Here is a 72,089-nt window from a genome sequence, read left to right on the forward strand (position 1 = left end):
ATTGGTAATAATTACAGGTTCAGACTATGCCTGGAACAGCTTCATAGAATATCTGCCAACATGAAAGGCAACAGTAATGATGACGTACAACAAGAAACCTCGAAAACATGGAAAACTGATTAAAACAATTGATGAGTTGGTTATTGAGAATGGTATGGCTGTATATTGGAGGACATTTAAGGGACATTCAAAAGTACTAGGTATTGACAAAGTAATTATTTAGCTGATTAATTGGCGAAAGAAGGAGCTCTAAAAGTAGAATACATGGAAATTGGCCATCTATTAGAGGAATGACAGGTATCAGTTGTTACACGGTCTCAGATTAAAAAGCAAAATGAACTCCCAGTAGCTCAATGGAGACGTGCTACTCCAGCCAAAGACTTAATCATGTCCCAAAGAGAGTATCCAATATTAGGGATATTCTATGATTATGTTGAAAATCCTGAGAAGAATCCAATTTCAGAAGAAGATTGTGCTGAGAAAGAAGAACAATGAGTACTAATGAAGACAAATAAATTATTTCATCGACAAAATGGTTTGCTAATACGGAAGCCTATATCAGGATCTACTCAGTGGGTCCTACCCATGTCTTTCAGAAGATTGGTGATGCATCATGCACACAACACTATTTCTGTGGGATATAGGGGGGCACAAAAGACGGTTGAGATTTTGAGGGAATTTGCATATTGGCCACACATGTCCCAAGACATCACCTTGTATACTAGAGGATGCTTGGTATGTGCCACATTCTAACCTAATTCCCTGACACATTCAGCACCTTTACTTAAAGGAATGGTTCGGTCAACATTTTTTATTGCCCCTACGGGTCGGCCATGTGTTTTTAAAGCCTAAGTCGCTCGATTTTAGAAAAATTTCCTATGGACCTTACCCGGGTTTTCGTCCATTAAACGCACACGAAAACAGGCATCAGGGAGCTGCCATTTTGTGATAATCCTATCATTTCCCCCATCAGCCCTGGCTGACCTGCTTTTGCGGCACTAAATCATATCCCCCGCCCCTGAGCCTGACATTATCAAAACATTCATATTCCCCGCCTCTCTCTGTGACGTTTCTGTGCTGCGTAGGCAAACGCGCCCAGTCTTCTTCTACGCGACTTCACACAGAACCCGGAAACCAACACAGATCAACTCACAACACAGCGCGCCACAATTCGGAATATGAAACTGTACTTTAAAATCAAACAGCAACATGGTACATTTGGTAAAGTACATTTATTTGACATTAAATGTTAATAGAATATTCAGCAATTGCCATATGAACTACGAATGCCATTTATTTTCTTTTATCTCTATCCACAAATCCGTAAAAGTTTATCGTGAGTCACGCGCTGTTCCATTATGGTACACAGGGTGTTGGTTTTCATTAAAAGAAGCATTTTGGTTGCACGTTGAACCGCAAGGCTGTTCCATCAAGTAGGCACTAGGCCAGCGTAAAGGTTGACATGTTGCTTCTAGCCGCTAGTACCACGTAAGGGCATATGGGCCCTTGCCGATCGTCCCATAAAATCATCAAAGTGGTGCAGTTGTTTACAAGAAGCTGCAGCTGGCGGTTGAAAAAAACATCTGCCGGGGTCTGAAACTGGTGGCAGTAGCAGTAGGAAAGGATATACCTGTTTTGAAAACATAAAATGTATAATTAGTCTCGCCAGCCGATCTTTATTAATATTATTCATTTTATTTATTACGGCCGAGCTGAAACTATTTGCTTTCAAGGATAGTGCTTTTGGGTGTCCTGACCCACGTTTGGACTATTATGCTGCAACAATTGGTGCTGTGGGCTTAGGAAATCCAAGAGGGCGGAAAAGCCCACATTTGCGCCAGAATCCTGGAGAACCGTGCAGTTTTGCGCACAGCAAAATGGTCCCCTGACCTGCCACCCACCAGTGCAAAGAAGATGGTTCTGTTCAAAACCCGTTTTTATTAAAGTCAAAAATTGCTAAGATCATGGGCCCGGAACCACCAAACAAAAATCCAACTATGGTTGAGTGTTTTACTTTCCTCTACTACAGATCCACATCAATGCCATGTCAAGCAAGGATCATATACTATCAAGTAAAATCCTTTCTTTTGGAAATGTATTAATTCAAGACAGATCCCAAAAATAGGTGCTGTACCGGTATTTTCCACAAACCGGCGCTAGCGGTCTAAACTCTGACTGGGGACCTGTATTGCAGAAGCTAAACAGCATCCTGAGCTAGCTGGGACTTCAAAGGTTTGTTCCCAGGAGGCAGTCTGATTCAATTAAAAGTTCAAAGGGGTTGCCTTTCCTGAGAACTCTTAACACCCCAGAGACCCACACCAGGAGGCAGGATATCACATGGCACTGTTGATTGGGAGGGAGGGGGATTCCCCTTCAGCCTGGAGGAGAGAGACAATAGACCCTTTCAATTGAATGGGGTATGTTAATTTTGGATGTGGACTGTAAACAGAGCTCTGCCTGGAAGAAGAGACATGTGATCCCTGACTCACCCAGTTCCTAGGGGTGGGCCAGACACTTTTTGTGAATTGAATTAAAGGCAAATATATGTTTTATAAAAACACTGATAACTAATTGTAACCAGATGACAGGAATGTACAATTTGGAGATCCTTAAAATGGAATATGTACCTAAAATTTGAGTCTAAACTCAATTCCGTACGATGTTCTGGGACCGAACCCCACAGTTTATTCATGTTGCAGACACTGGGTTTAAGCTAGAGACATGGAAATATACTGGAATATGTGTAGAAAGGCGGTGTACATTTGTGCCATTTTTGGTAAATGTCCAATATTGGTAAACCAACTAAAAACGAAAATAAGTTGTCATTTTTGAATGCAAGTTCTTAGGAAGATCAGAGTTGAACAAGAATGTACCTTAAGTCATCTGCAATCTGTACATGTAATGTCAACCACTTGTGTATCTGGGAAATGTGTTTAGTTATGAAAATGATTTTCTAAGGTAAAATCAAAGAGGAGTGTTCTTTCTGTATGCCATAAAGATGACTCACTCTGACTCACTGCTCCCTTCTCAAATCAGGTCAAAGAGAAATCCTTGACCTATCAAATCGTGAGTGGGTTGGGCAAAGAAAGTTAGCATCCACACCCATTTTCAAAAGACAAAAAGAGCCACTAGAAGCCAGACAGGGACATTCACTTTCCACTTTCTTGCGGGACGCTTTGCCGGGAGGCTCCAGACTTCAAATCCATCAATCTCCAGAGACCAGAACTTAACTCCAGAACTTAAAGCAGAGAGGCCTGGACCACCAGCTAAATCCTTTTTCAGCACGCCTTCAGAATCCAGCAATCCAACCAAACTATTCTACAGCCGGGCAAGCTGTTGAATTCTTTGCCAAGAACTTTTGCCAGAACCGGTAGCAGACCCAGAAAGAAGTGCCGATAGGCCGATAGCAGAACCGCAGACCAGACCCAGATTGCTGTGAGCAGAACCAGAGATCCCGACCAGACCAGACCAGAACCAGAGATCCGGAACCAGAGAACCAGTACCAGAAACCGCCCAGAAGTCCAGTCCAACCTGACCCGATCCGTGACGAAGTCGCATTCCTGTCCAAAATATAGTGTGAGTACTCAGCCAGAACTGTGCAAAACCAATCTCTTAGTTTAAAATAATCTAATTCAAACTGTTTTAACCTATTGAGAACTGCATCATAGAAATCGTGTCCCTCCTGTTAATTCAAAGCTGCAAAACTGTCATCTGTCATTCTGAGCTTTACTTTTATTTTGAGAATCTACCTTCACAAAATCGTCCGTATCTCTTGAAAAACATTTGTCTTTTGCTTCCATTACGGAATTCTGTTTTCAACCTGATAACCATCCCTGAATCATTGATAGGGCTGTCCTGAACTGATTTAAAGTATCTCTCACTCACCCTGAACCTCTAGAGGGAATTAAAATCATTTTTAGCATATTTTTCCTTTCTTTGCATACTACCTTTAAAGTACTTTGCCTGTGTTTAAAATCATCCTTGTGATCTAAGCTTGCTAGGGGGGAACTGAATTCGGATTGTACTGTGATTGTATTCCTGAAGACTGTCAGGGTAATTCATAGAATTTCGCAGAAAAGTGTCGCAAGCGGCTGGCGCAGAGTGTCCGCGTGCGATTGTGTGCGCCAGGCACGTGCGCTAAAACCGATTTCCGCGCACAGCGTGTTCATGGATTCCATGCTCCCAAACCAGCCGTGGCGCAGAGAATCGCAGCGACCCTGCAGCAGCGCCAGTAACGCCCCCAAGAACGCCCTCGCGCAAGGAAAAGCCATCAACATCGCTAAATCATCGCAAAGGGCTGCGCTAACCCTGGACCAGTTTACAGGGCTGCCAAACAAGGAACGGAAAGCGGGCAACCTTCATATCAGGAGTATGCGGGAAGTTTTACACGCGATTAGCCAGGGTACGTGTATTACAGGGGTACGCGGGAAGTTCAACACGCGATAGTCCAGGGAACGTGTACTACAGGGGTACGCGGGAAGTTCAACACGCGATTGTCCAGGGAACGTGTATTACAGGGGTACGCGGGAAGTCTTACATGCGATTAGCCAGGGCACGTGTAATACAGGGGTATGCGGGAATTATCACACGCGATTTGGCAGGGTACGTGAATTACAGGGGTGCGTGGGAATTATCACACGCCATTTTGCTGGGTACGTGTATTACAGGGGTGCGTGGGAATTATCACACGCGATTAGGCTGGGTGGGTCCTCACAGGTGTTCCCTGTATACCCTCCACGGCCCCTGCAGGCAGCCCACAAAACAGGGGACTACCCTGCACACCTGCTCATGTCCCCCTGCACCCCCACCCCCCAGCCACCAGGGGCACCCACCACCAGGCCCCCACCCATATCTCCTACCACCCCCACCCCCCAGCAGTGCAGGGGCAGCCTCCACCAGGCCCCCACTCATGTCTCCCACCACCCCCACCCCCCAGCAGTGCAGGGGCATCCTCCACCAGGCCCCCACCCATGTCTCCCACCACCCCCACCCCCAAGCCACCAGGGGCAGCCTCCACCAGGCCCCCACCCATGTCTCCCACCACCCCCACCCCCCAGCACTGTGGGGCACCTGCCAGCAGGCCCCCACCCATGTCACCCACCACCCCCACCCCCCAGCAGTGAAGGGGCAGCCTCCACCAGGCCCCCACTCATGTCTCCCACCACCCCCACCCCCCAGCCACCAGGGGCAGCCTCCACCAGGCCCCCACTCATGTCTCCCACCACCCCCACCCTCCAGCACTGTGGGGCACCTGCCAGCAGGCCCCCACCCATGTCACCCACCACCCCCACCCCCCAGCAGTGCAGGGGCATCCTCCACCAGGCCCCCACCCATGTCTCCCACCACCCCCACCCCCCAGCAGTGCAGGGGCAGCCTCCACCAGGCCCCCACTCATGTCTCCCACCACCCCCACCCCCCAGCCACCAGGGGCAGCCTCCACCAGGCCCCCACTCATGCCCGACTCATGTCTCCCACCACCTCCACCCCCCAGCACTGTGGGGCACCTGCCAGCAGGCCCCCACCCATGTCATCCACCACCCCCACCCCCCAGCCACCAGGGGCACCCACCACCAGGCCCCACCCATGTCTCCTACCACCCCCACCCCCCAGCAGTGCAGGGGCAGCCTCCACCAGGCCCCCACCCATGTCACCCACCACCCCCACCCCCCAGCAGTGCAGGGGCATCCTCCACCAGGCCCACACTCATGTCCCCTATCACCCCCACCCCCCCGCCACCAGGGGCACCCTCCACCAGGCCCCCACTCATGTCTCCCAGCGTGCTACGTGTATTTCAGGGGTGCGCAGGAAGTTCCACTCGCGAATAGCCTGGGCGCGTGTATTTCAGGGGTGCGCGGGAAGTTCCACACGCGAAAAGCCTGGGCGCATGCATTTCAGGGGTGCGCGGGAAGTTTTACACGCGATTTCAGCAGGGTACGTGTATTTCAGGGGTGCGCGGGAATTCTCACACGCGATTTGGCTTGGTACGTGTATTACAGGGGTGCGTGGGAATTATCACACGCGATTAGGCTGGGTGGGTCCTCACAGGTGTTCCCTGTACACCCTCCACGGCCCCTGCAGGCAGCCCACAAAACAGGGGACTACCCTGCACACCTGCTCATGTCCCCCTGCACCCCCACCCCCCAGAAGTGCAGGGGCAGCCTCCACCAGGCCCCCACCCATGTCTCCCACCACCCCCACCCCCCAGCAGTGCAGGGGCAGCCTCCACCAGGCCCCCACCCATGTCTCCCACCACCCCCACCCCCCAGCAGTGCAGGGGCATCCTCTACCAGGCCCCCACCCATGTCTCCCACCACCCCCACCCCCCAGCAGTGCAGGGGCAGCCTCCACCAGGCCCCCACTCATGTCTCCCACCACCCCACCCCCCAGCCACCAGGGGCAGCCTCCACCAGGCCCCCACCCATGTCTCCCACCACCCCCACCCCCCAGCAGTGCAGGGGCAGCCTCCACCAGGCCCCCACTCATGTCTCCCACCACCCCCACCCCCCAGCCACCAGGGGCAGCCTCCACCAGGCCCCCACCCATGTCTCCCACCACCCCCACCCCCAAGCACTGTGGGGCACCTGCCAGCAGGCCCCCACCCATGTCACCCACCACCCCCACCCCCCAGCAATGCAGGGGCAGCCCCCACCAGGCCCCCACCCATGTCTCCCACCACCCCCACCTCCCAGCCACCAGGAGCAGCCTCCACCAGGCCCCCACCCATGTCTCCCACCACCCCCACCCCCAAGCACTGTGGGGCACCTGCCAGCAGGCCCCCACCCATGTCACCCACCACCCCCACCCCCCAGCAGTGCAGGGGCAGCCTCCACCAGGCCCCCACTCATGTCTCCCACCACCCCCACCCCCCAGCCACCAGGGGCAGCCTCCACCAGGCCCCCACTCATGTCTCCCACCACCCCCACCCTCCAGCACTGTGGGGCACCTGCCAGCAGGCCCCCACCCATGTCACCCACCACCCCCACCCCCCAGCAGTGTAGGGGCATCCACCACCAGGCCCCCACCCATGTCTCCCACCACCCCCACCCCCCAGCAGTGCAGGGGCAGCCTCCACCAGACCCCCACTCATGTCTCCCACCACCCCCACCCCCCAGCCACCAGGGGCAGCCTCCACCAGGCACCCACTCATGCCCGACTCATGTCTCCCACCACCTCCACCCCCCAGCACTGTGGGGCACCTGCCAGCAGGCCCCCACCCATGTCATCCACCACCCCCACCCCCCAGCCACCAGGGGCACCCACCACCAGGCCCCCACCCATGTCTCCTACCACCCCCACCCCCCAGCAGTGCAGGGGCAGCCTCCACCAGGCCCCCACCCATGTCACCCACCACCCCCACCCCCCAGCAGTGCAGGGGCATCCTCCACCAGGCCCACACTCATGTCCCCTATCACCCCCACCCCCCTGCCACCAGGGGCACCCTCCACCAGGCCCCCACTCATGTCTCCCAGCGTGCTACGTGTATTTCAGGGGTGCGCAGGAAGTTCCACTCGCGAATAGCCTGGGCGCGTGTATTTCAGGGGTGCGCGGGAAGTTCCACACGCGAAAAGCCTGGGCGCATGCATTTCAGGGGTGCGCGGGAAGTTTTACACGCGATTTCAGCAGGGTACGTGTATTTCAGGGGTGCGCGGGAATTCTCACACGCGATTTGGCTTGGTACGTGTATTACAGGGGTGCGTGGGAATTATCACACGCAATTAGGCTGGGTGGGTCCTCACAGGTGTTCCCTGTACACCCTCCACGGCCCCTGCAGGCAGCCCACAAAACAGGGGACTACCCTGCACACCTGCTCATGTCCCCCTGCACCCCCACCCCCCAGCAGTGCAGGGGCAGCCTCCACCAGGCCCCCACCCATGTCTCCCACCACCCCCACCCCCCAGCAGTGCAGGGGCAGCCTCCACCAGGCCCCCACCCATGTCTCCCACCACCCCCACCCCCCAGCAGTGCAGGGGCATCCTCCACCAGGCCCCCACCCATGTCTCCCACCACCCCCACCCCCCAGCAGTGCAGAGGCAGCCTCCACCAGGCCCCCACTCATGTCTCCCACCACCCCCACCCCCCAGCCACCAGGGGCAGCCTCCACCAGGCCCCCACCCATGTCTCCCACCACCCCCACCCCCTAGCAGTGCAGGGGCAGCCTCCACCAGGCCCCCACTCATGTCTCCCACCACCCCCACCCCCCAGCCACCAGGGGCAGCCTCCACCAGGCCCCCACCCATGTCTCCCACCACCCCCACCCCCAAGCACTGTGGGGCACCTGCCAGCAGGCCCCCACCCATGTCACCCACCACCCCCACCCCCCAGCCACCAGGGACACCCACCACCAGGCCCCCACCCATGTCTCCTACCACCCCCACCCCCCAGCAGTGCAGGGGCAGCCTCCACCAGGCCCCCACTCATGTCTCCCACCACCCCCACCCCCCAGCCACCAGGGGCAGCCTCCACCAGGCCCCCACCCATGTCTCCCACCACCCCCACCCCCAAGCACTGTGGGGCACCTGCCAGCAGGCCCCCACCCATGTCACCCACCACCCCCACCCCCCAGCAGTGCAGGGGCAGCCTCCACCAGGCCCCCACTCATGTCTCCCACCACCCCCACCCCCCAGCCACCAGGGGCACCCTCCACCAGGCCCCCACTCAAGCCCGACTCATGTCTCCCACCACCCCCACCCCCCAGCAGTGCAGGGGCATCCTCCACCAGGCCCCCACCCATGTCTCCCACCACCCCCAGCCCCCAGCAGTGCAGGGGCAGCCTCCACCAGGCCCCCACTCATGTCTCCCACCACCCCCACCCCCCAGCCACCAGGGGCAGCCTCCACCAGGCCCCCACCCATGTCTCCCACCACCCCCACCCCCAAGCACTGTGGGGCACCTGCCAGCAGGCCCCCACCCATGTCACCCACCACCCCCACCCCCCAGCAGTGCAGGGGCAGCCTCCACCAGGCCCCCACTCATGTCTCCCACCACCCCCACCCCCCCAGCCACCAGGGGCACCCTCCACCAGGCCCCCACTCATGCCCGACTCATGTCTCCCACCACCCCCACCCCCCAGCAGTGCAGGGGCATCCTCCACCAGGCCCCCACCCATGTCTCCCACCACCCCCACCCCCCAGCAGTGCAGGGGCAGCCTCCACCAGGCCCCCACCCATGTCTCCCACCACCCCCACGCACTGTGGGGCACCTGCCAGCAGGCACCAACCCATGTCACCCACCACCCCCACCCCCCAGCAGTGCAGGTGCATCCTCCACCAGGCCCCCACCCATGTCTCCCACCACCCCCACGCACTGTGGGGCACCTGCCAGCAGGCCCCAACCCATGTCACCCACCACCCCCACCCCCCAGCAGTGCAGGGGCAGCAGGCAGTCAGGCAGCAGCAGGTGGGAGCGTGCTCGGGGCTCTGGGGGGCAGTAGTTCGGCCTTCCGGGCAGGAGCGTGGTATTCCGTGTGCGTACGCGTGGCCAGCTTGGTACGGAGTGATTTGGCACGTGAAAATCCTGCACGTCAGCGTGAAAACTGAGGAAAGGCCCTCAGCGCGTAAGCGCGTCTGTGACGTGACCCGCACAGGTGTATCCCACACAGTAGGTGATAACAGAGCACACGTGGAAAGACTGCACGTCAGAGTGTAATCGCGTGTGATTGGTGGAAATGGCCCTACACGCAGAAGTGACAAAGCATGTAATTGGTGGAAATGGCCCTAGCGCGTACACGCCACGTAAGTGACGCTGGACGTGTGGGCCTGTATAAAAGGTACGTGTAGAACACGTTTTCCTTGTACGTGCTTTTCGTGGAGATCGAGTGGGTGAATTCTGTACTTCTTGTCGTTTCACACGCGATTTACTTCACGGCGTTTCAAGTTCGTATTCCCTGTTACCTCTGACAGCTTTTTCTCTTTTTTCTCTTTTACTGGTTTACCTGGGCCTGTTCCCTCAAACAGTGTTCCCTTCTACTCTTGTCCTGTCTCCTCAGACAGCGTACAAATCTTCTTTTGGCGGGGGTGTTGCCAACCAAACGTGCTCCTTTTACACGCTCGTTTACCAGGCAGACGATGAGTCACGCACGTATCTAACATCTGTGCTTGCCCCGTGCGTAGCCTACCCCTTCAGAGGTCATTCTAGGCTGCGTGTGACACGCATACGTTCATTCTTGTTACTGGGTGCCACAGCGTAGTGCAGGTTTTTCTTTCTGCACACGTGGTCTAGGAGGGGTTGCGTGCACGTCATCTCCCTTTTTTGGGCCTCCTGTGCGTTGCGTGACCCGTCATCTTTCCCCAGGGGTTACATTCAGCCTTGCTAGAGCACTAGGGTACAATTACCATCTGGTACCCAACCCCTTTGACCCCCAATTGCCCAGGACAATAGTCTACATCCACTCCCATACGCACATTAACATCAGTGCCATGGCTGGGAGGCGAGGATTCCGTAAGGGTGGCAAAGGTGGAAGAGCCACAAGTGGTGGCCGTGGTGGATCCGGTAGGGGACGTGGTCGTAACTTGCAGGGTGAGCCTGTCCCCCCATGTGTGGAGGACCAGTCACGGGCACCCATAATCCCCCCCCCCTCCCCCCCTCCCGTAGAGGCTGATGTGGCTGACACCATCCATGCTCAGCCCTTGTTGGACCAGCCCATTGTGGCACCAGACCTGGCTGACTCCATGGCTGACTTCCAGGTCAGCAGGGCTACGACACGTGCGCTGGTGCACGTTGATGCCATCATGCCACATGGATCTGGGGCAGCAAGGTCATCTGCTGCACCAAGGAGGCAGGGCGGAGAGGCTGCAGGGGCAGCTGCGGCTCCATCCACCCCAGCCCTCACACACCCAGCCAGGACAGTGTCGGTCCTAGTCCATGCTGCTGACATTCCCCCTGACACCATCACACTAGAGCCAATGCCTGCACCAACTCCCATGCTGAGTGTGCAATCCCACACTCCTGATACAGAGTCCACCAGGGCTCCTGCCCCTAGTGTCCAGAGCGGCGCAGGACACTCAGGATCACCACCACCTTCCAAGCGGAAGAGGAAGAGTGCTCGTCCGGCACAGGCTGATGCCCCAGACACGGCTACACAGTCCGGCCCGTCCAGGAAGCCCAGCTTCACGGATGACGAACTGAATGCACTTGTCGAGTATGTGTCCGGACATGACAACGAGATGGTCATTGTTGCAGGATCCAAGACCACACCTGCACAACGCCAGGCACACTGGCAGACCGTTGCGGACATCGTAAGTGCCCTTGGAATCGTGAGGCGCACAGCCAATGATGGCTATAAGCGCTGGAATGACCTAAAGCGCAGGGCAAAGAGTAAGCTGGCCTCAAGTCATGCCGCAACTCTAGTGACTGGAGGTGGGTCTCCAGTAGTAGACATGGAACTCACTCCACATGAGTCAGTCGCTGGGACCTACGTCACGGAGGAACAGATCCAAGGCGTGGGAGATCTGGCTGATTACGAGGCATTGTCCGGTGAGTGCACATGCATGTGTGTGTCATCCATGTGCATGGTGTGTGTGTGAGGGCTTCTGTTTGTGTGCCAGGTGAGAGTGTGTGCGCCTGAGTCGTATGGGTCAGCCATGTGCTTCATGCAATACTTCCTGCGCAGCTGCATTTGGCCATAGCAGTATCCCTTCTGCCAACAGTAGACATCTAGCCCAACTGCACGCCAGTTGCCCTTGAAGTGTCACCTTGCCACAACATAGTTGCTTATTTTTCACTGTTCATTCAGTCATATTGTTTGCATTCCCCCACTTTTACTAGCCATGTCGCTGTCCACTAGTCACATGTCTGACATGGCTATGGTGAAGTGGAGTGACTTTGTTACCTGGATATCATTTGTACACACATGTCCCTGTGCAATTGGACCATTTCAGACTGGCAGCTCCAGGTGAAAAATCTGACCTGTTAGAATTAGAAAAGCAATTACATGCGGGAACTGGACTGAATGAATAGGTGCTGCCCTCCTCTCCATCTTCACTCAATAGCAATGGTACATGCCATCTGTGTGATGGCATGTGTGTTTCACCTGGCAATCACAGGCCAATGTGTGATGCCACTGCCAGGCAGCATGCAGAAAATGTGTTCATTTTCCATCTTGGTGTCATCAGTGTGTGCCATTTGCCTGCACTTCATACGCAGTGAGGGTGCATGCATGGGAGGGTTTTAGTCATGTGGGACATGTGTCAATCAAGTACTGGTTCTCTTGCTTCTCAGCCCTCATTGTGTGCCATGGTGCTAATGCCTGTTTCCATTTCTTTGTTTTCATGTCTTTGCAGGGGAAGACGCACCTGATACTGCTGGGGTTGTGGAGATGGTGCAGACCCAGGAGGGGTCCGAGGGCCGACCAACCACCAGTGAGGGACGTGGTGTGGTGGTGGGGGAGAACCCACAAGTGCTGCAGGTCGTGCTCTCAAGGGGTGTCTCTGGCTGCACCTCCCCCGAGCTGTACTCAGGTGTTGATTCGGATGAGACCTACGTGCCGTCGCAGGTGAGTGTTCTAGGGAGGGATTCTGTTCTGTCTCACCCACCTGCACCAGGGTCAGAACCCTCCATGGGGATGTCAGTGTTGGCAGCTACGCCTTTGGTGGTTACGGATGCAGGGTCACACTCCGCGACATCTGATCCTGTTCCTGGGCCAGCGTATCAGAGGGGGAATGCAGTCCTGCAGCCTCAGGCAGTGCCGGCACAGCAAGGCGCAGTTCGCCTTGCCCCAGACAGGTGTGGTGCCCGCCGACGTGGTGGCCGTACGCCACCTGGCAATACCGCATGGGAGTAATCCATTTACGGTATGGCAACCCAACAGGCTGCATCATCCGAGATGATGGCTCAGGCCATGGATAGGGTGGCCACTTCCATTGTCCCCCCAGAAAGGCTGATGGAGCGACTAGAGCAGGCAACCGACTCCATCTGCCAGTCACACAGGGAGGACATGTTGGGGTCCAACAGGGACAGGCGGGCGGCACTGGCGACTCTGCAGGAGGCCATCTCCATTGAGTCCCAGGGCCACAGGGAAGCCCTGAGGCAGGAGCTCCTTCACCTCAGGACGACTCTTGTTGAGCTTGAGGCTTCAACACACCAAAGGACAGAACAGCAGCTGGAGCGTCTCACCCGTACGCTCTCAGCTGAGATGCAGACAACGAGGGCGGAGGTCCGGGCATCCCGTGAGTTGTTGCATGGGGACCTCCGCACACTCATCCTCCAGAACCAGACCTACCACACCCGCATGCTTGCAGCCATGGAGGAGCAGGCTAGGGCCTTGCGTGGGCTGCCTCCCATAGTGCAACCACCTCCGGATGCAGCTGCACAGGGTGATAATAGCGACAGCAGTGATACTCCCACAACAGGGTAGCCGTGTGGGCCATGAGCCCATGGAGGTGTTTTATTTTCCCAGGATCCACGCAGGTGGGTTCTGGTGTGCATCCTGTCCTCGGACCTCCTGGGTGGCCTCCCCAACCCCCCCGGGCCCATGAATGGCCATTTTTGATTGTTTCTTATTTTTATTTTTAGTGTTATTTATTTTATTCCCTATTTTTTTGGGACGATTTGTTGGCTTCCGTGGTTCCTGTGGGCATACGCTGCATTGTGGCTGGGCACATGCAGGCTTGTAATGTATTTGGTTCAGATGCTTGGGTTTGAGTCACACACACCCCTCCTGCTTCCCGTTTCCATGGGCTTGCAAAGGGTGTGCCCAAGTGACAGTGAATTACACAGTGACGTTGGACTCCCATGAGCTGTGTGGGCAGTCTGTAGTCAACACTGTGTATACATTCCTAGTGCATATTGCTGTTGTGTTGTACACTGCATGTTGCATTGATGTGTAACTCATCTTCTGTGTCTACCTCCCAATTTGCAGGTCCCTTCCTCATGTCTACACAAGGACCTCTAGTCTGGAGATGGGGTCCATGTTGGCAGCAGTGCACCTACAACTCTACATGGCGCCAACACTGCACAGTTGGTGGTGGTGGGAGTGCAGGCATTTCCAGGTGGTGAGACTACTAATATGTAAAATTTGTGATGTCATGTTAATGGTAGTATGTGCTCAAGTATGTTGTTGGTCCGGCATTGCTGTGAGCATTTCAGGTGTTGCAGGTTTCTAATAGGGACACTGTACATAGTGACACTAGTGTCATGTTGTGGGGATCACTTTGTTTACCTGCAAATAGCATGACATGGCACGGTGTGTCGTGTGGCGGTGCTGGGGTTGGGTTGGCTGACATGGCACTGTCCTCTTGTTGCATTTTGCAAGTGGGTATTGTTTTTAGCTGCTTGAATGTGTAACTCCACAAAACTGCATTGGTGGTGTCTGTGTGGGTAGGGATGCACACATTGTGACACTTCCAGGTGAACAATCTCAGGCTGATATGGTATTCACGGTTCATTCTCCAGACATTCAGGATCAGTGTCAGGTTGAGTCATCATTGATTGTCAGATGGAATGTGCCAGGGCAGTGTGCACTCCACAGGGGTGTGATTTCTATGTGAAGTAATTAGCCACTAGCTGTGTACGGGCTGCCTCCCCACGTGCCCTTTCCCCTCCCATGCGCAGCGGCTGTGCATGTGGTTGGGGATGTGGGGCCACCACCATGTCCACGGCCAGGCCCCGGCGTGTTGCAACGTTGTGCAGGACACATGCTGCCACTATGATCCTGCACACTACTGGGGGAGCGTATAACAGCTGCCCGCCAGAACGGTCATGGGAGCGAAAGCGTGACTTTAGCACTCCGAATGTGCGCTCCATTATGCCCCGGGTTGTAATGTGGGCTGTGTTATATCTTACCTCGGGTGGCGTGGTGGGGTTCCGAATTGGCGTCATCATGTGGGGGCTGAGAGGGTAGGCACTGTCCCCTGTGGAGGTGGTGATTGGTATCATTGGTGGGGTTGTGACCTTGCTCAGTATCCAACATGCATGCATGTGCAGTGGCATACATACTCACCAAGCAGCCATGTATCGCCATGCCGCCCAGCATCTAGGTCCCGGCATAGGGTGGACATTCGGTAAATGAAGCTGTCGTGGGTGGAGCCGGGATAGTTGGCATATACTGAGGTGATGATTCCCTTGGCATTACATACTACCTGCACGTTGATGGAATGCCAGTGCTTGCGGTTCCTATAGATGTGCTCAGATGCCCTGGGGGGACGTAGAGCCACATGGGTGCAGTCAATGGCACCTAGCACTTTGGGGAATCGTGCCACACCGTAAAAATCCAGGGCGGCAGCATGCCTTTCTGCAGGTGTTCTGGGCAGGTATATGTGCCTGCGGACTGATGGGCGTGCAGTGATGATGTTCAAGACCTGGTGTAGGCAGCGTGACTGGGTGGCCTGTGACACCCCACCCACTATGGCACTTGTCCGCTGAAATGATCCAGTGGCTAAGAAGTGCAGTACATTGAGGACCTTCTCCAGGGGGCTGAGTGCTTGGGAGCACAGGGTGGGTGATGTGAGGTCATCCTCCCACTCACTCACCAGGTCCAGTATTATGTGTGGTGGAAACCTGTACCTTCCATACACCTGGTCATCAGGCATCCCGAAAAGGCTGGTTCTGGGTGTGAATATTCTGGCCCTGACTATCCTCCTCCTCCTCCTTTGGTAGTCCACTGCCACTGCTGCTAGGAACGGTATGTTCATCCTGGCGTCTGGCTTGTTATTGTTAAAGTGCGCAAATTCATGCTTTGCGCGTGTTCTAGGCGAGCGTGTGACCCGCGCACCCCTGGAATCCAGTTCCCAGTCCAATAGCGTGTGGAAATTCACACGCACAACGGGATACAGATGCGCTGACGTACTTGCGTGTGTAAGTGCCCGCGCACCCCTGAAATACACGTACATAGGCCAATCGCGTGTACGTGCACTTTTGTCCAATTACACGCGATGACACTCTGACGTGCAGTATTTACACGTGTGCTCCGTCATCACGTGCTGGGTGGGGAACACCCGTGCGGGTCACGTCACATACGCGCTTACGCGCTGAGGGACTCTGGACCAATAGAATCGCGTATGCGTGCTTACGCGCTTACGCGCTAAGGGCCTTTCCTCGGATTTCATGCTGACGTGCCGAATTTTCACGTGCCAAATCACTCCGTATCAAGCTGGCCACGCGAAAACACACGGAAGACCACGCTCCTGCCCAGAAGGCCGAGTTACTGCCCCCCGTGCCCCGAGCAGCCTCCCACGTGCCATCTGCTGCTGCCTGCCTGCCTGCCTGCTGCCACCGTGCCCTGCCATTTGGTGCCTGCACATCAGCCATCTGCAGGGGTCCAGTTGCTGTGTCCACCCCTGCTGGAACTGAAGACTCCCGACTGGGATTACATCGCTCCACAGCCCAGCCCCAGGACCCAGTTGCCCACCCACACCTGCCTCTGGGGTTGCCATGTCGGGCACTTCCACATCTGGCACCAGTGGCAACCCCAGGCCAGAGGGGCAGAGGGGCACCAGCTTCACTGCCACCGAAGTTGGTGTCCTGGTGGAGCATGTCCTGGGGCAGTATGATGCCCTCTTTGGATCGTCCCGCGCCAGCAAGGATGGACGGGAGAGGATCTGGGCCGACTGTGTGGTTGCCATCAACGCGGAGGGGGTGGCAACCCGCAACGTCCAGAAGATCAAGAAGCGCTGGGAGGACTTGAGGTCCAGGACCCTTGTGAAGGCCCGGCGCCTCGTGGAGGGGGGCCGGGGCCGCATGAGTTCCATCCAGATGAGGGTCCTGGAACGCGTACGCCCAGCGCTCCATGCCCAGATCCTTGAGAGGGAGGCCCGTCTGGAGTTGAGCGGTAAGTGTCCAAGCATTACTGTGTGACACAGGGCATGTTGCTGTGTGCTGGGTCTATGATACTTGCCTGTATGTGTGCCATAGGCCATGTATGCATGTATGTGTGCATGGACATCATGGTAACGCATGTGCAACCAGTGATGTGTGACCCACATGGTTGTTGCATGTGTTCAAATGCCGCATGGGGACCCCTATGCAGATTTTGAACATGAGAGCATGCCAGTCTCTGTACCGGGACATGGGTGGGGGTGAGGGATGGGTGCTGATGCCGGGTACATATGTGGTAGCCATGTCTGTGTGGCTGACCTGCGTGTCTGTGACTTGTGCATGCCATGGATGCATGACACATGTGTGTGACAATGCACAGATTCAGTGAAGCAGCCAAATTGCCCTTGTATCCGCTGTGTTTGTTGTGTTTGGGGCCAGATGGATGTGACTGAGGTGAAGTGTGTGCATGTGATAGGCATGAGCCATGATGCATGTGAGTTCCATATCATTGAATGTTTCAAGAGTCCATTGGACATGCATGGAAATGTCCATGGCATGCAGCATGCCTGTTACTGTGTGTGTTTTGCCTGGACTGACCCATGTGTTGTGGAGGGACATGATGGAAGTGTACTTTGACAGTGGTGGTCATCTGCTATTGCTTCCTGTCTAGGGGACCATTGTACAGTACCCTGATGCTTGTGTTCTTGGTCTCCCTCTACGCAGCGGCTAGTGAAGAAGAGGGCGGAGACGGCGCTGTGGAGCAAGGCGGCGGGGATGCCCCCACGGCTGCAGCGGAAGGGGTGGGTGAGCCCCCACAGGGGCCTGCTACGGTGGGAGACGGTGAGGAGCCATCCAGGTTGGTGGTTTGCACAGAGGAGGAGGAGGCCGCCACTGGGGCACACATGGGGCCTGGTGGGGGCATCCCTGCTGGTGCAAGTGGTGCAGTCCAGGGCCAGGGGCAGGAGGCAGCACAGGTCACCGTGGAGGGGCCTGTGCATGTCGCTGTCCCTGACCCTGTGAGTGCACCACCATGCACCAGCAGGGATGCCCCGTCCCAGGCCCGTCCGCAGGTAGAGGGGATGTCCATGTCACCTGACTCCCCTCCACTTGCGGACGTGGGAACCCCTGGCCGTGCGGAGAAGGTCCTGATTGGGGTCGCGATGCGCACGGCTGTGATTCGTGATGCCGTGCGTGCTTCCCGGGAGGAGCACGCACGTCATCACGAAGTGCACCGTGCCGACGTGGCCCAATTGGGATCGGCCATGTTCGGGGGTTTCCTGCATGTGTTGGCCAATGTGACGGCCCTCTCCTCCTCTGTGCAGGCTATACACCAGTCGTTCTCCTTGCCGTCTTCCAGCCCAGATGCCACCAGGGCCCCCTGTGGACCTGCCCCGACCAATGCAGCCAGCTCGGTGGGGATCCCATCCCTGCCACAGTTGGGAGTCGGAGGTCCAGCAGGGGTGGACAACACAGCAACTGGACCCCAGCAGATGGAAGATGTGACAGCATCATCAGCCAGGGCACGTGCACGACGGCGTCGGTGGTTTCGATCAGCCTGGATGCCGTCGTGCTGGCAGAGGCAGTGGCGTCGGAGGCAGCAGCGGGCTCGACGTGGGAGGCATCATGGCTCGGGGCCATCAAGATCAGAGGGGCAGGCATCGGCCGGAGGGCAGGGCAACCCTGGGATGGTGGTGTCTTCCGTGTGGGAGCAGTTGGTCCAGCGGATAGGTGCGGAGCGGCAGCGGGCGGAAGAGGAGCGGCTCACCATGGTCAGGGCAGAGTTCTCCATGCGTCGGGCGTTGAGGCGGGCTGAGTGCCTCGAGGAAGCTCGCAGGGAGTTTGAGCTGGACATGGGGTTATCCCTGCGAGACCTCGGGGCCAGGACAGAGTCCCGCCTCCAGGACATCGACATGGAGTTCGATGATGCCCTGGCCAGCAACATCACCGAGTGAGCCGCAGGACTTGCCCGCTGCCTTTGTATATAGTTATTTAGTTAGTTAGTGTTAGGTTTCCTTTATTCATTTTTATTTATTTGGACCGCTCGGACAATGGCCACTTTTTTGTATATATTTTTTCATTAGGTAGTAGTAGGTTTCATTTATGGTGTTGGGCTCATGGACCCTTGAATTTTCGTGTATATAGTTTGCTTTTTGAATGGACATTTCTTTTATTAATTATTGTGTTCACCATGAGGAAATGGTTTTTCATTATTTTCCTTCCACATGATTTTGCTTTGGACTACATTTGTTTTTGGATTCCTAATTTTTTATATTTTTTTACATTTGTTCTCGGACATGGACCTTTTATTTTGTTATCCCCATTGTTGGGTGTTTGATTTGTTTACTTATTTCACATCTTTAATACAATTTTTTTTTACTTTCACTTGTGGTATTTTCTCATTGGTTTCATACATGTCATGATATGGGTTTTGACATTCTCTTGCACCCATTGTGTATGTGTGTGTGACGGACATGTGTTCATTTACATACTTGCCATTGGGGTTGTATCATGTAATTGCATTCACTATGTGGGTGGATGCAATCCTTGCCTGGGTGTTTGTGCTGGGTATGCTGCCCATTACTGCCATGATTGAGTATCGTCAGGACCTGGGGGCAGGGGGACATGTGTGGGTGCCTGGTGGAGGCTGCCCCTGGTTACTGGGGGGGTGGGGGTGGTGGGAGACATGGGTGGGGGCCTGGTGGAGGGTGCCCCTGGATGGTGGGGGGTGGGGGTGGTGGGAGACATGAGTGGGGGCCTGGTGGAGGGTGCCCCTGGATGGTGGGGGGTGGGGGTGGTGGGAGACATGAGTGGGGGCCTGGTGGAGGGTGCCCCTGGATGCTGGGGGGTGGGGGTGGTGGGAGACATGAGTGGGGGCCTGGTGGAGGCTGCCCCTGGTGACTGGGGGGGTGGGGGTGGTGGGAGACATGAGTGGGGGCCTGGTGGAGGCTGCCCCTGCACTGCTGGGGGTTGGGGGTGGTGGGAGACATGGGTGGGGGCCTGGTGGAGGGTGCCCCTGGTGACTGGGGGGTGGGGGTGGTGGGAGACATGAGTGGGGGCCTGGTGGAGGCTGCCCCTGGTGACTGGGGGGGGTGGGGGTGGTGGGAGACATGAGTGGGGGCCTGGTGGAGGCTGCCCCTGGTTACTGGGGGGGGGTGGGGGTGGTGGGAGACATGAGTGGGGGCCTGGTGGAGGGTGCCCCTGCACTGCTGGGGGTTGGGGGTGGTGGGAGACATGGGTGGGGGCCTGGTGGAGGGTGCCCCTGCACTGCTGGGGGTTGGGGGTGGTGGGAGACATGAGTGGGGGCCTGGTGGAGGCTGCCCCTGGTGACTGGGGGTGTGGGGGTGGTGGGAGACATGAGTGGGGGCCTGGTGGAGGGTGCCCCTGGTGGCGGGGGGGGTGGGGGTGGTGGGAGACATGAGTGGGGGCCTGGTGGAGGCTGCCCCTGGTGACTGGGGGGGTGGGGGTGGTGGGAGACATGACTGGGGGCCTGGTGGAGGGTGCCCCTGGATGCTGGGGGGTGGGGGTGGTGGGAGACATGGGTGGGGGCCTGGTGGAGGGTGCCCCTGGATGCTGGGGGGTGGGGGTGGTGGGAGACATGAGTGGGGGCCTGGTGGAGGGTTCCCCTGGTGACTGGGGGGTGGGGGTGGTGGGAGACATGAGTGGGGGCCTGGTGGAGGGTGCCCCTGCACTGCTGGGGGGTGGGGGTGATAGGGGACATGGGTGGGGGCCTGGTGGAGGGTGCCCCTGGATGCTGGGGGGTGGGGGTGGTGGGAGACATGGGTGGGGGCCTGGTGGAGGGTGCCCCTGGTGACTGGGGGGGTGGGGGTGGTGGGAGACATGAGTGGGGGCCTGGTGGAGGGTGCCCCTGGTGGCGGGGGGGGGTGGGGGTGGTGGGAGACATGAGTGGGGGCCTGGTGGAGGCTGCCCCTGGTGACTGGGGGGGTGGGGGTGGTGGGAGACATGACTGGGGGCCTGGTGGAGGGTGCCCCTGGATGCTGGTGGGTGGGGGTGGTGGGAGACATGGGTGGGGGCCTGGTGGAGGGTGCCCCTGGATGCTGGGGGGTGGGGGTGGTGGGAGACATGAGTGGGGGCCTGGTGGAGGCTGCCCCTGGTGACTGGGGGGGTGGGGGTGGTGGGAGACATGACTGGGGGCCTGGTGGAGGGTGCCCCTGGTGGCGGGGGGTGGGGGTGGTGGGAGACATGAGTGGGGGCCTGGTGGAGGCTGCCCCTGGTTACTGGGGGGGTGGGGGTGGTGGGAGACATGAGTGGGGGCCTGGTGGAGGGTGCCCCTGGATGGTGGGGGGTGGGGGTGGTGGGAGACTTGAGTGGGGGCCTGGTGGAGGGTGCCCCTGGATGGTGGGGGGTGGGGGTGGTGGGAGACATGAGTGGGGGCCTGGTGGAGGGTGCCCCTGGATGCTGGGGGGTGGGGGTGGTGGGAGACATGAGTGGGGGCCTGGTGGAGGCTGCCCCTGGTGACTGGGGGGGTGGGGGTGGTGGGAGACATGACTGGGGGCCTGGTGGAGGGTGCCCCTGGTGGCGGGGGGGTTGGGGTGGTGGGAGACATGAGTGGGGGCCTGGTGGAGGCTGCCCCTGGTTACTGGGGGGGTGGGGGTGGTGGGAGACATGAGTGGGGGCCTGGTGGAGGGTGCCCCTGCACTGCTGGGGGTTGGGGTGGTGGGAGACATGGGTGGGGGCCTGGTGGAGGGTGCCCCTGCACTGCTGGGGGTTGGGGGTGGTGGGAGACATGAGTGGGGGCCTGGTGGAGGCTGCCCCTGGTGGCGGGGGGGTGGGGGTGGTGGGAGACATGAGTGGGGGCCTGGTGGAGGCTGCCCCTGGTGACTGGGGGGGTGGGGTGGTGGGAGACATGACTGGGGGCCTGGTGGAGGGTGCCCCTGGATGCTGGGGGGTGGGAGTGGTGGGAGACATGGGTGGGGGCCTGGTGGAGGGTGCCCCTGGATGCTGGGGGGTGGGGGTGGTGGGAGACATGAGTGGGGGCCTGGTGGAGGCTGCCCCTGGTGACTGGGGGGGTGGGGGTGGTGGGAGACATGAGTGGGGGCCTGGTGGAGGGTGCCCCTGGTGACTGGGGGGGTGGGGGTGGTGGGAGACATGAGTGGGGGCCTGGTGGAGGGTGCCACTGCACTGCTGGGGGGTGGGGGTGATAGGGGACATGGGTGGGGGCCTGGTGGAGGGTGCCCCTGGATGCTGGGGGGTTGGGGTGGTGGGAGACATGGGTGGGGGCCTGGTGGAGGGTGACCCTGCACTGCTGGGGGGTGGGGGTGGTGGGAGACATGAGTGGGGGCCTGGTGGAGGGTGCCCCTGGTGACTGGGGTGGTGGGGGTGGTGGGAGACATGAGTGGGGGCCTGGTGGAGGGTGCCCCTGCACTGCTGGGGGTTGGGGGTGGTGGGAGACATGAGTGGGGGCCTGGTGGAGGCTGCCCCTGGTGACTGGGGTGGTGGGGGTGGTGGGAGACATGAGTGGGGGCCTGGTGGAGGGTGCCCCTGGTGACTGGACTGGAGGGGTGGGGGTGGTGGGAGACATGAGTGGGGGCCTGGTGGAGGGTGCCCCTGGTGGCGGGGGGGTGGGGGTGGTGGGAGACATGGGTGGGGGCCTGGTGGAGGGTGCCCCTGCACTGCTGGAGGGTGGGGGTGGTGGGAGACATGAGTGGGGGCCTGGTGGAGGGTGCCCCTGGTGGCAGGGGGGTGGGGGTGGTGGGAGACATGGTGGGGGCCTGGTGGAGGCTGCCCCTGGTGACTGGGGGGGTGGGGGTGGTGGGAGACATGAGCAGGTGTGCAGGGTAGTCCCCTGTTTTGTGGGCTGCCTGCAGGGGCCGTGGAGGGTGTACAGGGAACACCTGTGAGGACCCACCCAGCCTAATCGCGTGTGTGACTTCCCACGCACCCCTGTAATACACGTACCAAGCCAAATCGCGTGTGATAATTCCCGCGCACCCCTGAAATACACGTGCCCAGGCTATTCGCGTGTGGAAATTCCCGCGCACCCCTGAAATACACGTACCCTGCTGTAATCGCGTGTGGGACTTCCCGCGCACCCATGAAATACACGCGCCCAGGCTATTCGCGTGTGGAAATTCCCGCGCACCCCTGAAATACACGTACCCTGCTGTAATCGCATGTGGAACTTCCCGCGCACCCCTGAAATACACGCGCCCAGGCTATTCGCGTGTGGAACTTCCCGTGCACCCCTGAAATACACGCGCCCAGGCTATTCGCGTGTGGAACTTCCCGCGCACCCCTGAAATACACGTACCCTGCTGTTATCGCGTGTGGGACTTCCCGCGCACCCCTGAAATACACGCGCACAGGCTATTCGCGTGTGGAAATTCCCGTGCACCCCTGAAATACACGTACCCTGCTGTAATCGCGTGTGGAACTTCCCGCGCACCACTGAAATACACGCGCCCAGGCTATTAGCGTGTGGAACTTCCCGCGCACCCCTGAAATACACGCGCCCAGCCTATTCGCGTGTGGAACTTCCCGCGCACCCCTGAAATACACGTACCCTGCTGTAATCGCGTGTGGGACTTCCCGCGCACCCCTGAAATACACGTACCCTGATGGAATGGCGTGTGGAACTTCCCGCGCACCCCTGGAATACACCTACCCTGATGGAATCGCGTGTGGACCTTCCCGCGCACCCCTGAAATCCACGAACCCGGCCAAATAGCGTGTGAGACTTCCCGCGCACCCCGGTATACACGCACACGTATTTTTTGTCAGCGTGTCCGTGTTTGTGGGTACCCCTTTGCACGTCATTTGTCCTGGAGGGCCACAGTATAGGACATTCATCATGGCAGTATATGGGTGCTATTTGTTGGCGCACCTTTTGGCGCACATTTCTTACAGCCGCAGAGACGCTACCGCCTGCTTTCTTGTGGCAGTCGTGTTTGTGCCTGTGCGCTGGTTTGAGCGTGCGCTTTTTTGCCCTATTCTATTCCATGAATACGTGTTGTAGGCGAGCGTGTGGGCGTTCCGCGCACTTGTGCCCTGTACTTGCCCCGTGACGCCCACGTTTTTGCAAGTTGTTCCCCATTCCGAGTGTTACGCCCGTGTTCCGCCTACTTTTGTTGCGTGCGCCGCGCTATGTGCGAATTTCGCTGTGGCCTGTGCGATTTTCGCTGTGACCTGGCGCACGTTGTTAGATGGCCTGTGCGCCAACGTGCGCGGCGCACTTTTTATCGCACATCCGCTGGTTTTCTCGCGCACGGACTTCCATGAATCGACGTGCGCTGCTTTTCGTGCGATTTTCGCACTTGCACTGCGATTTTCGCTATTCCACTGCGATTCGCACGTTTTTGCCCACTTGCGCCGCGCTAATTATTCCATGAATCGGCCTGTGTGTGTGTTACTTCCATCTCCTTACATTGCATAGGGGGGGAGTGAATTGTCAGAGAAAAGTAATCATATTATCTTTTGCTGAAGTCACATCAAATTATTTCTGTGTTGCATTCTGTCCCACCTTGCATTTCCTTGAACCATATAAAGCATTCTCTGCAACCTTAGTCCTCTGTTCTTATTCATAAGTAACCAAGAACTGTGCCACTGTAGGATTACCTATTGCTGATTACTGCTCATATTCACAAGTGTGTTATCAAATATTAATTTATTATAAAAGTGTGATATATATATTGTTTAATTATTCAATAAATCTTTTAAATTGCAAAACAAACCTACTTCTTGGCTCAGTGGGGTCAGGGGGATTCTAAGAGAGGGGCGTTATATAAGGGTTTATCATCCAGAGTATAACTTGTCATAAAAATATATAAATTAGGGCTTCCCTTGAGCAATCTCAGACAAGGCACTGACCTAGTGGGAATGCTTGATTGGAGTCATTAACAGTGCAATGGAGTATGTTCGGCTCTAAAATCAATGCGAAAAGTAACGAAATAAATCGAGGTTAGTACACAATGAGAAACGACTTTTTGTCTACATGCGTGTGGAATGTGGACCTGCATGCCCATGTGCCCGCTACAAGGACAATCCCACAAATGTTTTCCTAGCTCTTCATTCCTTCATTTATTCATGCATTCATTCATTAATTCTTCATTCCGGTATAAAAGCGTCTAAAGAGTTACTTACATTATGTTTGCAATTTCCATTGTGTCTCTGCGTAATGCAGTCCGTAAATTCCACTGTGCTCTTGACAATGATTTTTCGTATACTGAACTAACATGAAACTCAGTCTAGTTTCAGAATTTTCTGCCTTATCGTCTCTTACGTTATTGCAACCCCCCTTCAAATGAAGTTCTTTCGGCATGGTCCCTGTCTCTCAAGGTCAAAAAACAATAGAACCTTATACTGCCAGTGCGAGTTGTGGGCCTCTTCAGGGCGCGAGCTGAAAATCAAAGCCGCTGACCTTCACTAGAAATGAGCATACATTCTTTCTTGCAACATCCCGTAGTAAAGCCATCTGTGAGAACTTGAAGTTTCGAATCCATCTATGTACTGCGCCTCAATGTGCAAATGCGAACTGGCTTCTCTCCCATCTGCAACGGCTTGCTTGGCGCGTTCTAAGGCCCCCAATTTTGTCCTCGTTGTCTGCGAACTTTGAAGCCCCAAAGAACCATAACTATTGAGACTTTTAATTTTTTGGGGAAGGTCAGGGAAAGTACCCGAGGAGTTGAGTTGAATGTGAGATTTTCTTTTTTTTTTATTATTTGCAATACGCAAGCCTCCCCTCGGTTAACAGTGCGCAGCATTTACATGAGATTGCGAAAATTAGTTACATCAACAAAAATATATACATACACATATAGACAAGGTCAGCAATATGAGGTGAATAGAGAGAGAAGATGACACCCAGGTTGTTCGCCACCCAGGATGGTGAAGGTAGGGGTTAGGGTTAGCGTACTTTGTATGTACACTGTACAATAACATTTATTTACAAAAAGACAATCATATTACAATTATTTAAACCGGGATTTGTACTTCACAACCAGCTCTCCTTTGGGTGGACATGGCACAGTGGCAATGTTGGGTAGCAATGGATCAGTGCTCTGGACGGAAACGTTCAAAATTCCATATCTGTGCTTATCTAATACAGCAACAATAAGGCTTTTGACAAAGTCGAACTCCATTTCCTCATAGACTGGTTTGATCAACCATTGCTTACTTCTTTTTGAAAAGGCCTTAGTGTAACGAGGCATCCTTACATTACCCGTAGTCCTAGATTGTTCACGGCCGAGATTCTCGTTATGGGCCAAGCCGGCAAGTAGAGTCCTATGTCTCATGCCCTGTATGCTGAAATGCAAGCGCTTTGGCCTGTACTTTAGGCACATATTGTGGAACACCTCCAAACCTCCTGTGTGACAGAATTCTGTCAGTCCCCTCTAATCTCTTGATAGAGTTTTATCGAAAACAATCTTCTCAATGGCTTTGTGTGTCGGTGAAGATGGATTCAACCACTTCTTCTTCCGTGCCTCCACTGGGGACAAAGGGCCATGTTCACATTGGTGGAAATGTAGGTTTTCTGACCAGCGGTGCACGTTGGTACAGTGGTGCATCAGTGACTGCCATTTTTCAAGTAGTATTTCCACTGACCCTTCACAAGTTTTGGAGCTCCACCAAAGATGGTTGCTGATAGACTGGGACCACTCTGAAATACTTTCCAAGCCTTTTTTTTTTCCCTGCAGCCGAGATTTTCTTATTGATTGATTTACCACGATGCCATATGTAAAATTGATGTTTAATATGTGAGAACTGCTCTCTCATTGTCTTGGCAATTGAAACGTGTCTGTCCGTGGCTATGAGGTCGATGTGCATTCCCCTCGATTGTAGATATTCCACTGATTTTATAAATCCTAGTTTCTCCATGGCCACTGAGGATGTACATTGTGTTACCTGCATGACCACCGAACTCACAATTTTCTTACTATCCATGTCCTGAAAGTGGTAGGTGCAGTACTTGGCAGAAAATCCAGGGCTGTCGCACTGTCCATCGCCGGCTAGCCTGAATCGTTTGCCTTCGAATGTACTTGCTAGAGACAATTGTTCAATTTTCCAAGCATCACTAATGGCCGGAAACAGATAATTATGTTGGTATTTGTAGTACTGCGTTTTTTAAATGAAATGGAGTCCCACAAACTGAAAGAAAGACTCTAACCTACTAAAACTGGAGCCACTAAAAAGTGATGCAGCTGCACACAGTAGATTGCCTGCTGGCAGTTTCCCCAGCATCGGTTGTGCAGACCATGAGAACATATGATGTAATCTACAGGCGGCATGTATTGTGACGTTACTGCCTTGTTTTTGACGAGTCACATGAATCAATGGCTTCCCACATACTTTCCCTCTGACGGAATGCCCACATTTCAGCATACTTATAATATCCATCAAACAACTGTCGAATACTATGTATTTGCCCTCTTTCATTAGACTGTCATCCTGCGTCAAAGTTGTTTTGGCCTGTGACGTTGAGGACATATCACCACATTTGAAAGAAATATCGCTGCTATCAAGTTCTGATGCGTCGGTGAATGCTGTTGCTGGTTCATTCTCTGTCATTTCAACATCTGCTACTTCAACATTGATGGGAGAACACAACAATGTCGACAGCTTTTTTGGTGGCAATTTTTTGGTGGGTGTAGATTGTGTGAATTGATCTGCGACTACTTCAGAGCTATCTTCAATGCATCCAGTATCATGTTGTTGTGGTGGTGCGGTCGCACTGTAGCAATGGTCCTTTACAACTTTGCTGGATTCTCCGGACACATTCATTTCATGTTCTGGACATTGGACATGAGCATCTCTAGTCTCAAAACGCGGCGTCTGAATTAATAGTTCCTCCATAGTGTAAATGGTCTGGCAAGCAACATCTCTCATTCGCTTCACTGTCTGTGTATGTATAGTTCGGACACCCACGGGTAACTAGAGGACAGATTGGAAAAGGGATGTTCAGTTTAAACACAAGATAAAGTATAGTACAATTGACTGGAAAAAACATAAAATAGTCCCCAGCACAAACATTTTTCTAAAGTTATGAACTGTTTGTAACTAACCTTATTTTTGTTTCTTTTCTTTGCAACTTTTTTGACTCGACCTTCAACATCTGCACGCTGTTGCTCCGATTCGTATCCGCATGTCTCCCCTTCCTCTTGCACTGCAACGACTATATTTTCTCTATCCGCATAGACAGCACGGAATGAGGCTCCATCGACTCCCTGAAACATAGTATTTTCATTACTGTGTATCAAAATATTGTTAGCATAAAACACACATGAGGACGAACACACAGGTAAATCTCAATAGCCAAACACGATTTAAACATTGTGTGCAACAATCAAACGACAAGTATTCGAGCTCTGATGACCTAGATCGATGGAGCTGTCAGTATCCATACCTCTGGCTCTGCATGGACTGCCACGAATGATTGTATTGAAGAGGAGGCATCAGCAACTCCCTGAAACAAAGTACTTGCGTTAGTATGGTTTTCAATATTGTAAACATAACACACACTTGGGGTCGACGGCACAGGTACATATTAAGAGATAACCACAAATGTTGCATTGTCTAAAAGAATCAAGGAATATTTAAATATGATCAGATTTAAGCGACTTATTTCTCCGATTTCTTTACATCTGCATCATCTAAATGGGATCTTGTGATTGTAGTGGAAGCTCCATCGTCTCCCTGAAACACAGTACTTGCGTTAATAGGGAAGAAAGTATAGCAAATGGAATCACGTTATATGATCACGCTCGATGGAGCTTTCAGTATCCATACCTCGTGCTGCTGAAGAATATCTATGGATGTTGTAAACGTGGTGCGCACTTCTGAAACTGTTGCGCCAATTCGTATCCGCATGGTCCCGCTTCCCCTGGAATTACTTGAATGTAAGGCTCCGCATCAAGTGCGTGGGTTGACTCTTCAACAACTGCCTGAAACATAGTATTTGCATTAGTAAGGATTACAATATTGAAAACACAACACACACTTGGGGTCAACCGCACAGGTACATATCAATGGCTAACCACGAATGAAACATGGTGTAGAACAATCAAACGACAAGTGTTCCAGTCATGATGATCACGGTCGATGGAGCTGTCAGTATCCATAACTCGTGCTGCTGAAGAATATCTATGGATGTTGTAAATGTGGTGCGCACTTCCGAAAGCTGTTGCGCCGATTCATATCCGCATGGTCCCGCTTCCCCTGGAATTACTTGAATGTCAGGCTCTGCATCAAGTGCGGGGGTTGACGCTTCAACAACTGCCTGAAACATAGTATTTGCATTAGTAAGGATTACAATATTGAAAATACAACACACACTTGGGGTCGACCGCACAGGTACATATCAATGGCTAACCACAAATGAAACATGGTGTAGAACAATCAAACGACAAGTGTTCCAGTCCTGATGATCACGGTCGATGGAGCTGTCAGTATCCATGCCTCGTGCTGCTGAAGAACATCTAGTGCTGTTGTCAATGTGGTGGACGCTTCAGCATCTCCCTGAAAGACAGTACTTGCATTAGTATGGATAACACTAATTATAACTGAAAACAAACACCAGGGGACGACAAATAAGGTGTATATCAATTGGAAAGCACTAACCAAACAATTGGTAAAATAAGCACACGATACATAAAAACTATTACTTGACATGCATAAAACAAGTCTGTAGCAGAATAGCCAAGTATGATTACCTGATACGCGCTATTTGTGGTTGATAACTGCGGGCATTTCACGGATGTAGAATGTTCTTGCTTCAGATTCAGCGGATAGTCAAGCAGTTGTAAAGGTAAATTATTGTTTGATGCTGAAATGCAAATATTAAAAAATGGCCATGTAAACCGACAGAATACTTTAGAATAATGCTATTGAAAATGCACAATACTGTACAGTTCCCTGTGCCCATAAATAGATTTCCTTTGGGGGTTATAAAATCGAAAAATAATTTATTGATAAATGTCATTATTCAAAAAGCTATACACTCATATCAATATCGAAAGTATTACAAGGGAGTATTACAAGGGACACAACACCTAAAATATAAATTAATCCATTTGGCTACCTACACACTACCGCAAGGCCTAAAGCAAAATCCGGACAATTGACTCACCAGCGGCGGAATGTGGACGAATATAGTTGGAATAGCATTTGCGAGCAGTTTTCGTGTCGTTCACCGTTTATTCTTCTTTGTTACCCAAGATGTGGCGTACATGTCCTCAAAGACTTGTTGGACTCTAATTTCCAGCTCATCCAGTGGATATCCGCAATGTCTGACCCATTCTCTTATTCGATCAACAGTTTTCGGGAATACATGCATTTTAGTGCCTTCAAATTTAGCATGGGTCTTCGAAGGGCAACCGCTAATCGAACAGGCAGGCATTGTGGAAAATTCTGAAAAGTAAATATCAAGATTATTATAAAACCTTGATGAATAAAAATGTCATAAAAAGTAAATGAACCATATCATGCTCAATGCAAGGTTTGTTTTGGTCGCCGAAACTATACCAGTTCATCATGTGCGGCTTAGTATTTGCATAAGTTACAGAAATGTTTTAAATGTTTTAAATTATGTGACTAAACTCTGAACATGTGACTCGTCTCTTGGATGTTCTGTCTTGCACGAAAAGGAAACATGCTTACATTACATTATAGACTGGACCCCCGAAGGATGCAATTCGATGACAATTGACACAGATGAAAATAAATAGATCTATTGATAGCATAACAATTGAAACTCAAGTCAATAGCAATGAGACCAATGACCATAGCTCTATTGGGTACTGTAATCGCAAATATATAGAAATGTAAAAATGACCGAAATATGACTAGGATACATGGCCTTACCTTGACCAACAAACAGTTGGATTCAGCAGGCCGAGCAGTACGTTGCAGGAGAACAGGTAGATGGCCACAGGTAGCACACTGACGAGTTTTCTCGAAGCGGTCACAGATAGCACGATGACGAGCAGATTAGCATAGATCTCAGTGCTTCTCAGGTAGAAGGTTCAGGAGTTGACTTGCAAAGCACAAAGATGTTCTCATGAGACATATCAAGTGGTTTATAAAGTATTAGAAACAGGGGTGTGTTTGTGAATGAATGACGTGTGTATGTAGTGGTATTATGTGGATTGCAGGGGGCGGCCTGCCTCATGGGAGGACTGCCTGGAGACACGGGGTCTGAGGAGGCCATGTGAGCGATGGCCCCTGGGCGTGGGATACCTTTTGAAGTGTACATGCTGTTTGGCACCTTGGCCGTTTGCGCCCGTGACAGCCCCCCATGCCAGCGCTCATCCCCGGGTGCGAACCGACCGCCTTTGATAGAGGGGGTGGGATGGATGGGCCTGGGGTGTACAGATAAGGCACAGGAAGACTGCTGAATGGAGACACACTTATGTGGATTGCAGGGAGGCGGCCTGCCTCAGGGGAGGCCTGCCTGGAGACACAGGGTCTGAGGAGGCCATGTGAGCGATGGCCCCTGGGCGTGGGATACCTTTTGAAGTGTACATGCTGTTTGGCACCTTGGCCGTTTGCGCCCGTGACAGCCCCCCATGCCAGCGTTCATCCCCAGGTGCGAACCGACCGCCTTTGATAGAGGGGGTGGGATGGATGGGCCTAGGGCGTGCAGATAAGGCACAGGAAGACTGCTGAATGGAGACACACTTATGTGGATTGCAGGGGGGCGGCTTGCCTCAGGGGAGGCCTGCCTGGAGACACAGGGTCTGAGGAGGCCATGTGAGCGATGGCCCCTGGGCGTGGGATACCTTTTGAAGTGTACATTCTGTTTGGCACCTTGGCCGTTTGCGCTCGTGACAGCCCCACATGCCAGCGCTCATCCCCAGGTGCGAACCGACCGCCTTTGATAGAGGGGGTGGGATGGATGGGCCGGTGGGCATGCACGCAAGTGTGTGGGAGCGAGGGGCCATCAGGCCCCTCTCATCCTTTACTTCTCAGTAGAAACTCAGACCAAGTGCCTCCAGTAGTGGGTTTGCCCCTTGCCCTTGTGTGATGTTAACTTTGGTTGACATTCGCGTAGATGGGACCACTGAGCAGGACACAGGGCATCCATTTTTGTACCCCCTTTCCAATCCATCTTGGTGACCAGGCCTCACTGCGCACAGCACATGTCCCCCACCCTCGTTCCCACTCTGACTGCAAAAATCTAATATTTGCAACAGCTAATAAATGTAACACATCACTCTTCCTCTTCGATCACTGTCCTCCATGTGAACCAGCCTGAACTAAGCACATAGCTCGTTCATCTCCACAAACGTGTCCTCAATACCTGCATGCATTATTGAGACTATATTATGTTAGCTTAGATAGTGACCACCCTGCTTCACAGCAACCTGACCTTCACCCATTCGGAACACAGATGTCTGACGTCCATCCTTGAATGGAGACACACTTGATTCATTTAAAAAATCGAAACAACCATTGTTAAAATATATGTGGTGTTTTATTTTGTATCTTATTTTGATGACACAAAAATACAAGACTTTACACATTGTACAGGTCAGGTTGCAGCACAGTGAGAGAAAATCCCCTGTACTGACCGCTGTCACTCGGGAACGTTTCTCTTATGGCACGAATGACACAGGCGGGTATTACTCTTCGAACGCGGTGTCCAAGCCTCCCGTGAAGCCACCATGTAAAGGAATGATAGGCCACCAGCCTGTACCACCTGTGAAAAGGAATGAAACAAACTGTTTTTAAATGACCAAGATAAGTTTAATAAACGTTTGTTGTCAATGACAATTCTTGTAACTAATGGCATTCTACTCGGACAAATGCTATCTAGACACTGCACACTATTGAACGACTTTCATGCGTTAAAATGATATGTATATGTAATTTTGGATATAGGAGAAGACCATGAAATAGGAGTGGCATGACAAGCAGAGTATACTTACTCATTAATCGGAATACGAGGACGAACAGTTGCGCGAAGTTCATGCATAAGCACCATCATTATCCTCAACACGGACCGTGTGAGGCAGGCTGCCCTGAAATCTGGCAGCTCGGTGATGCATTGCGGTCCTGGCTCGCCTTCCGAAATGTAGGCCATGCATCCCGAGTTTTCACAGCAGCAGCAGTTCTCGTCCTCGGTTGGCATTAGCTCGCACCGATTGCATGTGCACCAGGTGGAAACACCGTCCATGCGACTAGGTCCAGGCTCTTCAGCTGTTGAATCGTCCTCCCAACTGCCGTCCGAAGACCCATCGTTTTCGCGTGTTTCCCTTTCCAGTAGTTCCTCCTCGGTATACTCGGGCTCGTACATGTAGGGCATTATTGTAGCCATTGTGTGTTAAACAAACTAAAATAATTTATAGCGGTCGTACTGGCATCTGTTCACACGGGCTACAAGCAACGAAGGTAGCTGACCAGAGCACAGAAACGGGTCACAGAATACTCAAAGTAAAACAGAGAGAGGAATGGAATCGAAAATCTGCTGCTGTGTGTTGTGAAACGGTCTGTTTATACTTATTGAGGAAAGAGGCGTCCTGCCATTTCCATGGCGACACGTCATTAGCTGAAGCACAGTGAATGTTGACACGAGACGTGCTTTGGCGTTGTGAAATGGGCGGTACGCGTCTGCTGATGACAGGCTCAGGGGCGGGGGATATGATTTAGTGCCGTAAAAGCAGGTCAGCCAGGGCGATGGGGGAAATGATAGGATTATCACAAAATGGCGGCTCCCTGTTGCCTGTTTTCGCGTGCGTTTAAGGGACGAAAACTCGGGTAAAGTCCATAGGAAGTTTTTCTAAAATCGAGCGACTTAGGCTTAAAAACACATGGCCAACCCGTAGGGGCAATAAAAAATGTTGACCGAACCATTCCTTTAAAAGAGAATTAACATTGCCATGGTCGGATTTCCAAGTCGACTTTATTGGTCCTATGCAAAGATCTGCACGTGGAAATAAATATGTGCTAATAGTAGTATGCATGATGAGCAGGTGGGTTGAATGCATACCAGCTCCCAGCTTCCAATTCATTAGGAACAGCCACAACATTGATTGTAAATAAAACATTCACTTGATTTGGTTTACCCCCAAAGGAATAAATCAAACCGAGGCAAATGCAAAACAAAAGAGGTGATGGCTGGAAGGTCTGAAATAGGTCTTAACCTCTGAAATTGCTCTGGGCAGCTCTTCAGACCATTGTTCTTCACCTGCCAAGTCATTACAGAAGGGTGAAAGACCATATGCAAATCAGGCTTGGTCCCACCCCAAAAGGGGCAGTCCAGCCCAAACTGCTAGGTCACATCCTTTCTGCACGAGACCACAAGCATTCGCAATAATCTTTCAGCCTCATTTGGTGTCATCTGTGAGGAGTAGCTTGGGACTCTAGGCCCACCAAGCTCGGGAACCACAGACATTGTTAACTTTGTGTGATGAGGAGCCTCACCACGCTGACCACAGCCAATGGGATTTGAGCATGTTTGCACATGCGCAGAAGTCAGTGCCTTAAGTGGCACTACAAATCAAGCCGGGGCTCATCGAGGGGGCGTGGCCTAACCGCGGGGGTCCTGCTGTGAGGCCACGCCCCCTTGACAAGCCTCGGCACAATGGGCTACTGGCACCCCTGCCAAGCAGCCTTTTGTAGAGATCAGCACCCTCTCCCCATAGGGGAGAGGGTGCTGATCTCTGCATTTATTTTCAATAGGCTTGCCTGGCAGGGGACAGCGCCTCGCCTATTCAGCCTTAATGGTGGCGCTGCCCTTCGTCAGCGGGGGAGGGGCAGCGCCACCATTAAGGTTGAAAGCGTGAGGCCGCTGGAAGCAGAGGCCTTGTTCCTAAATACTGAAACTCCCGCGAATCCGCAGGAGCTTCAGTATTTAGAAAGCAAGGCCTCTGCTTCCAGCGGCCTCACGTTTTCTCTATAATGATGGTGCCGGCCCACAGGCATCCCTTGATTAAAGGGATGCCTCGCAGGTGCGGCGCCACCATTATGGCTGAAAGGCATTTTTTTCTGAAGCCTGAAGCTCTCGCACACGAGCGAGAGCTTCAGGCTGTAGAAAAAAAGCCTTTTCGTGTAGTGGCCAGGGCTGCCAGGGGAGATTAGTGGGCCCCGGCAGGGCCCCGCCTCAAAACGAAATTTCGGAGCCTGCCGGGGCACAGCCCCGGCAGGCCCCGGCCCACTTAAAGCCCTGGCAAAAGTGTTTTGTAGTGCCTGTGGAAGAAAGTGAAAGATAAGGATAAATAAAGCATTTCGTTCTCCAGTCTCTGTGTTCCACATTTTGGAGCTGCTGCACGCAGTGGATTATAGGGTCAACAGAGCCTTCCATTTACATGGGGATACAAAATCTGGTGATGAACGTGGGATCCACGCACCTCCTCACATAGGAAAAGAAAAAAAAAGAAAAAGAAAAACAGCATTGGTGAGCACCCTGGTCCTTCCAACAAGAAGAGAGGTGCCTGACTGCAGTACGATGTCTGTGAATGAAGAGAGAGACAGTCAGAGGCAGACAAGTGATGCATCTGATGATGAAAGGCCCAGTGCAGCTGCATTTCACCAACTAGGTCCTTTTGATATGGGTGACCAACAAGCCCTGGGACAGATGAGAGAGAGGGCCATGCAGATTTGAGAATTACATGGCAGTTTACGACGAAAAAGGTCCCGACAAGTTTGCTAGGAGATTGCTTATCAACCCGGTTGGTGACGAAGTTGAAGATCTTAGCCCTACATTCCCACCCAAAGAAGTCAAGACATATGAGGGGCTAAAGGAGGCTTTTTGTACTTATTTCGACCCTCAACGCAATGTAGACCACGAAAGAGAACCCTTCAATACAACCTGTCAAATGACTGGTGAGTCCATGGATGTATTTGCGACTCGATTGTGCAAATTGGTGGCCCATTGTGACTTTCAAAAATTCTGAGGCCATCAGGTTAAGGATCATAGGAGAATGTTTTTCGTCCACCTTTAGGAAGAAACTACTCTCTGAACCGCTTCCCTTCACCACTATTCTACAGATGGCACAGACGTAAGCGAGAGCAGACTCACAAGCTATGCAGATAGAGACCAGCAAGCGACAGGCGAAGGAGCAAGTGTACTACGTCAGTCATGGTGGGAGAAGCAACAACTTTGGTATTGCCCCTTCAAGAAGATATGGCACCACAGGAAAGTGCTAAAGGTGTGGTCTGTCTTTTCCCCATGAGGAAGGAACACAATGCCCTGCTTTTTGACAAAAGTGCACCAAGTGTGGGTGACAAAATCACATGGTGAGAGTAGACAATATATCTCCAAACAGGGCGCAAGGAGGTGGTCCTGGTGGGACTAGACTGGAGTACAATCCACACGCTCAAGGGCCCAGGAGGGACATCAATGTGAGAAGAGACCAAGTCAGCCACATTCTGCAGATCACTGGGCGATCACCATCACCTTCACCAGTGCAAGAAAAAAGTCAACATGAATATACATATATGATGAATGATGTGGTGACTGCCCCAGAAGGAGATATCGAAATTCAAGTAGGTCAACACCCTTCCAGGTCCGTCATCGACACAGGAGCAACACTGAATATTATGTGCATATCTGAATTTTGCAAGATGGCAAATTCGCCAGAATTGGAACTGTTGTAACTGAAGATATTTCAGTGGGCCGTCCAGGGGCCAGTACGAAACCATGGAAAGTTCTCAATGCAACTGAATTACAAAGGGAGACGAGCCATGGCAGATTTGCATGTCCTTCAATTGAAAGTGCCAGGAAGTAATCTGCTAGGCCGACCCATGGCCCTTTAAATGAAAATTGATGCTGTGATGCTGTGATGTACACAATGCAAAATAGATTTTCAGCAGTGCAATGATTTCCAAAACCATTCAAAGGAATTGGGTGCTTGAAAAGAGACCCAGTCACCCTTCACATAGACAGATCAATACCTCCAGTGGTGCAACAACCCCGGCGGATACCTATCCACCTGCAACCACAAGTAGAGAAAGAGATTCAGTGTTTGTTAAGGGACGACATCAAGGAACCTGCCTGTGGTCCCACCCCATGGGCCACTCACGTGGTGGCAGTGCCCAAGCAAGGATCATTTGAAAAGATTTGCCTGTGTGTGGACATGCGCCAGGCCAAAAAGCAATTCAACGAGAGCGTCACCTTGCATGCATTGGATGGCATGATTAGCATGCTAAACGGAGGCAAGGTATTCACAAAGCTTGATCTCTACAAAGGGTACCACCAGATACAGTTAGATGAACAATCACATTTCATAACCACTTTTGCAACCCACGAAGGTTTGTTTCATTATAATCTGTTACGCTTTGGGATATCGTTGGCTGCTGGAATTTTTCCAGGTGAGCATTAGGAGTGTAATTTGACACATAAAGAAGTGCTTCAACTACAGCGAAAATATTTTAGTTTGGAGTGAGCCTTGAGCAACATGATCAAGTGTTGTATCAGGTATGTCTAGCTCTCGCTCAGGCAGGGCTAATTAAATGCTGAAAAAATTGCATTTCACAAGAAACACTGCACATTCTTGTGGACATGTGTTTTCGCAATAGGGTCATGAGCCCTGATTCTCGAAAAGTAACCGTGTTTGAAAAAATGTTGCCCCCGCAAGATGTGAGTGATGTTATGTCATTTCTGGGGATGGCAAGCTATTGCAGCAGATACCTGAAAGACTTTGCTGCCATTAGTGCACCATTAAGAGAACTCACCAACAAAGGGAACTAATTTCAGCGGGACCGTTCCTGCAAAAAGTCATTCGTACAGATCAAGAAAGACATTGGACCTTCCGAGTGCATGGCCAATTTTAACCCGGCCAAATGCGCTGAACTGACGGTGGACGCAAGCACAGTAGGTTTCGGTGCCATCTTGGTGCAGCACAGACCTGGCAGAAACAGTCCAAGGGCCATCGTCGCTTATGCGCCCAAATGTCTGACAGACGTCGAAAGAAAGTACTCACAGCCAGAGAAAGAGGGCTGGCAGTCGCCTGAGCATGTGAGCACTTTCAGATGCTCTTACTGGGAAAAACATTCACGGTAGTTACTGATCACCAAGCCCTAGTCACTATTTACGGAAACCCTCAGTGTAAAATGCCTCTGAGGATTGAGAGGTGGGGGTTAAGGATGGAAGACTTCAATTTCACCATCATTCATAATCCAGGAAAAATACAATCCAGTGGACTTCATGTCCCAGCACCCACTTATGAAACAAGATCATGACCCGTCCATGGCGGAAGAATATATAAACTTCCTCGCTCAGCAGGAACCTCCAAGGCCACTTATGAAGAGTATGGTGAGAGATCACACCATGAGTGACAGGATACTACAGTATGTGAAGGAGCTCATCACATCTCAAAGGTGGAGAGACAGTGAACTAGAATACACACAAGGGAAACAAGAGCATTTGAAGCAAGAAATACAAGCCTTCAGACAGGTGAAAAATGAGCTGTCAGTTACTATGGAAGAACTTGTGATGCGCCAGAGCAGATCATTATACCTACGGACCTACAGCAGCAAGTAGTGGAACTGGCACACGAGGGGCATTGAGGTTTGGTGGTCACCAAGCAAAAAATAAGAGACACTATGTGGTTCCCAGGGATCGACTCAATGGTGGAAAGCACTGTGAAAAGAGGCCATTTATGTCAATGCACATCAAAACCAAGTAATCTGGAACCACTCAGAATGTCGGAACTGCAACAGGCTCTGTGAACACATGTCGTGGTTGACTTCTTTGGACTGTTTGATGGTGGAATGTACTGAATGGTGGTAATGGACTCCTTCTCTCGGTTCCCTCTTATACAGATGATCTCATCCACAGCAGCCAGAACCGCCATCCCTGAGTTGGACATTATATTCTCGGCTTGGGGCATTCCTGAGATATTAAAATCAGACAATGGGCAGCCGTTTAGCAGTCTGAAGTTTGCTCGATTCATGAACCACATGGGCATATGCCACCGGAAAATAACATCGTTGTGGCTGCTAGCCAACGGAATGATTGAAAAATATATGGGGAGCTTAAAGCAAGTGTTACAACAAAACGAGCTGAGTCAGAGGTCGCTAAATCAAGCGGAGTGCAGCGTGCTCCGGGATTACAGGAATTCACCACATGGAACAACGGGAAGAGGCCCATCAGAGCTGGTGTTTAAAAAAATGTGAAGACGAGATTGCCCCATAGATAAGAGCTTCGGGAAACTGATCTCATGACGCTACAGGCTGAGGACGTGATTAGGAAATGCGAGATGAAAAGATATGCTGATGAAAAGCAGGGAGCAAAGCCATCAACACTGCAAACAGGGGACACAGTTCTCGTGTGTCAAAAGCAGGAACGGAGGTTGTGGCGCCGCCCGATGATGGTCGCGCACGCGGCAGCGTGACATTGCACGCCGTTGCGTGCAGTATAAATAAACGGGGCATTTCCAGGCCGCGTCAGAGCGACCGGGAAGCCCGAACCAAGACGGACGTGTGCGTCTCAGTCATTGGTGCCGGGGCTTGCGGCGAGGCGCACGGGGGGCACCAGTCACCCCCAACAGTGGCGATGAGTGGGGGAAACGATGCCCGGGCCAGGCGGTGATCATCGGAACAATTTTTCACTGAAACGAGGTCGGAGGACAGACTTCATTTCATGCCGCGGGTAGTACGTTGCCCACGCGGATGGCAGACATTTTGTGCAACGGGCTGTGGGACTTCAGGAGGCTCCGGTTTGAGCCCTGAAGCGACCCCAGGCCTAATTTTTGGATATTCTGGTAGCTGACAGCTACATCTACACGGAGTTATGCCCGAATAGTGCATCGACTCAATTTTGGGTTTTCTACGTCGAGTGAAAGCTAGGAGAAGGCCTATTTTGGCTGGGCCTGCTGAATCTATTTGTCCTTTGCCACAATTTTTGGAACAGCTAAAGGCAGAATGCCTTTTTCATCCCCTTCATCATCATCCTGGTGGCCCCACCAGCCTTCATCCTCTTCATCATCACAGAGGTGTTGGGAGTGACTGCATCCAGAGGTGGTCCATGCTGAGGGTCCTTTTGGACTGGGTGTTTGAGTTGTGGCCCCTGGTCAACATTCTGGGGGTGCCTGTGCGCTCAAACTCATGAGTGACACCGAGGATCAGGACGGAGCACACAGTGTGGCGGCGCAGATTCATCCTCGTGCACCAGTGGCCCCGCAGGGTCGACAACCTCCAATGCAGCAACCAGCAGCTCCAGCAGATGGTCAGGCAGTGGTTCCGGCTCTCCAACCCCCAGTTCAATCAGCTGCTGCACCTGGTGTCCAACAAGCGGCGCCTGCCATGGCCCAGGTACGTGCACATGCTGCCCTGCAGCCCATCCCCGAATTCGATTAGTCGGGCCCGCCATCCAGCTTGGGGCCCAGATGGAGAAGGTGGGTGGACTGCCTGGACATGTATTTCAGGGCTGCACAAGTGGTTGATGACGACACCAGGCTGGCCACAATGTTATACTCGGCAGGGCCCTCTGTCCAGGAGACTTTTGAATCTCTGCCACAAGGGAATGGAACCTATGATCATGCAAAGGCCGCCCTACAAGCATACTTTCTGCCCCTTGCCAACGCGGACTATGAGCGATTTGTGATGCTCTCTGGCAAACAAAAAGATGACGAGACTTTGGACACGTTCTATGGGCGCCTGAGGCGTCTGTCGCTCGCCTGTGCCTGGGGCGATGCAGAGGACATGATTAGGACCATGCTTATCCAAGCGTGCTCGTCAGGCAAGCTCCGGCGCCAAGTGCTGAGGGAGCCTGGGATAACGCTCCAGCGCATCCTTGAGCTAGGAAGATGCCACGAGGTGTCAGAGGCGAGAGCCGCAAGAATGGAGGCCGGGTCGCGCCCCATCAAAACTGAAGAGATCTGCGCGATGTGGCGAGGGGGAAGGCGTGCCCGGAGATCTGGCGGCAGCACCTGAGACTGAGCCGGGAGGGCAGGCGAAATTTGCCGAAAATGCGGATACGACCTGCCCCACCCAGCGGAATGCCCTGCAGCTGGAAAGACCTGTGGACGGTGCGGGTTGCCAGACCACTTCTCAAGGGTGTGTAGGGCGACTTTGCCCGTATTGGTGCCAAGGGGTCAGGGCCGAACTGCTTCCACTCGCCAAGGTCGGCCGTCCAACGTCGCTCAAGTGGACCAGAGCGAGGAGGAGGCCCAAGTGGAAGAAGCAGAGGAAGAAGACGAAGAGAACATATTCTTTGTCTCAAGTGTGGAGCTTCTAAGAAGTAGGAACCGATGACAACCAAGGTGCATGGTTGAAGTGAACCAGTCTCCAGTCCCTGTCCTCGTGGACACAGGGGCGTCGGTGAACGTCATGGCCCGAGAACATTACAACGCCATGGATCAGCCACCCAGGCTGGTCACACCCAAGGCCCGCATCTTTGTGTTCGGTGGTGTGGAACCCATCCCTCTGGACGGGGCCTTTGTAGCAAAAGTGGAACACGATGGCTCTCACATCACAGCACGTTTCTACGTGACCCCAGTGAGTAAGAACACTTTGTTGAGTTGTGCAGCGGCGGAGGCTCTCGGCATCGTCAGCTTCACGTACTCCGTCTACCTGGAAGACATTAATGACTTGCTGGAGAAGCATCGTGCCCTGTTCAAGGGGATCGTGCAGATGGCCGGGGAGCCGGTGCGGCTGCACATTGATGATTCGGTACAGCCGGTGGCCCTCAAACATCGGAGGGTACCTTTCCACCTTCGTGAGCAGGTCGACAAAGAACTGGACAGCCTCGTCGATCTAGATATCATAGAAAAGGTGGAGGGCCCGACTCCCTGGGTGTCCCCCATAGTGGTGGCAAGGAAACTCAAACATCCGGGCGCAGTCAGGATCTGCGTAGACATGAGAATCCCCAACAAGGCCATCAAGAGAGAGAGGCACCTCACACCGACGCTGGATGACATGATTGCAGAGGTGCAGGGTGCTCGGTTCTTCTCGAAGCTCGACCTCAGGGCCAGATATCATCAGGTCGTAATCCACCCCGACTCAAGGTACATTACCACCTTCACCACACACCGGGGACTATACCGCTACAAGAGGCTCAGCTTTGGGGTGTCCTCGGCGGCGGAAGTCTTTCAGAACATCATTCGGGGTGCCCTAGCTGACCTCGAGGGCGTCCTAAACATAAGCGATGACATTCTGGTGTTCGCAAGGACGGAGGTGGACCACCTGAGGCGTTTGGCAAAAACATTCGAGAGGCTGCAGTCGTTGGGACTCACCCTCCACAAGGAGAAGTGCGAGTTTCTGCGCCCCTCCCTGGAGTTCTTCGGGTTTGTGTTCAAGGAGGGACATACAGAAGGCACAACCACCGGAATGTGTGTCGGAAGTGCAAAGCTTTTTGGGCATGGTCACGTACTGTGGGCGGTTCATCAAGAACCTGGCATCCAGGTCTGAGCCTCTCCGGGCCCTGACAAGAAAAGACACCATCTGGAATTGGGGTCCACTGGAGCAGGCGACGTTTGATGATATTAGAAGTGCCCTCACGGCCGAGGACACGATGTTGTCATTTGATCCTGCACTACCATCGTAGATCATCGTCGACGCCAGCCCATTTGCCTGGGTGCTGTGTTGACACAGATTGACCGTGACGGCGGCGTCCAGCCAGTCGCGTATGCCAGCAAACCGCTATCAGACGCTGAACAACGTTACTCGCAGATTGAGCGCGAGGCGCTGGCGGTGCTGTGGGGATGCCGCCACTTCCGGCTCTATGTACTCGGACGCCCGTGACGGTGGTTGCTGACCATAAACCACTGCTGCCCATCCTAGCAGGGTCGTCATCCAAGCCGCCAGCACCCATTGAGAGGTGGATGCTGGCTCTTTTGGAGTATGGGGTGACCCTGGTTTACCGGCCAGGGGCAAATAACGCAGCTGACTACCTATCCAGACACCCCGGAGCGCCTGGAGGAGGAGACCGTGACACCTGTGAGCAAGAAGCTGAAGAGCATGTCCAAGTCGTGGTGGAAGCAGCCACGCCGAACGCCATGCCTCTCCAGGAGTTGGAGGCTGCGGCGGCACAGGATGAGTGCTTCAAGGTGCTGAGGCAGTCCATGCAGCAAGGCTCCTGGAAGTCAGCGCTCGAGGCTCTGGCGGGGCGCACTCAGGAGGCCCAGACTGGGTTAGAGCAACTATGGAAGGTCCGCAAAGAACTGTCTTTTTCAACATCGGGCCTGCTACTTCGGGGTGATCGGATTGTTGTTCCCCAGTCAAAGGTGGGTGAGGTGATCGCACTGGCACACCGGGGCCATCAAGGGGCCGCCAAGACCAAGGCCCGCCTCTGGATGAAGGTGTGGTTCCCCGAGCTGGAACGCAAGGTGGATGACTTTGTGGCGGCTTGTGTCTGGTGCCAGGCAGCATCGCCCTTACAGCGGGAGCCAGTCATCGAGGCGATGCCAAGGGGGACCCATCCGTGGGAGGTGGTTCATGCCGACTTTGGGTCCACCACCATGGGCACCCACTTCCTGGTCCTGGTGGACGAGTACTCCAGGTACCCCGAGGTGGAGTTCGTGGAGTCTGTGGCGTTTGAGCATGTGGTGGTGGCTGTGGAAAAGCTGTTTGCGGCTCACAGGTTTCCACACACCCTGTGCTCGGACAACGGTGCGTCAATCCAGGGTGAACGGTTTGCAGAACTGATGGTGAGCTGTGGGTGGTGCACCGGAAGATCATGCCTCTCTGGCCTCGAGCGAATGGGGAGGCGGAACGTCTGATGAGGACTCTCAATAAGACATTTAGGATTGCCCAAGGACAGGGGCAGTCCCTACAGAGAGCCCTGTACCAATTCTTGAGGGTATACCGCACCACGCCCCATGCGTCCACGGGGGTGGCCCTGGCGGAGGAGATGTTCAGAAGGTGTCTGCGAGGATTGTTGCCAGAGGTCGGAGAACGAGAGCCTGCGGTGATCGATGACCAACGAGTCGAAATGGACCGGCGAGTGAGAATTGAGCAAGAGAACGTGCGGAGGGGGCTTCGCCCACAACAGCTGGAGCCGGGCGATGAGGTCCTCATTCGCAATCGACATCCGCATGGGAAGCTCTCCCTACCGTATGAGCCTGAGCCACTGGACGTTGTGGCGGTCCGGGGCTCCATGGTAACTGCGTCAGATGGCCGGTCGGAAGTGACTCGCAATGTAAGCTTCTTCAAGAAGCTCAGAGATCCCAGAACTGACCCACCTCCTGATCCGGACCAGGGAGGAGTCCCGGAGGACGAGGGGGACCCGCCCTGCATGCCGGAGTCCCCAGCCCGGGGCCCGTCAGTGGACAGATCACCCGTGCCGGAGGCAAGCCGGCGGTACCCCCAGAGGGCTGGGCGAGGGAAACCTGCTCGCCTCACCGATTACGTGCTGGGACAATTGGCTGATGATCCGGAGGGTAAGAAATGCTAGCTAAGGGGACCCGGGTGGATGCCAATAAAGGGGTGTTCATGACATAGGGGTTTTGTGACTTGTTCTAGTTGCAGTGTTGTTTGGTTTGCAGTGCATAGTTGTGTGATAACTATTGGTTCTCCCCGAAAAAGGAGGAGTGTGGCGCCGCCCGATGATGGGCGCGCACGCGGCGGCGTGACGTTGCACGGCGTCGCGTGCAGTATAAATAAACGGGGCGTTTCCCGGCCGCGTCAGAGCGACCGGGAAGCCCGAACCAAGACGGACGTGTGCGTCTCAGTCATTGGTGCCGGGGCTTGCAGCGAGGCGCACGGGGACGCCTGTCACCCCCAACAGAAGTCAGACTCAAGATTTGATCCGGGTCATCTAGTCATCATGCAGATCAAGGGATCTATGGTGACAGCCTGATCCCTGGGCAGGGTGATCATGTGAAATGTGTCACAATTCAGGCTCTACCGAGAGGGAGAGAAGGATCTCGCGGACGAGGAGAGTGTCGAGGAAGTTGGTCAAGAGAAGTCTGAAAATGAGGATGTGGTGTTGACAGAGAATGGACAGTTGGTGGCGATGTCTACGTGACCAGAGCGATGCATTACAAGTCCTGTGGGACTGATTGAGTAATGGGATTCTGTTTTGTCCGAGAGGGGGAGATGTGGACAGCACATCGATAGTTAACTTGGCGTGACGTGGAGCCTCGTCACGCCGGCCACAGCCAATGGGACTCGCACATGCTTGTGCATGTGCAGGAGTGTTTGCCGCTTTGGTGGCAGAAAGTGAAAGATAAGAATAAAGAAAGCATTATGTTCTGCGGTCTTCACGTCCCTTATTTTGGTGCTGCTGCGCGCAGGGGTTTAAAGGGTCAACAGAGCCTTCCATTTACATGGGGATACGAAAGGGGGGCCATAAAAAAACAAAAGGTGATGGCTGAAAGGTTTATATTTAATCTTAACCACGGGCACAGCTCTGGGCACCCATCCAGACCATTGTTTTTCAGCCTGTCAAGCCACTACAGAAAGAGAAAGACCATATGCAAATCAGGCTTGGTCCCACCCCAAAAGGGGGAGTACAGCCCCAACTTCTGGGTCACATCCTTTCTGCACAAGACCACAAGCATCCCCAGACATGTTTTGGTGTCATCAGTGAGGAGTAGCTTAGGACTCTAGGCCCAGCGCGCATGGGACTCACGTCTGGGCATAACTATCCTACTCGGGGTGACATATGCAAAACCAGAAAGTCATGGATGGAAGGTTTAGAATTAATTATAACCATGGGCACAGCTCTGGGCAACACTCCAGATCATTCTTTATCAGCTTGCCAACCCATTATAGAAGGTGAAAGACCATATGCAAATCAGGCTTGTTCCCACCTCAGAAGGGGCAGTCCAGCCTCAACTTCTAGGTCATTAACTCTATGTTCACATTACTTTGTAATCTCTCTCTCCGCCGTCACTTAGAAGCAGTTGCATCATGGGCATTTTTCACCATGCAAATACTGAAAATTAAAATAAATGCTTTACCTGCTTGTTAATCCTTGGCGTTAACACCATTTAGAAATGACATAACTTACTCTCATATAAAGTCCTTCACTGAGCCACAGGGTCATCCACATCATTCTGCACATGATACTCCAGAAAGCACCAAAATCATGTCTCTTAACAGCATTCTAATTCGGCTTTCATTGGCCACACTTATTATATTTATTTATGGTATTTGGGGTATTTATTGAGCATTGGCCTAGTTTCGAAAATAAGCAGAACCCCATCTTTCTTATCATCCACTACATACTGTCGGGACACCTTGCCCCAACAAACAGAGAAGACAAATGTATCACAACCCACTACGCATAACGTGATTGGGGTTCCATATGTACTCTCTGATACAATGAGCCTAGCAATGCCAACTACATGCTTCAGAAGATGTTCAATCGTTAGATTGAATTTTAGCTGTGACAATTCCAATAGATCAGCGCACAGTTCCCATAACGCTCTCCCTGAAAGAATTCAATTTCTGAGAAAAACATATTTCTCCTTTGATACATGCATTACAGACAAGTCCTGGGTTGTTGAGGCACCAGCGGTGTACTGCTAAATGTGACATCCCTAGAAAAACCCAAATATGACACATATAATGTCATAGAGGACAGCACCCCAATTACACATAAATGCATACCACATGATACATGATGAGGAATAGAACTAATCCATATTGAAAATCCAACAATCCATTCTTGTCAAATCCAAGTTTTCCTCCGGACTTTCCATTTCATTCGTGTTAATTTAGAGATCCCTGTTACTATTCAAACTTCATCGCTAATAAGCGATCTTCCCATTCCTACCTCTGCATTCTTGGTGATTTTAATATGTAGCTTAATATGTGGTTAGAACAACCACAGGGCTACACACACACACACACACACACTGTTACACCTTTCCGATCTTGGTCCTGGTGGCAAAGAAGGAAACTATGTGGTTCCCCCTTTTGCTATGCGTCTGCAGAAACGACTAAGTCAGACGATAACAATCTCAGCGGTATAGTTGTCCCACACTGTCAACGAACGTCAGAGGCGAATCACGTGATCCTTTCACACGGTCACCTGACGCCAGCGGCACGTCACGTGACATCATACCAAGACCGAGGACTCACTTCTCATAGCGTCGCTACTGAATTGCATGACGCTCCGTAAGTTCGAACTCTAGGAATCCTTTCCCAAGTACTTACGATACTCTGCCTGTGTTTACCTTTCCATTCTTTCACCTTCTACCCAGCATTCCTTTGCAGCGCTCTCTTCCTGTGACTCTTCCGAGACAGACCTCTCTTCCGGGATATTCTGCCTTACCTGATTCCGTTTTTTCCTCCTCCCGATCTGAACATAGAGGTATCCCGGGTCATCTAGGCTCAGTGAGTTTCTCTTCCGGTTATCTCTTTTCTTTTCCCCTTCTCTGGTTTCGTTTCTAATCTCTATTCATTACCGCAGGAATCCCTGGAGGGTTCAGAGCACCAGTCACCATTCCTCGACGACACCGAGTAATCATTTTCTCTAGCCCATAGTAAACCAGATGAACACCTTCTGTAAGAACTATTCTACTCTTATTTACACTGTCTCTCTCTTCTGACTATTTCTGGTTACTTATCTGTCTTTTCTTTCATTAGAACCCGATCTACAGTTTCCAGTTCAGAGGTACTACGCCTAGGCAACCCGTCCACCGACAAGACCAGCTATCTACGCATCCAGGGTTTTATTCCCCAGAGGGTTACCCTGGGGTTCGTGTTCCTTCCCTGCTGGGGTTACATTCCCGGGGGGAGGGTTCAGGATCCTCAGGGAGGCCTTTTATTTCTGCAGTTGCTGCTTCCTTACCGGCATTCTGACCAGGTTAGTGGATACTTATATATTTTCCGTCAGTTTTGGAACGATTATAACACACACACACACACCATCATCACAGAGACACTGAGGGGCTTCAACAGCATCACACAGCATTCCTATGTTGACCTCAACATCATTACATATAATCCCTGTGGTAACTTCAATAACATCAAACAATTCTTCTTGGTATTTCAAGATCATCCCAAACCCCATGCTTTTAGGGTCTTACGCATCATTACACAGCATATTTTTGGGATTTCAGACCAAACACCAACCCTATAGAATTTTCAATATCATTTCATATCATTCCTATGGGTAGTTCACTAGGGCTTCAGTATCATCACACATTCCACACTGGGATTACAGCATAATCACACACCATCCCTGCACATACTTCTTCATTGTCACACAACTTTCTTGTGGGGACTTCAATATCATCACACACCTTCCTTGTGGGGACTTCAATATTGTCACACACCATAATCTTAGGGATGAATGCATCATCTTGCATCATCTCTTCAGGGACTCCACGTCAGCTGAAATCAGCCCTCTTCAATATCATTACATATCCCTTTGCTTTGTGGGAAGTTCATTATCAATGATTGTGAACCATGTGTGTTAACCTTAATATTTTCCCATGGAAGATCTGTGACAATATCAGTATAAATACTCACGAGCCTAGATGTATTTTATCATCTGTCACCTTCCTTCAGTATCATCACAAACATTTCCTTGGAAAACAAATATCATGAATTACATTCTCAATGGGACATCAGAATCATTACACACTATCCCGGCAGGGACTTCAATATCATTGTACAGCATCCCTGAGAAAATTACAAAATTGATCAATCAAACACCATCTCCTGTTGAGTTTTTAATAGCATCCCTCTGTTTAGTTCACTAGTATCACATAGCATTCCTGTAAGGAATTTAGTGAGGAGTCAGTAATGCGAGGCGGACAACTGTTTGAAGATCTTTCAAAATATGCCATTTTATTTAAAAGAAAATGTATTAAAATGCGTCACTTTCCCTGCTCTTTTGAGAAATTCCCTACCTATTCTAAAAGCTAAGAGAACACACTCTAGCATAGGACAACTGGTCCTCACACTAAACAACAAACATAAATGAAAGGTACGGCAATTCAGCAGGACATGAGTTATATACAATTTCTTCAAGGACCTTCTAGTGTCCTGGATGATCTCCTTCCCCAGGATTTAAAGTCACTTCATGAAATTGTTCATTCATAGAAAGAACATATCTTAGGTTAGTTCTTGAAGATTTTTAAAGACAAAATAAAAGTGCATCAGGAAAAGCTTCCACTGGTAACAAATCTCATGACGTGGGTAGTGTTTTTCTTTTCTAGGAAAAATAGCCACAATGGAAATCCTGGCCACGATGCTTTATCACTCCCATAGGTAGATTCACCACAGTTCAAAGAAAATTACAATGTCCGAACTGTTAATGTTACACAGTTTTTGATTAACAATTAGGATTTCTTGAATTATAGTCTTGACATTCAAAAGGGTATGTTTGTCAGGATGCCTTTTGAATACTGCTACTTCTACTTCAACAATGATTGTTCTACTTGCTTTACCATGAGAACAGACACCTCTTGTCCCACAGTATTTCACCTTGGCTTCAACAGCTGCATCATATCATCTACTTATAACCAGATAAACCTCTTTAGTTCCGCAGCTTCAATGACTCTTAGACAGACTTCGACAAGCCAGATTTTCAAAATGTTTCAACCTCCTCAGGTAGGCAAGACACTCTTCCTTTGAATAGTTTCCTTCAAAGAGACAGCCTCCTCGCCTCTCTTGTCTAATTGCCAAAACAACAACCTGGGCTTTCCTTCAGAACTCACTCTTCTCTGGCCGTGACTTTCTTGTGCATTACAGGTTAAGTATGCTTCTGTATAATCTTTACAAGCTGCCAATTCCCCTCCCCAACTTCACCTTTGCCTTTGTTGATATGATAAGATAGTTTATTTATATAGCGCCTATACAGAATGTGTTTCAAAGCGCTTCAAGGGAAGGGAGGGAACAAGGGAAAATACAAATGACATTCTTACAGGCCGTGAACAGTAAGGATGTGAAATTAACTATCATACTCAGCCTGATGACATTTCAGATAGTACAAGAGCTAAGACATAGATAAGGAAAGGAGGGGGAGAGTGGGAATGAAATGGAAACAGACAGGAGACTACCGTACTAGGCCTGACGACATTTCTGGTAGAGCCAGAGAAAAACAAGAGTTGAGGGAGAGGGGTGAAGAAAGGTAAGGGAGGAGAAAAACAAGTGACTATCATACTATGCCTGATGACATTTCAGATAGTGCTGGGGGTGGGGGGTGGTGAGGAAAAAAAACAGTAAAGGGAGGGGGAGGAGGCAGACGAGGTTGCTATCATACTAGGTCCAGGGACAATTCTGATAGAGTAAGTGCATAGAAGAAAGTAAGGGGATGAGATAGGAAAAGGAAGAAGGGAAAAGGGGAGAGAAAAGAGAGTTAGCAGTCAAAAAAGTGGAGAAGCAAGAGGGGAGAGTGAATACAATTGCAGAAGCCAGTAGTAACACATAATGTTGCAGGCCAGGATACAAGATGAAGATGGGAACAGCATGATTCAGGGCCACCATGAGAGCAAGATTCAAAGGAAGTCCAGCATGAGAGTTGAGAAAGGGTGACACACTGTGAATGAATGAAGTCCATAAACGTCAAATCCAGCATTGGCCACAAGACGGTGATGGTGAAACCAGAATCTATCAGGACAGACTCCTGCAGAAGTAGTCTTGAGGGAGGTGAGGGGGGAGCAGGGTAGAAGAATCAAGCAAAACAGGCAACACCTGTGTCCGAGAATGGTGGGGGCACAAGGGAACTTCACAGGGGGACGAGAGGGAGTGGGGATGGCCTTTGGGGACTGAGGGAGTAACACATGTTGGTGCATGCTTACCTGCTGTCTGAGCAGGGATTCGGCCCTGGCTCCTCCTGGTCTGAACAGGTCCAAAGAGGAATTGCCCTTTTCTTCGTCTGCCCTTCGCTTAGGATGCCCGGGCGAGAGACGCCCTTCATCTAATAGTTAAGAGCAGGAAGGAAGAGGCAGGGCTAAGAAGGTGGGTAGTGCTTAGGCCAGGTGACCTAGATCCACTTCCACCTGCTCCCCATCTGCAAAGGAAAAGAGGCTGGAGGGCTCCTTAAGTAGGGGAAAAGAGCAGCAGGCAGGAAGGCACCAGGTGGGCGGGGCTTGCTAAGTGGTGAAAAAGAGCGTCAAGCAGGAAGGCACCAGGTGGGTGGGGCTAGCTAAGTGGTGAAAAAGAGCGGCAGGCAGGAAGGCACCAGGTGGGCGGGGCTTAGGCCAGGTGACCTAGATCCACTTGCACCTGCTCCCCATCTTCCAGCTATTAGCCCATACAATTACCCAGAGGTATTGGTGCCACTCTCTTAGCTTCAGGAAATACTTATGCACTTGTATCTTAGGGCTCTGGATTGTTAGTAACTTCACAGTACAGCTGGATTGCTTTAGACTCTGGGAAAGGTTCATTTCCACTCTTGGCATGGGGTACCTCTAGGCTTAGGCAATGCTTGTTCTCTTCTTCAGACTTTTATATTCTCGTGAAAGAAAGGTATGTCACTTGTATACAAAGTTTAAGGTTTAGTCTTTCAGGAAGAAACATAATTAGGCACATGTGACCACTCTTTGATGTCATTCTCAAGCTTTCAAAGTGGTTGTGTAATTGTAATCCCAGCAAAGATAGAGTTTAGACCTCTTTGGGTAATCCCAAAAAGGCACACACAACCATTTGTTAATGTAGTTTTCCCGTTAAGTGTTCTGCAATGGTCTTCGCAGCGTTCCCTTTTCTTAACCAGGGGCACGCGCCCACTCCTTGAATACTAACAGTCTTCGGTTGTGGAACAATGGGCTGTAACAGTGTTAGCTTCCTACGTGAGCAAGAAATCTTTTCCTCTATATGCGTGTGTTACTTTTCCATTGTTTAAAGCATCTTTTAATACAGCAGTCCACCTCTGCTAGTGGAAAGTGTTATGCAAGTGGCAAAGGAGCTCGTTACTGTTACCAGCAAGGCTTGTGTAATGCTTTAGAATGGCATGCTTCACTCACCGGCTTCTGAAGCATTTTCTCTGCGGGTCACACTGCTTTCCCAACTTCTACTACGACGTCTACTGCTTATGGCTCGCTAGAGACCCACACCCTTCTCCTGAACAGGTGTCCCTGGTCCGGGAATACGTTGGGGGAGGTTCCTTTACTCCCGAGACCCTTGGCTTACCAATTGCTTCTTCCCTCAGTCTCCGACACGCCAGCAGATTGGCAACCACCGCAATCAGGATCACATGGAGAAAACTGTTTCTCCAGCACATCTTCCGCGACGCAGCCTCTGCACTGCAGAATTTGGGAGGACAGGACTCTCAGAACAGGCAGGTGAAATCTGCTGGTTCCACGCTCTGGTGTCCCTCTTGTACTCCCACTTCCACTTGGTTGTCCAACCTGGAGTCTTCCTTCGGCTTCCACTGCTACAGCCTGCACTCCAGCCAATGTTACAGCTCCTTCAACTGCTTCCCCCTTTCCCTGAGGGGGCCCCTTATGCCTCTCAGGTTCAGTGATCATTTTCAGGTGTGGTTGCCTGACTAGTTCAATGGCAACTAGGCTTAACTGCCCGACTTTGACAACTGTATGCCTCCCCAGCCCTCTTCCTCGTCTCAGTCCATCTAGGATTCGGGGATTTGTAGTTCCTTTCAACAAAGTTAGGTTTCAGCATATTTAAAGTACTTTTAAAGGTAGGTTTAATTCCCATAAAGTTATGAAGAGAGGGGCTATAAAGATTAGCCTTTACAGAGGAAACTATTTTATTGAAGACAACATTCCCACATTCCTTTATAGTGTATCCTTGGGTTTGAGGAAGGTGCTTAGTTTGTGACACCAAAAAGAATCTTTCTTTTGGTAAAGTTTGTTCAGATGTTACAACATTAAGGTTCATAACTCGAGATCTAACATGAGGTAGGGACTTTAAAATGACAGTAAGCCATCACCTCTCTATATACTTTGGGAAGATTCTTCCTTCCAGAGGAAAAATACTGTGTTTCATCCCACAAAATCTCCTCATCACCCTGGGCCCTGTCTCCCCCCAGGTGATCCTCCTGCAGTACACCACCCTCATGGTTAGGATCGGGAAGCATCTTCCTTCCCCTGGGCACCTATGAGTAGACTTTAGGCATGGTTTCAGTGAAGGATCTGCAGGATTCTTCACAGTTTCCTCACACATGCACTGGAGGAATTCCAACACTATAATACAACATATTTTCGCAGACTTCAGCATTGTCACACAACATCCCTTTGGGGACTTCATTTTTATTCAATACCATCCCCAGGGTGACATCTATATCATAACACACCATCCTCATAGTAGTTTCAATACGGCTCCATTCCATAGGGACTTTAGTTTTATTATGCAGCATACTGATGAGGCCTTTAAATGCCACCACAATCCCTCCTTATAGTCACTTCAGTGTCATACACAATCTTTCTGGGAACTTCATACCATTTCACACCCACCCTATAGAGACTTTGATATCATCACAGATCATCATGTAGGGTCTTAAATATGATCACACCATGTCTATAGGGCCTTGAGCACCCTCAGAAACCATACCTTTTGGGGCTTCACATAATCACAAATGATGTGGTGGTCTGTAATATAATCCCAGGATCCATGTTGGAGGTTCCAAATAAATGAAGAACAGCAACCCTTTTTCATCTTAATATTATAACACACAAACCCAATGAACTTAATATTTTAACACACAAACTCAATGAAAATGTCAATATAAGTACATACCCTCTCAGACAGACTGTTATAATTATTATTATTTTGGAAATTTTGTATCATCGCAACTACCTGTGGGAACTTCAACATCATCATACCTTCAGCATCATCAGAACTCTGGCATCACCAGACCTTCAATATCATCAGTTCTGTGATGACGTCAATATTATCACCACACACCAGCCCCTAGGAGACCTCAGTAGCTGCACACAAGCTCCCTGTGGGGATTTCTACAACACCATCATTCAACACTGTGAAAATATTAGTGTTATCACACTGTATCTGTGTATGGTGCTTCAATATCATCAACCACTCGACTTCTTAGATATCCTCACACAGCATCACTGCACAGACTTCAGTATCACCATGGACATTCATTGTGGGGGCATATATATATATCATAACACAAAACCCGGCAGGTTCGTCATTAGACATCTGCTTGGGGTACTTTCATTATAATCCAAATGCATCTGGTATGTAACTCAGTATCATCACACACAAGGCATTTAAAGCAAACAATCTGTGGAGACTTTAGAATCATCACATACACAATTGCTGTGAAAACATCAGTACACCCACTTTTGTGGGGAGTTCAGCTTTATCACACACCATCCATTTGGGGACCTAAATTTCACAGCACACCATCTCTATGGGGACTTCGTCATCAGTCTAATCCCCTCTTCATATTTTAGCATAATTGCAGATGTTTAGTGGCTAGACAGCAGTTTTTCCACCATGGGAAGCACATTTTGATTCATATAGAGGATCCACTTGTTTGGGATAGGTACAGGGGAATGTCCAATGTATGGAAAGGTCATATCCAGCGCTTCTATGGATATTTGTAAACCCGTGCATCTGCAGTGTGAATTGTTGCTTTTCTGCTAGTGTTTCTAACCTTGATACAGTGGCATCTTTTTGTTTTGCCAATTCTCTACCACATGTCATTTAACAACCATCATAGTCAAATGTTCTAACAGCAGCCACGTTGATGCTCCGAGCTTCTGAATAAATGAATGCTAACATGACATAACACCGCCTGTATGGAAAATCAGGCAGCTAAAGCAACTGCTGATGTAAATAAACTGCAGGGAAAGAAAAAAGTCACAATATGATTGGTTTTCTGTAGCTGTACCCAATCAATATACTGCAATGTTGAAGTACAGTATTCTTTGCACTAAAATAACATAGTTAAATCATTTATAACTATGTTCTAAAACACCTAAAAACGAACATTTGGAAAATATACCACAGGCAAAAGTAAGAGCTTCATTTAGCATGTGACAGAGCTAATATGTATGCTGAGCTAATATGTATGCTTTCTTTGCTTGGTGGTGTATTTCACTTACACACACTTTCCTTTTTCTTTATTTCTGTATTGCTTTCTGTAATAATAAGTCCCGTGGGAGACAAAAGTAAACAAATGAACACCATTTTCAGCCTCTACCTACTACTTGGTGTTTGGGGTGGCATACTTTAAAATACTCTGAGGCAGTGGGATCTTTGCCATTAGCAGGGCACTTGATTCCTGGATATCCTCTGGCTTAATGCTATCCAAGATCCTGTAAATAGTGCATGGGTGTGCAAGGAATCAAGAGGGAGGCAGTGTCCGTCATGTCATTACAGCCACAACATGAGTGGTCAGGTCTGTGGTGTGCCTGTCCCCACATGCAGGGATGAAGTGAGAAAAAGACATCCTTCCTGTTGCCTGTGGCTACTCCTGGGTTCAGCAAAGAAAAGGAAAACTGACATATTTCTTGGCTGCTTGGCTCATCGCAACCCATGAGAAAACAAAAACATTCCAGGTCCACACTGCCTGCTACCTACTCCAATTATCCATGCTCATGCCTGGTGTAAAGACTGGAGGGGGTGTCTGTACTTCTGCTCTCTATATGACAAAGGAGAGGTACAGAGGACCCCAGCCAAGATTCTCTATTTGGTAAAACGTGGGCGAGCAATTAAGGCCTAGCTCTCAGGAGGTGATGCAGGCTGGTTCTTAAGTACAGTGTAGTCCCCAAGCACCCACAAAGGAATGAATACACACTATGTTAGTGAAAACACAGTCTTTATATAAATAAGGTTCATGTTATATACACAATTACAATAACACACTTTGGCGCTCTACAATTCTAAAAGGTAAATATATACAGTTCTAGGTGGTACCACTATTACTCTGATTCCATTAAAATGCATCAACTGTTCTCAGTTCAAATAGCATACGAATCAACACAGCAAAACAATATCAACCATAGACTTAGGAGGAAAACAAGTTGGTTAAACAATTGGCAGAATACTGGGTCCCTACTGCTAGGCACAGTTCTGTATGAGGATCCCCCCACCTGGGCAACCTGTAAATGACGATACACTACAAGCCCAGTCCTGTTACGCTCACCTGGCTCCCACAGAGGCGTCGATCTGGACTGGACAGCTGCGGTCTCCACCAACGTGACGCGTAGGGCCGAGATGACGGACTGGACTGGCCCACCTAGCTTCGTTTGCTTGGCCCTTAGGAATATTCTTCTGTAAATGGAAAAAGGGAATTAACCACCCGTGGAGTTGAGCGTAAATCCCCCCACCCCCGCTGTTCTCCCCACAGATCACCTTTGATGTCCCCTCTTATAGTCTCACCTGATGGTTTGAAAAGATGAGCTCTCCATCCTGCATTGAGCGCAGGGGCCCGTTGATAACCAGTTGCTTTACTGGCTCAAAGGAATTGGTGAGTTCCAGAACAATATTGACTCTGAAAAGTATGTAGTTCGTAAGAGTTCACATGTCTGACTTTCACTCTTGTCCGATTCCTTGCAGTTTGCAGCATGACCTCAGTGAAGAGTTCCTCGTGGTAGCTGACAAAGTTCAGGTAAGGATTTGGCTTATCCTACACAGTTCAATAAAATAAGGCCAGAATGTAACCTGTTGCTTGCTCCCTTATTCAGGTGTGGAGAGAAAATATGAAGTTTGGGGAATAATGCCTCCGGCGGTAAAATTAGGTAAGTCTATTGCAGTGAGAAGAGTTCCCCTTGTTTGACCCTTTGTCTCACCTTGTTGTCCTTTTGTTCCCCTTAGGGGCCGGGGTACGGCGAGGATGCAATGAAGACTGCGCTGACCCGTGAAGAGGAATAGTACCCCCGGCGGTAATCAGGTAAGTCTATGGGGGTAGTTACTATTGCCTCTGTTTATTCCCTTGGCTCACCTTTGCTGTTCTTGTGTTCCCCTTAGGTGCCAGAGTGCGGCGGGAACGTGCAGAAGGATGCGGTGGATCGTGAGGATGCTGCGAAGGCCGGTGAGTTCAGCGCAGCGCTACTGCAGGCGAGGCGGCGCACGTGAAATGCTTCTTTCTTCCAGCTCGAAGGCGCACTGTATCCGGAATTCAGGTAAGGATCGAAGGTTTTGCTCTTATTCTAACCTTTTCTCCTTCTGTTCCTTCCTTTTTCTAGGAGCTGCAGACTCGAGGCGGGCGTGGCAGAAGACTTGATGCAGGCTTGCAGACACAGTGAGCATTACGCTGCTGGATGCAGAGTAACGCAAAGCGTGTGCTGCTCTTCGGGCGTGGTTTAAATAGCCTCCAAAGTAGTCCCAGGTAAGTATTCCTCCCCAGCCCCACCCGAGTAAAAAATAGTCCCTAGGTAAAATAGTCCCTTCCAAGCCTCATTTGGCTTGGAGCTCTGCAGCATGATCTGCATCAGGTAAGTTCCACTCTATGAGCCTGGTGCCTATGGCACCAGGACTGACTCTATATGAGCCTGGCGCCGTAGGCGCCAGGACCGCACCTAAACAGCCCCTAGCAAGGGTTTTTGGGCTTACTCAAAATAACGTGATGCCTGCTTCCGGGGTTGTTGGACCTGGTCTGGTTCCCCGGGGGTAGGCATCATGATAGCACTCGCCCCCAAGACCCCTCCTAAAGTCGTTCTTCCCCGTGGTTTTGGTTTGTCTGGGAAATTTCGGTGGAATCTTTTCACCAATCGATGTGCCTGCACGTGGTCACTAGGTTCCCAAGACCTTTCCTGTGGTCCGTAACCTTTCCAGTCGATTAAATAAAGAAGTTTTGACTTCACCATCTTGGAGTCCAGGATGTTCTAAACTTCGAATTCGGGTTCCCAGTCTATAAGGACGGGGTCTGGTGGCTTGGTTAGTCTTGTCCCTGGTTGCACTGGCTTCAAAAGTGAAACATGAAAGACGGGATGAATTTGCATATTAGCAGGTAAGTCCAACGTGACGGCCAATGGGTTGATAATGGCCTTAATAGAGTAAGGTCTCAAATATCTAGGGTTAAAGGTCCGCGTTCCCTTGAGAGGTATGTGTTTTGTGACCAACTATACTTGGTCCCCTATCTGGGACTGTGGAGTATCACTTCTATGCCGATCAGCATCTTTCTTATATTTCTCCTTTGCCTGTTTTAAATGTGCAGTTGCCTCCTTAAAGGCTTGTGTAATCGTAGCGTGTAGATGGTCCACTGCGGGCATTTCTAAGTGTTGGGGTGAGTCAAGGTCTGAGGTTCGAGGGTGGTGCCCATATAGGGTATAAAAGGGACTTTGTCCAGTTCCTGAATGTACTGAATTATTGTATGCATATTCGGCGAACCAAAGAATGTCCTTCCAATTACTCTCAGTTTGATGTAACATACAACACAGGTATTGTTCAAGAGTCTGGTTGGTCCTCTCTGTTTGACCATCGGTCTGGGGGCGGGGGGTGGTGACTGGTGACTAGTGACTGGTCGATAATCTCACGTCGATTTTCGCCAATTGACAACATTTCTTCCAAAAATGTGAAATGAATTGACTGCCCCGGTCAGAGACCAACACGGACGGAAATCCATGTATGCGAACAATGTTTTAGAGGAATTCTTTGACCAGGATTGAGGCCGAAGGTAGTCCTTTTAAAGGAATAAAGTGGGCCATCTTGGAAAAAAGATCCACAATAACTAGAATGGTGTTAAACCCATTACAAGGAGGTAGATCAGAAATAAAGTCTAACGATAAGGTGTGCCATGGTGTAGGCGGAATGTCTAAAGGTTGTAAGAGTCCAGCTGGTTTTTTCTTTTGACTTTTGTTTTGGGCGCAAATACCACAAGACATCACAAATGATTTAATATCCTTTCGCCAGGTGGGCCACCAGAATTGTCTTTTAATTTTAGCTTCAGTTTTTGCAATATCTGGGTGCCCCTCCATTAGGGTTTCATGATAATGGGAAATGACTAGTTCTTGTAGTTCCTTGTGTGGCAGAAATAGTCGCCCTTGTTAATAAGGCAGATCATTGGCGATAGAGTAGTCCAGGCCTTTCTTTACCCAGTCCTGCAGGGCTGTAGGATCAAAGAGTTGCTGGATCTTTACCTGAATGTCCTCTAGTGACTGTAGAGTAGTCATGCCAAGAATCCTTTGTTCAGAAATTATAGGTACTGGTTCTGGGTTCACTTCTGCCTTTCCCATCCCTATTCGGGATAAGGCGTCTGCTTTACCTTTCTTACAACCTGGTCGATAGGTTATCACGAAATCGAACTCAGCAAAGAACAATGCCCATCGGAGTTGACGTGACGATTGGGCCTTGGCTGTTTTTAAATACTGTAAGTTCCGGTGATCGGTGATCACAGTAATGGTATGCCTGGCACCGAGAAGATAGTGCCGCCAAGCCTTGAAGGTGGATTTAATGGCTAATAACTCCTTGTCGGTAACCGCATAGTTTAACTGGGGTGCCGAGAACTTTCTGGACCAAAATGCTACTGGGTGAAGCTGGCCAGTTTCAGGGTCCTTTTGAGACAGGACAGCTCCCATGACTAGACTGGATGCATCAGTTTCCACTATGTATGGAAGTTCAGGGCCGCGGGTGCTTTAACACAGGTGCAGAGGTGAATTTTGCTTTCAGCTCTTGGAAGGCTTTTTCAGCTTCTTCAATCCACATAAAGCGTTTATTTTTTGCAAGAGTGCTGTGATGGGATGTACGACGTGAAAAATCTGGGATGAATCTGCGGTAGAAATTGGCAAAACCGAGCATGCTTTGTACTCCTTTAACTGAACTTGGTGATGGCCACTTAAGGATTGCGTCCACCTTTCGTGAGTCCATTCGGACTCCCTTTGGGTCAGGATAAACCCAAGGAATTCAACTTCTGTGGCATGGAAAACACATTTTTCTAGTTTTGCATATAGTTTGTGCTGGCGCAATTTCTCAAGGACTGCTCGGACGTGCTTCACATGGTCAGATTCTGAAGAGGAGTATACTAGAATATCATCGATATACACGACAACACAAACGTCAATGAGTTCACGAAGGACATCGTTCATGAAGTATTGGAAGGCTGCTGGTGTATTGCACAACCCGAAAGGCATCACCTGGTATTCAAATAACCCATACTTAGTGCGGAAAGCAGTCTTCCATTCATCACCCTCTTTTACACGTACCAGATGGTATGCCCCCCGGAGATCTAATTTAGTGTATATACAAGCATCCTTCACTTGTTCTAGTAATTCAGGGATCAGAGGCAATGGGTATCGGTTCTTAACAGTTATCTGGTTCAATGCACGGTAGTCTATGCACGTTCTGAGGTCACCTTCCTTTTTGGGCACGAAGAACAAAGCTGAAGATGCAGGGGACTTGGATGGGTGAATAAAGCCATTGGCAAGGTACTGGTCTAAGTATTGTCGTAGGTGAAGGTTCTCAGGTTCCGTAGGGCATAGATCGGTATGAGATTGATTTGACAATCGTACGATCTGTGAGGAGGTAAGGTGTTTGCCTGTTCCTTTTGGAAGACATCCTGGAATTCTTGGTATTCTGGAGGTAGTTGCATGACTGCTGTGGTTACTGTGGCCAGGCCTGCGTTCTGATTTTTCTTTGGGTAACAGGTTTGTGCACAATCCGGAAAGGTTATTCTCTTCTCTCGCCAATAAATACAAGGATTATGTGTTTCCAACCAAGGTATCCCCAGTATTATTTGGAACAGTGGGGCTTTGATTAGATCAAACACAATAGTCTCTCGATGCCCATCCTGACCCAATAGTGTCATCTCTGCGGTAGAATGAGTTACAGGCCCAGAGGCAATTTCAGTTCCATCGACTGTGGTGATGACATCTGAGGTGGTTTTTCGGCAGAGAGGTAGATTCATCCTGGAAGCCAATTCATAGTCCACATAGTTTCCTATGGCCCTGCTATTAATGTATTCCCTTACTGCGTGCATACGCAATGGCTGCCCTGGATCTATGAGGACCATTGGTATGATGAAATGCGAGGTCTGAGTATCCTTCTTCAAGCTCGGCAAGCGGACCTCTACGTTTTTCGGGCGTGGTTGTTTCCCGAGTCTGACTCCATATAGCTTTTATCAGCAGCTCCTACCACCTTCTTGGGTGGTTTTACAGGGCAATCCCGTAGAAAATGCCCAGAAGTTCCACAATATGGACACAATTGCATTTGCCATCTCCTTTCTCTTTCCTTCTGGGTTTAGGGTATTTTAACCCCTCCGATTTGCATGGGTTCTGAAGCATCTGCTCCTTTGGGGTTAGCGTGGGTTTTGACCAACACCCGATTCTCAAACTTGGCTCTATCAGCCTTTCTGTTCTGAAGTCTGTGATCTAACTGGACCACTAAGTCTATATATTCAGCGCAGTCTTGAGGTGGGTTCACAACTTGAGCCAAGACATCCTTGAGTTCTCCCCAAAGCCCTCGATGAAATAACGTGATTCGTTTTACCTCAGGCCATCCAGTTTCCACTATCAACCTATTAAACGTTGCGATGTAGGATAGAAGGTCCTGGTTACCCTGTCGTAGGGACAAAAGTTTGTTATCCGGGGCCTGTCCTTGGGAGTGCCGGGCAAATAGTCTTTCATTGCTAGCTTGAAAGCCCTCAAAATCCTGAAGAATTGGGTCATCCTGAGTAACCAGTGGAATTGACCAATCAGCTGCACTGCCGCTGAGATATGACAATACAAAGGCTACCTTGGCTTGATCGTTTGGGAAGGCTCCAGGTCTGCATAAAAAGTGCAAGCGGCATTGGTTCATAAACACGGCAAACCTTTTGGGATCTCCGGAAAAGCGTTCGGGTGGAGCTAATGGAATATTTCCTGGTAGGTTTATTTGCACAGGGTTACTCGATAAGACAGGAGCTGGATTTCCCCCAGAACCAGGTAGGGGTGCTTGTCCAGCCTGGCTTTGCAATAGTTGCCTAGCAAGGTCATCAGTTCGCTCCTTTGACAAAATCAGTTCTCTCCTAAGAGCATTGGTTTCTTGACGGGCAGAATGCACTTCAGCCCTCAGTTCCCCTAGTAATTGGGCCAATTGGTCAGTCTCTGAGGTATCCATAACGCCCGGGTGGGAATTTGTGGGTAGGCTTTGCATTCTGTTACGCTCACCTGGCTCCCACAGAGGCGTCGATCTGGACTGGACAGCTGCGGTCTCCACCAACGTGACGCGTAGGACCGAGATGACGGACTGGCCCACCTAGCTTCGTTTGCTTGGCCCTTAGGAATATTCTTCTGTAAATGGAGAAAGGGAATTAACCACCAGTGGAGCGTAAATCCCCCCACCCCCGCTGTTCTCCCCACAGATCACCTTTGATGTCCCCTCTTATAGTCTCACCTGATGGTTTGAAAAGATGAGCTCTCCATCCTGCATTGAGCGCAGGGGCGCGTTGATAACCAGTTGCTTCACTTGCTTGAAGGATTTGGTGATTTCCAGAACAATATTGACTCCGAAAAGTATGTAGTTCGTAAGAGTTCACATGTCTGACTTTCACTCTTGTCCGATTGCTTGCAGTTTGCAGCTTGACCCCAGCGAAGAGTTCCTCGTGGTAGCTGACGAAGTTCAGGTAAGGACTTGGCTTATCCTACACAGTTCAATAAAATAAGGCCAGAATGTAATCTGTTGCTTGCTCCCTTATTCAGGTGTGGAGAGAAAATATGAAGTTCTGGGAATAATGCCTCCGGCGGTAAAATTAGGTAAGTCTATTGCGGTGAGAAGAGTTCCCCTTGTTTGTCCGTTTGTCTCACCTTGTTGTCCTTTTGTTCCCCTTAGGGGCCGGGGTACGGCGAAGATGCAATGGAGACTGCACCGACCCGTGAAGAGGAATAGTACCCCCGGCGGTAATCAGGTAAGTCTATGGGGGTAGTTACTATTGCCTCTGTTTATTCCCTTGGCTCACCTTTGCTGTTCTTGTGTTCCCCTTAGGTGCCAGAGTGCGGCGGGAACGTGCAGAAGGATGCGGTGGATCGTGAAGATGCTGCGAAGGCCGGTGAGTTCAGCGTGGCGCTACAGCAGGCGAGGCGGCGCGCGTGAAATGCTTCTTTCTTCCAGCTCGAAGCCGTGGTGGATCCGGAATTCAGGTAAGGATCAAAGGTTTTGCTCTATTCTATCCTTTTCTCCTTCTGTTCCTTCCTTTTTCTAGGAGTTGCAGACTCGAGGAGGGCGTGGCAGAAGACTGGATGCAGGCTTGCAAACACGGTGAGCGTTACGCTGCTGGATGCAGAATAACGCAAAGCGTGTGCTGCTCTTCGGGCGTGGTTAAAATAGCCTCCAAAGTAGTCCCCGGTAAGTATTCCTCCCCAGCCCCACCCGAGTAAAAAAGAGTCCCTAGGTAAAATAGACCCTTCCAAGCCTCATTTGCCTTGGAACTCTGCAGCATGGTCTGCATCAGGTAAGCTTGCAGCATGGTCTGCATCAGGTAAGTTCCATTCTATGAGCCTGGCTCCTATGGCGCCTGGACTGACTCTCCATATGAGACCGCACCCAAACAGCCCCTAGCAGGGGTTTTTGGGCTTGCTCAAAATAACGTGATGCCTGCTTCCGGGGTTGCTGGACCTGGTCTGGTTCCCCGGGGGTAAGCATCTTGACAGCTCCATGTATTGTCTATTAGAGTCTTATCTCCTTCTATAAAAGTTCTACCGCCCTAAAGTACCTGGTTTCGTAGAGTTCTTCGGTGAGTCATCAACAGGCCCTTCCTGAGTGCACTCCCTTTAAGGCAGGAGCCGCGGGTCATCGAGATTCGGTGAAGAAAGAGGTGAATGTTGTCGTTGAGGGAGCAGCTTCGATCTTCGCGGTGTTTGTTAACGAAAGCTTGTGAACTTTCTGTGAAGAAGAGGCGTGCAGTGCACCTCGATGACGATAGTTTTTTGCTGCAGAGTCAATGAAGAACTTTGTCCCAGCAAGGGTGTCGGGTCATTGGAATCTGGTGTCGGCAAACAGGACGGACCACGGCTGGCATCAGTAGCTTCGTCAGTGTCTCTGAGGTCTTCGGGTGGCAGTTAAGCCACTGGTGGATTCTCCTCGGTCGTCGGCAGTCTTGACTTTCTCCGGCAGGACAAAAGCGGTCGACGGTGATGAACAAGGGAGTCCTTGGATCAAATGCTCTTAGGCAAAGGGAGCACTGCAGCTCCGGTCGCTAACGGCGGTCAGCGACGGTGAATGCCTGTCCGGTGCTTCTCTTTCATTCTCCTCCCCTCTGCGGTCCCCTTCTCCGGTCGGCAGTCCTTCGTACATCTGTCTACCATGGAGCTTTGGCAAAGATCAGCTGGTGCACGATGGTCCCTCTTACCTTGGGAAGAGGTCTCTTAGTCAGGTACTCTCTTGGATCAGTTCTTGAAGGCACAGCAGCTTTCAGATTGCAACGAAGGGAACAGCGGTTCACCTTTTTCTTCTGGCTCGGCTTCGAGAGTAAGCATCAAGTATCAACTTCAGCTTCTGTACAATGTCTAGCAGTGAGAGGCCCCCAGATATACTGTTGATCTCCCATTCACTTTGCTCGGTCACACTCAGGCAATCACTCAGAAGGCCATTCAGGCAGTCAGGCAGCCAATCAGGACATTCTTCTCCAACCAGACACTCACAACACAGAATGTGGATTTGGACAAGCACTCTACCATTCATACCAGTTTCGGGCAGGGCTGTCTCAGTCATTGTGTCAGACACCAGATACTAACCACCCATAACACGGAATGTATATTCGACACACACTCCATTCACCGAGGTCCGACCCCACGGGTGTACCCACAACATACAGTCATTGGGAAGGCTCCAGCCGGTCTGGCCTGGACTTCTCCACACCACCATATATGGAACTTCCACCCAACAGCCAGTCAGGGGGAAGGGACAGAGTCAGGGCTTCCCGTGACTTCGGGAATGCAAGGTAACAGGCAATAGAAAGCAAGAGGCCCCCAGGGCCATCTTGTTTCCTATCAGGAATCAACTGACTGCAATGACAGGGTCTGGGTATCCCAAAATGGAGGATACTCAGACCACCTGTCAAATTCAGCACAGAGCTGCCACTAGCCCGTACACTGCTCTGTGGGCCACGTACAGGTGCCCAAAAACGTACACTGGTAGTACAGGGTCGTACTCCCACTCATGGGTGCCCTAAGGGTATCCGAAGGGTCTGTTCACCAATCCAAAAAGAGGATAAGCAGCACCGCCAGGAGTCCCACATGAATTCCTGCGTGGAAAAACATGACAGAACATACATGATAAGGAAATAAAGGACAAGGATATGGAGGCTCTGTCCCTCCAATGCATTTCCAGCATCACACCTAGGCCCAATCAGACAGAAAGAGTTGCCCATGACTCCCACAGTCGTCCCCTTACCGAATTGGTACAGTACAAGAGAGGCTGCTTGCGAGGGTGCGTGTCTCCACCTGCCTGCCTGCTCCAGAGGATATCCATACTCCAGCAGAGCAAAAATAATAACATTCTCTATCCATATTGCTCCAGTGACCCATATCCTTTTTGTTCAGGGCCACAAAAAGCAAAAAAATGAAAGACTTGCCTAATCAACTGCACCAGTCAGAGTGGATCACATGTGGAAAAAGGCAGTTAACTGTGAGCCCAACCTGGACTTGGGCTTAATGAAATTAAATAAAGCAGTCTGGATTAGGTGTCTCTCAAATTAGTATGATATATGGTGGTTGTAAAGAGAAAATATGAATGGAATAAGGGGAGTTAGCGCTGGGTTCATGTGTAATGCACCTCACAATATACTGCAAAATGTGTGTTTCACTTCAAGGTAGGACTAAGCTACTAGTCTAACCTGGGTATAGCATGACCATGCCCCCTGGATCATCATAAGTAAATAACTGCATCCAAAGGAAGAATGAAGTGACATCTCAGAACTAATCGGAGATTTATCTGAAGATGAGGATTTACAAAGGTTTGGACATATGGACAATCTTATTACAAGGGGTACTAAGGCCAGTGAATGACCGATTCATTGGTGATAGCCCAGATCATGCTATGTTTGAAAACAGCAGAGCAAGAAATATAATAGATTATCTTTTGGTCTTCCTATGACAATGGAACGTGATTACAATTTGTGTGGCTGCAAACAGAAGTGAGAATTACCATAATCCATTCATATCGACATTGGAATATAACAACGAATTCCCAGGACAGAAGTAAAACGTCCTCCTATCCTGTTTTAACAAATAATCATAACAATATGAATATTAAATGCATGATAGAGAGGTGGGACAAGCTATACTTTAGAATAGTTAAGGACAATGAGAGTAGACTCTCTGGGTCTGGCTCGTTATTGACTAAGGGGAAAAGTATGCATGAGTTCCAAGGAAAGGAATCCTGGTTATAAGGCATGTAAGAATGAAAAAAAAGAATTCTACTAGAAACATCAAAGGCTTGCCCAGCAGACAAACAAAAGGTCAAAGCTTATAGAAAGAGCTACAAATGTGCTCCTAGATAAAGGAAACTCATCTGCCAAGAGGGAAAATGGGACAAGACTGAAGCAGCAACTGGGATAAATGATTCATTTAGCTACTTGAATCTGGCAACTGAGAAGACCCAAATAAAAATGCAAACCATAGAACTCCCAGCACATTTGACAACAGAAACATAGATGGAAAACCACTCAGGAGAAAATGGCACACATAGGGAGCCATTAGAGTCGGAGAGGTGTAACGCTCACCTGGTATCCACGGGGACATCACTCAGCCTGTTCTGACCTCCTACGACCTTGAACCCTTCCCTGGAGTCTACTCGACCGGAGACTGGGCCTGAAACACAGGATTGGTAGAGTTTAACTCTCTATTGTCTCTGAATTATTATAAGCATATTCAGCTATCCATAATAGGTCTGACCAGCTTCCTTCAGCTTGGTGTACCATGCAGCGCAGATACTGCTCGAGCGTTTGATTTGTCTTCTCAGTTTGACCATCCGTTTGGGGATGGTGACTGGTGGATAGCCGGATGTCGATCTAGGCCATAGAGCAGCACTTTCTCCAGAAGTTAGATACAAATTGAGTGCCTTGGTTTGAGCCCAATATTGAAGGAAACCCATGGAGCCGTATGATGCCTTCAAGAAATACTTTTGCCAGAGTGGAAGCGTTTGGGAGTCCTTTAAGAGGAATTAAATGTGCCATTTTAGAAAAAAGGTCCACAACCACTAGAATAGTGTTAAATCCTTGACTGGGTGGTAAGTCAGTAATAAAACAACGTGTGCCAGGGTGCTGATGGGATTTCCAATGGTTGTAAGAGCCCAGCCGGTTTCTGCTTGGAAGACTTGTTTTGAGCACACACTCCACAAGATAGGATAAATTGGATAATGTCTTTACGCCACGTGGGTCACCAATAATTTCATTTCACCGTGGCCAAGGTTTTAGCGATTCCGGGACATGACTTGTTCTTGTAGTTCTTGGTTTGGCAAGAATAAATGGTTCCTGAAGTAGGGCAACCGGTCTTTTATCATGTAATGCTCTCCTTGTGCACTCCACGCTTGTAATTGCTCCGGACTCATCAAGTTTTGGATTTCTTCATGTGATTCCTTCTGAGTTATGGTTGCTGTGATTCCTAGGAGTTTGTCACTCGGGATGATTGCTATTGGGTCCGGGGTCTGATACCCTTGCTCTTCTACACCCATACGGGATAGGGCATCGGCTTTCCCGTTTTATACCCCTGGTCGAAATGTGATCACGTAGTCATACTCAGCAAAAAAAGAGCCCAGCGTAGTTGTCGTGAGGATTGACCCTTCGCCGTCTTTAGGTACTGGAGGTTCCGGTGGTCAGTAATTACAGTGATTGTGTGTCTGGTGCCCAAGAGGTAGTGCCGCCAGGCCTTAAAGGCTGACTTAATGGCCAGGAGTTCTTTGTCCGTGGTAGCGTAATTGAGTTCGGGGGGTGTGAATCTACGCGACCAGAAGGCAACAGGGTGTAACTTGCCCGTTTTGGGGTCCTTTTGTGAGGGGATGGCTCCCATAGCCATACTCGAGGCATCCGTTTGTACCAGTTATGGGAGATCAGGGCAAGGGTGGCGTAGAATTGGGGCAGAAGTGAATCTTGCCTTGAGTTCCTGGAAAGCCTCTTCAGCTTCTGTTGTCCACTGGAACTTTTTATTGCATTTCCTTAGCAATGATGTCATGAGCGCTACTCCCGAGGAGCCAAGACTGGCCCAGCGTCCCCGGAAGCAGGCTCATCATCCACACCCCCGGTTCCAGCAGACCCCTACAGGGGCCCTTTGGACCATGACCTGGCGCCTCTGGCGCCAGGCTCATAAGGAACCACAGTCCCAGCGCCATGGGCGCCGGGCTCATATTCTTAAAGTGTGCAGTAGTGATTGGGTGGACTTACCTGTGGCAGACCATGCTGCATACTCACCTAGAACAATCCAAGCTGGGTGAAGTCCCAGCCACTGGCTGGGAGGGACCAATCCTCTGTTACAGGAACTCTTTTCTTACCTGGGTGGGGCTGATGCTAATCCTCTGACACTGGAACTCATTTCTTACCTGGGTGAGGCTGGAGGAAGAATACGCACCAAAGCACTTCTCCACTATTTAAACCACGCCCGATAGAATTCATGTGCTTCGCGTTATTCTGCAACAGCAGCAGGACGCTCACCGAGTCGGCTCCTGCATTCCAGGTCCAGACACACCCTCAGCTTCTCGAGCAGCAACCTGTGGATGAAGAAAAGGCACAGGAACATCTACTCACCAGAATTCAGCCACAAGAGTCCAGTCTCCGACAACCTGCAAATAAAGACATAAGGTTAGAAAACGGGCAACACGCTCGCAGCTGCGCTCGTTTACCTTATCCATCCGTGATCACACCGGAGTTCACCGCGGTCTTCGCTTCGGCAGCATCGCAGCACCTGGAAGACAAAAGACATTGTTAGTGGTGTCCGAGACGAAGGGTTCGCAACTCAGTTATACTTACGCGCTTCTTCACGCGCAGCAGCGGCAGCATCGCCCTCAGCATTTCGGCATCTGAAAGAAAGGAAAAGACATTATTAGAGGTGCCCATTTTGAAACGGCCACAATTTAGATATACTTACGTGCCACCGCACGTGCAACAGCGGCGGCATCGCCCACAGCATCTCGGCACCTGAAAGACAGAAGAGGACATTATAAAAGGGCGCTCCTTCAGAAGCGGCCTCAGATCATCTATACTCACGAGCATCTTCTTGCACAGCAGTGGTGGTGTCGCCAACAGCTCCTCGGCACCTGAAGGACTATTACAAGCCACAAAAGGACACTGAGCCTAAACACTGAAATCATCCAGTGACGTAACTGGATTCCACGTGCCCCTGCACCAGAAGCAGGATGGAGAGCTCGGCTTTACTAAACCAAAGGTGAGAGTTCGTGGAGACCAGTCGAGAACCAAGAAGTGGGAAAAGCAGAAGATTGGTGGGAGAACTTATCCAACCAGCTTGTAATTACCCCTTTTTCTTCCACCTGCAGAAAACTCACCTTACAAGCCAGACAGTCAATATTCGGAGGTCCTGCCCAGAGCGTCTTCCGAGTTCTACGCCTCATCATAGTCATAGAAGCAACTGTAGCACTCCAGTTTGGATCAGCACCTCCGTGGGAATCAGGTGAGCGTTACAAATGATGTGATGGGATGCACAATTTGCGAAAATCCCGGGATGCACCGGCAGTAGACGTTTGCAAAACCTAACATGCTTTGGACCCCCTTGAATGAAGTTGGGGATGGCCAGTTCAGGATAGCATCTACCTTGTGTACATCCATTCGGATTCCATTCGGACTGAGGATGAAGCCCAGGAATTCCACCTCAGAGACGTGAAATGAGCACTGTTGTAGAGTTGGTGTTGCCGGAGTTTCTCCAACACGGATCGGACGTGTTTAACGTGGTCCTGCTTTGATGCGGAATATACTAGGAAATTGTCAATGTACACTAGAGCACAGACATCAATCAATTCTCGTAGGACATCGTTCATGAAGTATTGAAATGCAGCAGGCGCATTGCAAAGGCCAAAGGGCATTACTTGATATTCGTACAAGCCATATTTGGTACGAAAAGCGGTTTTCCATTCGTCCCCCTTTTTCACGTGAACGAGGTGATATGCACCTCTCAGGTCTAGTTTTGTGTAGATTTGGGCATCTTTGACTTGATCAAGCAATTCAGGGATTAGCGGCAGAGGGTAACGGTTTTTCACGGTGATCTGGTTCAGTGCGCAATAGTCGATGCATGTTCTCAAGTCCCCTCCTTCTTCGGTACGAAGAATAGAGGACTGACTCCTGGAGACTTCGAGGGACGGATGAACCTGGTGCTGGTTTTCTGGTTCCGTGAGTGTGTAGATTCGTCCACAAGGGATTTGGTAGACATATGGTCTGTGCGATGGTAGGGTATTAGCCTGTTCTTTCTGAAAGACATCTTGAAAGTCCTGGTATTTGCTTGGTAGGGTGCCGATTGCCACTGTCGCAAGCGTGGAGGTTCTGGTATCTATTGGTTGTTTCCCTTGGCGATAACATGTGTGGGCGCAATTCTCGGAAAAGGCCAATTCTTTTGCTCACCAATCGATTCGAGGATTGTGAGCGACCAACCATGGCTTGCTGTCATGATTCTTGCCCCTCATGTCCCCTCATGTCCCCAGCCCTCCAAGATGTCAGACTGGAACCAGGCCACGATGACCTACATGTCCCTCAAGGGCCTCTCCATCCCTCCAAAGACCCACTTGGAGTCAGACTTGGCGCTTCTTGCACCAGACTCACTCACTACCAGAGGATAACATTGGGGATTGGACTTGTAGTGCATTGACGGGGACAAGATGGATGCCCCCACATATTTCGGTTCCCAGAACTGCATGTGCAGTCTAGTCTTTTGTGTGTGGTTCGGCCCAGAGACACCTGGGATGCCCAGAGACTATTTAAGCCACACCCAGGCTGAGAAACATGCTTTGTGTTTTCTGCACCTGCAGAGTGACACTCACCGTGTTCGGATCGGTCTGCAGTAGGCCTGCATCTTTCTTCTGCACTCAGCTCCTGCAAGAACAAGAACACCGTTAGGAACAGCCTTAACTTGCAGAGCTTATGCCCATCATTCATCGCTTCTTCTGTTCTGTGGGCATCTTCGGTGGTGTCATTCCCATCCCAGCACGCCGCTTCCTAAGGAAAAGGGAAAAGAACAGAAAAAAGGCATTGGTAAGCATTCAGCAAATCTTTGCTTATTTTTAAAGACTGTACGAGCTTCAAACGCTTACCTGAATCCCAGCCGCTCTGGGGGAACTCTGTCTCCGGAACTTCTCATCCATCTGCAAGAGGGAAAAGACACTCCAGGTTAGCGTGGAAATATCTAGAGGCGGCGCATACCGCGCTTACTCACTGCATTTCTTCTTCACAACCGGCATCCACGCTGAAAACGTCGCGGCACCTAAAAGACACAGAAAAAGAACTCAGTTCAATACAAATACGAAAGGGTCGCATCGCGCCCTCACTCACCTTCAGCGTTGTTACGCTCACCTGGTATACACGGGGACGCCACTCAGCTGCCGGAACCCTGGTGCCCTTCTCGGTCGCTTCCGGGTATTATCAGAGGGGCGTTCTTTCTGGAAAACAGGTGGGCAATGTTCAAGATTGAGCAACTGGGGAAATAACCACCCAACACCCGGTATGCCTGCAGCTCCTTCCTGGGCCTTTCCTCACCTTGTTTTGGGCTTTGGCAAGCTCTCCGTCCTGCCTTCTTGGCAGGGGCGCGTTGTCCTCTGTGGGCAATTGCAATCGAGTTACTTCACTGATGCTGCCCCTTTGAGTCTCTCAGGTAGGTCTTATTACTGTTATTCTGGAAGCCTTTCTTTGAACTAATGATGTTTTTTCTCTCCCAGTAGGTGTGCGAGAGTCCGCTGTGGGCCGTTAGCTGGATTTGGGCTCACCGGCAAGTGATGGTGTTTCAGGAGCGCCTCGATGCGGTAAGTGGGCGCTATACGTAGCGCTATGGTGCCGTGCTTCTGCTAATCTGTTGTCTTTTATTCCCGTTGGCTGCTGCGTTCACCGAAGCAAGAGATTCCTAAGCGGTGCTGGTCGATGGGCAGCTTGAGAGGTAGGTTGCCGGCTCTGATGTAAATGTCTAATGTCTCTTTTCTCTCTTTTTGCAGGTTCGAAGATCCAAGAAGCTTGCTGTTCCTTGGGTGCTGATTGCAGCCTGCGGTGGAATCTCAGGTAAGCTGCTGAAAATAACGATGTCACTTTGTTTTGCAGGTGCGGACTTTTCGAGGTTCGAAGATGCTGCAGAACACGATGAGCATCACGTTGCTGGAATGCAAAGTAACGCAAAGCGTGTACTGGAGTTCGGGTGTGGTTTATATAGCCTGCAGGCATCCCAGGTATCCGTGGGCCTACCACACCCAAACTGCTAGATCGCATGGTTCAGTTTATGAACTGAGCCATGTGGAGGCATCCATGTTGTTGCACAATGCCCTTATGGGCCCTGATTACTGCTCTAGCATATGAGCCTGGCGCCAAAGGCGCCAGGACTGACTCCAAGAGAGTCTGGGGGAAAATATCAAGCCCCTTGAGGGTCTGATGGGGGTAGAAGTAGCCCACCTGGCCTGGCTATCCAGGCTTAAGGCAAGGATCGTGACAGCGCTACCCATCTCAGCAGCACGTCGCCATCCCCGGACGCTGGCCATCATCTAAGGAAGGAAAGGAACGAAGTTAAAGAACTGTT

The sequence above is a fragment of the Ambystoma mexicanum genome, chromosome 6q, assembly GCF_040938575.1.
Source record: "Ambystoma mexicanum isolate Mex_15411 chromosome 6q, UKY_AmexF1_1, whole genome shotgun sequence".
NCBI lineage: Eukaryota > Metazoa > Chordata > Amphibia > Caudata > Ambystomatidae > Ambystoma > Ambystoma mexicanum.